General features: G+C 43.8%; 1 protein-coding gene, 1 non-coding gene and 1 pseudogene across 2 annotated transcripts; all 3 read left to right on the forward strand.

Moving 5' to 3' along the window:
• Positions 1-30,739: 30,739 nt before the first annotated feature.
• LOC123072111 (uncharacterized) lies at positions 30,740-30,911 on the forward strand (annotated as a pseudogene).
• A 6,939-nt stretch (positions 30,912-37,850) lies between these two features.
• On the forward strand, positions 37,851-38,045 carry LOC123072104 (U2 spliceosomal RNA). Its single transcript, XR_006434837.1, has one exon. It is a non-coding gene; the product is annotated as a U2 spliceosomal RNA (small nuclear RNA).
• Positions 38,046-46,178: 8,133 nt separating this feature from the next.
• Positions 46,179-50,392, forward strand: LOC123068792 (sugar transporter ERD6-like 4). The gene is made up of 17 exons (XM_044491453.1): positions 46,179-46,624; positions 46,728-46,817; positions 47,344-47,403; positions 47,488-47,553; positions 47,784-47,849; positions 47,945-48,020; positions 48,321-48,385; positions 48,466-48,558; positions 48,673-48,753; positions 48,841-48,925; positions 49,013-49,059; positions 49,133-49,195; positions 49,276-49,335; positions 49,441-49,506; positions 49,601-49,660; positions 49,768-49,882; positions 49,987-50,392. Exons 1-17 carry the CDS (start codon positions 46,319-46,321, stop codon positions 50,097-50,099), a joined length of 1,512 nt encoding a protein of 503 aa, XP_044347388.1. The 5' UTR covers positions 46,179-46,318; the 3' UTR covers positions 50,100-50,392.
• The last annotated feature ends 21,697 nt before the right edge of the window (positions 50,393-72,089 follow it).

Below are 72,089 nucleotides of genomic sequence, written 5' to 3' on the forward strand. Positions count from 1 at the left end.
ACTTCTAATGGAGCAGTTGGTAGTCTCCGTCGGTCAATTTTCGTCCCACCTCCCCTGGGTTTTTTTGGTACTTCGTCCCACCTCCCACTACCCACCGGTCCCCCGCATCTTCCCTCCGAACCGAAACAAAAAACGTCAAGTTACAAGGATGGAGATTGTGAACCGCGACGGTTCATCGATAAAAAATCGACCTAAAAAAACCTACTACGGTTAACCTACGAAATTACACCTGATCGTACGATCCGAGACAGAACCCGTCGCACCCGAAAATCGTCGTGCCCTCGATGCACTTGCCCGTCGCCGTCATTCATCCCTTTATACACGCAGCTTCCGTCCCCGCAGGTTATCCCTTGGCCGCCGTCACCGCCGCCCAACCCCTAAACCGCCGTCACCGCCGCCCAAACCCTTGACGGCCTTCACCGCCGGTCAATCCCTTCGACGCCGCCATCCGACTGCAAAGGCAGGAAGATCCCGTATCATCCGTCGCTGATCCCGTATCATCTGATCTGCGGCCGATCCATTTTTTTCAATCCCGTATGATCCCTCTGAGTGCCCATGATATGGACCGGCGTGGGACGAAATAGGTTGGGCGTTTAGGTATTTTAACCCTTACAACTCTGGATCTCTACTCCTGTCCACTCCTCGCCAGGTTGATTGAGAACCTGGAATTGAAAAAAATAGGTTCCGTCACCATTCAATGACTCTGAAAAAGGAAATTTACACCTAACTGCCGAATATGCTGTGGCCATACCTGCTTTGTTCATTTTGTCAGCCCCAAGTTCATTATTCTTTTTATGTGAATGCTTGCAGGTGGTGAATCATCTCTTTGCCGATGTCAGTAGAAGCATCAAGTGGCAACAGTCGGCTCTTTGGTCATTTTGTCAGCCCCATGTTCATTACTGCAAGTATTTCATTTTACTTACACATAAGTGACACCCAGATTTCTTGCAGGTGACTTCTACTCTAGGATCTCGAGTGCGACGGGGCATCATCTGCCCAGATTTTGGGGCTGGTGACGGCCCTCGGAGACGGTGTCATCAGTAGCATCATCTGGCAAGGATCTCGAGTTTGCAGCTCACAACAGGATCACATGCAAAAAGTGACACAAACAAAAGGTAGTTATGACACTTGAATCTAATAGGTTCCATGCAATAGTCAAGGTTTGTATGCCAAAAGGAAAAATGACATAGGTGACCATCAGATTGTTGTAATGTATTAAGTCCAACTACAGTCTGAACATGTAACCTATAGGGTAGAGTTGAAGCTTCAATACTATAATAAACCATCTGTGTGAAGTGAAACAAAAAAAATGAAAAATAAACTACTTAAAATATGAACTGATCAATAACAAATAATAAACCATATGGTTGAGCTGAAGCTTCGCAAAACCTAATGCATTAAAAGAACAGGAGTAGTACTATAGTAGGCGCAAGTGGCATATCACAGGAACCGGCTCTTTCGCCGCGCCAGGATGTTCTTTTGATCATTAGGATGCTATATATATCCAAGCCGTATGTAGTTAATTAAAAGTGCATGACTATGCCAGTTAAGTGTATCTGATAACCTTGTTCCTGTGATTTTGAGCTTGGAAGCACCCTGATCTCGAGTTTGCATCTCACAACTGCAGAAGAGCTCGAGTTTGCAGCTCACAATAGGATCACATGCAAAAAGTGACACAAATAAACCATCAGTCTGAAGATAAACAATACATGCAAAAAGTGACACAAATAAACCATCAGTCTGAAGATAAACAGTCTCGAGTTATGAACTGATCACATGCAAAAAGTGACACAAATAAACCATAAGCTTGAGCGGAAGCTTCGCAAAACCTACTACATTAACGGAACAGTAGTAGTACTATAGTAGGTGCAAGTGGCATATCTACAGGTTTCACCAAGGATCACAGGAACCTGCTCCTTCGCCGCGCCAGCAAGTTCTGATGATCATAAAAGAATTGCATGAGTATGCCAGTTAAGCAGTTTCGAGCTTGGAGCACCCTCATTGTTGTGTGGCTGTGCGTGTAATCCAGTCCTGCTCTTAAATTTCATCGTAAATAAACACTGGATCTAGAAGGTTGATTACAAGCATGCTTTTTTTACTGACTAATACCATGAAAAGGGTTTTATTCGTGGAAATATAGCAGTATGACCAAATGATGAATGTATACGGTCCACAGATAAATGATCAAAGAGAACATCTAGCAAAGTTCAAGCCTCATCCGAACTTCACTTCAGACAAAGGTCATTAATTGTCAGTAATGTGTATTTACATAGGTGTTTATGGGTAATTCAAGAAGTAAGGCGGTTGATCAGCAACCAGAAGACGACGTTAATACGGGTATGCTGCATTTCTATACTACACATAGGTTATTTGCATAAACGAACATTCGCAATCTTTTATTATCATGTTTTGCATGCCTAATACTACGGGCATGCTTATACCTTTCATAATTTGCTACACATGAGTTCAGTGCATTTCTGATATTCACATGCTTAATGCATAATGCTTTTCAGGACTTAGAAGCTCCATAATAGTTGAAGATAACAATGCAAGCATCATACCCGTTGCTCAAAATGTTGGGGAAAATTCAGCTACGGTTCCAGGTATAATGCTCGTGTGAATATTGTTGGGAATGTTGCCATGTAGATACGACGTTTTCTATCATTGGCCTTATATTCATCCTGGTTATAACTCTACAGATGGATCAATGTCGTTTTCGGATGGAGAGCATAATGAGGCTTCGTTCACAGCTCCGAGTATACTGAACTTGGATTTTAGCACAAATGAAGATGGTACTCACTCAGCCGCATTATGTCTGCCAAGATTCTTATAAACATATATTGTCGCCTATATATCATTGATTTTCTTCTCCTACTGGTTATAACTCTACAGATGGAACAAGTTTGCTACGGAATAAAGACCATCATGATGCGGCGTTGTTGGGTTCCAATAATCTAACTCTCGATTGTGGCACAAATGAAGATGGCCACAATAGTATTGGTACTGTCTCATTCATATTTCAAAAGCCATTAGTGCACTTATGGGAAGTCACTTTCATTTACAACATACTGCAATTTTTTCATATTGGTAATCTATAGGCGGTGAACCTCCAAATGATGATATCGATGGTGCGACAAAGCTAACAGCTATTCCCACGCATATTGAAAGAGAGTCCATATTGACCTGATGTACAGATGGTGCGACAAAGCATTATGGGCTTCAACTTTTATACTTTTGACATGATGCAGACGACAGCAGCTACATAGATCTAAGTCATATAACAAAGGAACACCTCAGCATGCAAAGGCGTGCAGCTTATCATAAGAAAAAGGTCCAAGACAATGTGTTATTGCAAGAGGTTCACCAGACCTGCTTGTCGAAATCTGGTAAGTTGTTTAACTGTTTTCTTATATTTTGTGTCAATGTGATCTACATGAGTTTTAAACATAATCTTGCTAGATGCAGTGGCTGTTTTTATTCACTAACTACCATATATTTAATTCATCTGGTAGACCAGAGGGAACTTAACAACGCGTGGAGGCGGGAATCTTATCGCATAAGCAAGACATCTGGTTTGAAAAAACAACAAGTCGATGGCCACATTGTTCAACATCGTACCCTAGGTGATATCACAAATGTTCGTCAAGCAGGACATGTGATCTCGGGTACATCAATTACTCATTGTTTATCAATTTTCATGCGTGGCGTCCCCTTGGTATATCATAAAAGATTACTGACCTATCATGTTGAATCAGATGACTTGAATGTCACCAAAGATAATGCGGCAATATTGGAAGAAGATCGCAAAAGAGATCATAGAAACGCCCTCAGGAGAGCATCTTATCGGAGGAAAAAAGATCGGGGTCTCCAAGAAGATAAACTCCGCGCCCTTAATTTATCTGGTAACAATTAAATGTTCTAACCATTATCTTTAGTCTCTTCAAGTCATGTCTTAACCATGTTAATTGTACCAATGTTTTGTTAACCATGTGCAGGTGAAGATAAATTCAGCCATTGCCTCGAACAGGCTTCGTTCCGTCGGCGGCGCGGTCAGAGAGCAAATGGCAGGAGCGCGCGGCCGGCCTGCTGTACGCGGTTGGTGCCTTGGTGTGTAGGGGCATAACTGCGCCCGAGCATGGAGAGGGGTTTCCTGTAAGGGCGTGAAGCAGGCGTGTTGTCGTGTTGCCGGCTGTGCTCTGCTCTACTCTCGAAGGATGCAGAGGGGTTGGCGGCTTTGGCGCTGGGAAGAGGAAGCTGGTTGTGCTCTCTATTGTGGTTCAGAGAATATACTGTGTAGCCTGTACTATTCCTCTATGTCTTCCTCCCTGCTAATTCCTCTGCCTATGACAGTTAATTCCTGACTATTTGTGTGCATAGATCGAAATAACAATAGCAAGAAAAACTTGGAATATGTGGGACCATGATTAAACTCGATCTGTTTATCTCCCTCTCAAGTCACAGTTTGGTTTGTACTTTTTGGGGGGGAGCTAATGCTGATGTGTAGTGATTAATCATCCATTTGATTGAAAGTTCAGGTGGTCTTGGGGATCTCTATGTGGCAGAAGATAGAGATTTGGTGCCTTTTTGTTGCAAATATTTCTAGCTTTCTAGGTAGGCCAAGAGTTCTCAACTTGCTGCAATATTCAGTTGTTGTATGTGGTCTTAGGCTCACAGCAAATGCTGAATCATAGCAGTGAATGTAAGTTTTATTCCATGTATAGTACGTAGCAGATTTATAGCTTAGTATACTTGTATAAATCCTACAACTCCCACATTAACGCACGAGCAGCCCTAAATAGTAAAGTCCATCCACGATATATGTCAAAAGATCCATAAATTCATTAATTATATTTGGCAAAAATAACTATATATAAATATCATGTCAATGCCTACTGATCAACATCAGCGCTAAAATAAAAAGTTGATTTCATGCATCCAGAATTAGCTGTGGTTACCTTTGGCATTGGGAAATCATGGAGAAACTGTAATTGAAAGCATTCATCGAACGTGTGTGGTCTCTCAGATATTATGACTGCAAAAAGAATATTGAGACTGTACATTATTACCAATTTATGGAATTAAGTATTAGTACAAACTGTTAAATCATACAAAAATAGCTAAGCAGGAAAATGATCAGTGTGCATGCCGTGAATTTCTTTTTGCTGTAGCTAAACTTGGCATGCAAGCAATGAAAATCTTTTTATTTAATTAATAAAATAATTTAAGTTTTTAGTAAGTGGCCAAGAGAGCACGGCCCAAAGGCAATGCAGTTGAGGCCTGGGGGTCGCGGCGTTCTGCATGCGTGTTGAGACGCGGCTGCTAGCGGGTGGCAGCGGGGCACGATGGCTAGCACGCGACTCGACCACGGCAAGCGCGGCGACGCGCGGGCAAGCCGGCCGGTGACGTGCGCGACCAGTGGGACCAAGGCACGCAGTGGGCGGTGCGCAGGGCCGGTCCTGAGATTTTGGGGGCCCGGGGCGAAACTGAAACCTAGGGGCCCTCAACATAAACATCAAAGTTACGGGCTATGGAGAAGGTATACAACAGAGCGTGATGCAAAGACATGTTTAAACTACATCTGTAGGAGTATACCAAAAGGGACAGAAGACTCCAAGAATAGTCATAAAACAATTTGTATCCTAAATGCACTATTGAATTCAAATTTTGAATTCTCGTAATGACAATGGTAAGACTGTTACCGCAAATAGGATTATATGAGAAATTAGATAGATGAGTAAATCCTTATGATTGATGCGGAAAATATTTCTTCATAACTTCAAAACTTAGATACCTTTATATCTTCAAAATCAAATCTACAGTGCCGCGATAGTGCAAAGTTACTCCCACCTAGTTATGCATATGATGAAATCAAGAGTTAATTACCCAATTGTGTTGTCATTGCTCAGTTCATCTATAAATTAACCACCATGAGCTGCATCCAGAACCTCTTTCTTCCCTTGAGAATTGAGATCTATAGCGTCATGTGAACATCAGTATTAAACCACAGAATCATAATGATTAATTGTGCAAATAGTGAAAGATGTCGTCCAGCAAAACTCACCTCTATAGACGACACATAGCAGCACCGATCCGCCGCTGATTTCCGGCGTCGACCACGTCCCGTGAGATCCAGGCCTCTTGCTTGAGAAACCTCTCCTGGTTCATCTGCCACAATCTAGGCTTGAGATGAAAAAGTGGCGACTGCTGCGTTTGTGATGGCGATGCATGCGTTTGGTCGATCCCGTGAGTCAATGCGTGAGTTATGCCGATGTATCAGACTTTCCATCTACAATTTTCGCAAAAATAAGACTTTCCATCGACAATAGCTGCTACCACTTGGGCGATGGGCCAGCACAGATGAACTTTTTTTACTGCAGCCTAAATCATAGGCCTGATGCAAAATACATATTTGGGGGCCCCTCCACCAAGGGGGGCCCGGGGCGGCCGCCCCCCCTGCCCCCCCTCAGGGCCGGCCCTGGCTGCGAGCAACTGCATGAAGCAGGTGGCGTCGGGCACAAAACAGAGCATGGCGCCGCGGCTACCAGCGAGTCGAGGCAAACGTCTACGCGGTCAGCGAGCAACAGTGCGGCCAACGGCTGGATGGACGTGGATGCGTACATGCATGCGTGTGTACAGACGGACGTGAGTGCAGCCTACGGGACGTTGGATTGGTACTGCAAGGCTTGATGATGTTGATCATCGCTACCTCTAGCTCATCCAGAATAGCGTCAATGGCCGAGCCAATCACGTCCGGAACGCTCATGAGGTCGGACGTACGAGTCCCAGGTGAGTACGCTGTTGAGGAGCTCATCGACTCCGTGGTTATCGCCGCTGCAAAGTGACCTTTCGAGGAGATGCATATGACAGGTGGGCCCACGTAGTAAGTCGTAGTAGAAATGAATATTATGCAGAGATTTTATAGTCAGAACGAAGCAAATTGGCATTGAATTAATGATAAGTAATTTAATTTTTTGGTAAGTTAATATCTCTGACAACATTTCTAAATTATTAATAGGTGTGTATTTGATATGAAAAGGAAACAGATCCTTGCCATACAAACATATTAACGGCATGACTGGATCAAGGCATGATCTGATACCCAGATGTCCTCCACATGGCATACTATATATATGTTAACATTAAAACACTATGCCATCCCTCCTCTCCCTCCTTACTGTCCCTTCGCCCAGACCAGGAGGATGATTTCCGAGGACTACGTTGTGTAAGCAAGAACCATCAAGAATTGGAGTTCCTCTCGGTATGTCAATTTCTGGATCTTTCTCTTATATAATAGCGTGTTATTTATTAGATTAATAGTTTTTATATGTTTAGTTATACCATCAAATCCCAGATAAAGAACAGCGTTGCAGATTATGCAAGCTTATATAAATATCATACCCAATTAAATTGTTTGTAGTGGGCTGGAACTACTTATAAATTGTTTATACACATATTTTAGCCTATGAGACTATTATTTAGATTACAATTGTGCCAGATCCCTAGCTTTTGTGCCGATGAACAGTTCTCACTGCCTAATTTTGCAATGCAAATTAAAATTCATAATCTTAAATACTTTTTATGTTGGAATACGGTTCAATAATTTAGTGAACAGTCCTAAGTTTAACAACAAGCTAAGTAAGCATAACAATTTACCAGAGATTCCTTTCCATTTTATGACCTCATTGTTTTATCCATGCCTGTCTTCTAAGTCCATCTTACTGATTCCATGAAGTAGCTGTCAGCCATAATATGTAGGCCTTGGGAATATCTGTCACGAGAAATGTAAAACTGTTATGATATGTACATATTTTCACTAGGCACTTGCGTGTATGTAAATAGCTACAAGTAATATATGAAAACACCTGTTAAGTTTTCCTACTGGAAAATATAAAATATTTAAATAATATTCAAAGAGAGACAATTGTTTGAATTTTTACAATCAAAAACGAATTTTATTTGTAACAGAGTCATATTCCGAAGAGTTGTTTCATGCTGATTCACATGGGTCATAGGGAAGAACAAATATTGATGATGATAGAATTACCAGGTCGTACTTAATACGCATATCAATTACTAGCAAACTAAATTTTCACAATCATGTGAAACAAGTAGGCAATGTAAACTTTCAGTAAGAGATACAATAGTGTGGAATCAGCAAAGTTTATGTAACCAATCAAAATGTCAGTTAGAAAGTATATTTATTTTATTTATCCATGGCAATCATCAAATGTAAAATTAATATTTTTTTCCTGGTAAAAGGTTAAATGGTTTTAAATTACAAGAAGATCAACAGATTATTTCGTGCACTCAACTTCTCCAATATTGGTCCATTATCTTTCTTCCCTTTGCTCTGTTTAGTCCCTTCATGAAAAACATAGTTAGTAGGAAAAAATAATTAGTAAACTGAAGAAGCTTATCTCGAGAGATAATTTATGCATGTCAAAATGCAGTACTTTAAGAAAAACTTGCAATTGATATAATAGACTTTGAGTTATGTACAATAGCAACACCAATTATAATTATTTTTTTAAACTGACCAAAACTGGGTGATTGTCTCTCAATGCAATATTTAAGAGTGTTCTTTTAATTACAAAGCAGAACTACCATCACATGTAAGTTTTAGACCCTCGCGCAAAAATCATCATGATTCATAGTTAAGTTCAGTATTGTTCAGACTACCACAGATCTTCCAAATAAAACAACAAAATATTCAACTGGTCAATTTTTTGAGTGAGCAAGGCATAGTTTGGCAGTATAATTTTAGTAAGAACTGAACTACTGTGAAACCACTATTTTTTGATTTGTGGGCAACAAATACTCTGGATGCTAAAAAACATACATTTTCTGAGTACTGTCAAGTCTACCGAAGTGTTTTGCTGCTATTGTTTTCCTACAGTTTTTTTCATATAACTACTTCATGGCCAAATAAATTAGCATCTGCTAACTTAGCTTCGCCTAAGCAATATGTTTGAAGGATTACTCAGTGTGTGCTGACGGAATCCGGCTTAGTCAAACAAACCAAAATACTTCACTCCCAAACGCACCCTAACTGGACTTCAACACACATGTCAGTAAATGTACTCCATCATCGTTACACCCTCACATAGCATAGACAAATAATGAAATGGTTATTGATAGTTAACCAGACACGCGACTGTATGAAATCAATGTGAACCGGTCATTTTAGTCGATATTTTGTTCTCACGTACCTGCTCCCATGCCTTTTAACATATTGGTGCTGTAGGAGTTGTATTTGTCGTCCCACGGCTCCATCTCTCTGCTCTCAGTGCTCATTCTCAACACCGCATTACACACATCTCGGCTCACACACAGAAATTTTTCGATTAGTTTTATTGATAGGCAGATGATCAATAGATATTTAAATTGAGAGATTTTAAAATATCATTGTTATACATAGATTGATCGAATTTAAACGGTCAACATGTCTACTGTAGATACGGAGGAAGCTAGCATATGTACGATTGGGGCACAACAAATAAGCTTGATTAACAAATTTAATTAAATCCTTTAAAACACATATTTTCTTTTTGTGTTTTTTGGAAATGTAATTTTTGGATATGAAATTTTACCATTATACATATGCAACTAGATTATACAACCAAATAGCATTGTACAACCAAATAGCATTGTACAACCAAATAGTATGCATGTATTTTTTGGAAACAATTTAACTTGAATGGCAAAGTAATTATATTTTTCAAAAGGGTGCAAAATCTGACTTATGCAAACTGGCAACATTAACAGATATGTAACACAATAAGAAAGAAACAATTTTGTATCATGCTCATATTGTTGTTGCATGAGGTTGACACATCTTGAAACAAAAATATAATAATCATGTATCATGACCACAAATATAAATTATATCCTCTTCTTGCCTCACAGAAATATACTAGACTGAGAACCTAACTACTGAATCATGTTCCCAAACGTTGAAGAAAGCATTTTGTTAATTACAAGTCAGATGAAAATATAGTGTTTAATCCAACTGAAAAATCTTGTGGAAGATCTGACCAAGTATTTTGTAGACAACTGCATGTACAAATACTATATCACATAATAACAGGTAGCTTTGACTACATTTACAAGTACTGAATTATGATAGGGTGAACATGATGCAGACGTACCATATAATATTCAAACAATGAGCAGATATGTCTGCATGAGATATTTGATGTATGGAGCATGAGATATTTGATGCATGGGGGGGATGTTGTGGTTAAGGAGGAGCTTACTCATGATGAGCAGCCAGGCATGCAAGTAATAACTGGATTTGTGGCCTTCGTCCGTGCATTGCCGAGACAGAGCTTGGGGTAGGTTGTCTCCCTCTCATCACAAATCTCCATCAACCTGGGGTGGGCGGTTGCAAAGAAATCATCAAAGCAGTAATCTAGTCCATCATCATTACACACAAAAAAAAATGGTGTAAACCGAAATGGCCATGGGGGGAGCTGCTTACCGAGGAGATGGTCACGTTGACCTTGCTTCTCAACTCCATCAACGCCGGATCTGTGCTACTCTCCTGGCGCATCAGGTCGTCCGTCGAGGAGGAATAACACCCGTCGCCCGCTAGATCTACGGTGCGACCGTCGTCGCATGGATTCGAGCGATTCGGTGAGAGCCGTGGTTGTCGGTTTTGCCGCCGTGGGGGCGAGAGCACAGACAGTACAGTGGGTGAGGGGAAGGAGAGTGGAGAGGATGCCGCCGCCGTCAGGTCAAGAGCGGCGGGAGTGGAGTGAGGTAGGGGAAGGAGAGTGGTTAGGTGTTTGTGTGACAGATCTGCCGGCGGTCGGAGTTGTGCGGCAGCCGGCTGGCCGATGCAAGCGGCGTTGCTGCGGGGGAGGGGAGAAGTCGAGGGTTGGGATGCGGCGGGGGAGGGGAGAAGTGGATAGGACAGTAGTTGTTGACACTCTCCTTGCGCATGGGACAGATCCGGCGGGACGGCGGCGGCGCATGGGACAGATCCGTCGCTCGGCGGGCTTAGTCTCCCGGCTGGCCGTCGGAGTTGCACGGCGGCTGGCGGTCGGAGTTGCGCGGCTGGTGGATGCAGTCGGCGTTGCTGCGGGGGATGGGAGAAGTCGAGGCTTGGGATGCGGCGGGGAAGGGGAGAAGTGGAAGGAAAAGTAGGTGTGGAAGTGAGTTGGTGGAGGGGATAAGTGAGTGTGGCTAGGGTTGCAATGCGGCGGGGGAGGGCAGACGGCTAGGGCTTTGAGCCTGTCTTGTGGGTTGTCGGGTCGGGCTGTGATCCAGCTTGGGCCTGGCTGGGCCGGTGAGGCCAGCACGTGTGCCTGGCCCGAGTGATCCTGGCCGGGCCATTACGTGTATGGCCGGCCCATTTTACATGGTAACAATTGTTCCCTCAAAAATAATGTCATACAAAAGGTAATTTCTTTTATAGGAATTTTTTAGGATGGCCCATTTTACCATTTATATTGTAACCCTATTTACCATTTGCCTGTTTTTTTGCCGTGGTGGATATCAAATTTTATGCTTACGTGCAAATTGTGCTCGACGTTAGAAATGATATCCTGACATTTGTACTAATTTATTAAAAGAAATCTTATATATTAAATGTATATGAAACTCATATAAAGATATATATATATATATATATATATATATATATATGTGTGTGTGTGTTATTAAATATGATTAATAAAAATAATCCTGAATACTAATTGTATGACAATAAAAGAGAAAGGAAAAAATTATAATACTTTGTTGTATAAGTTATGTTTGCAAGTTTCTGTAATTCTTTTGGCTAATTTTTCATGTCCTATATAAGTAATTAGTTTGGCGCGTTTAAGCCTGCCCTGGCCGTGCCGTTTCGGACCGGCCCATATGTCCAGTTGTAGTTGTTATTAAGAGTTTACATATATATTTATAGTTTACACATTTCCCAAAAAATAGGATGATATATATAGATTAAACATGGTTGATAAAAATATAAAATTTTGTGCTTTGTTATTTCTGGTTTGTTTGCATTTGTGGATAAAAATGTTAAACAGAGGGTATCAACAAAAAAACAGATTAAAAACAAATATACTTTGTTATTTCTGGTTTGTTTGCATTTTTAAATTTTGTTGGACAATTTTGCATAGCCTATAAAAATATTTTTAAAACATTTAAGCAATTTCAGATGAATACTTACGTTTCCATGCACATTATAGAGAAAATAGTTGTGTTACTAAATTGATTTTAGTAGAACATTTTAATAATATAATGAAAAGATTATTTTATTACATTGAAAATAGTTGTGTTAGTAAAATGATTTAAGCATCTAGATATTGTAATATAATTAAATGTATTTTTTATTTCAGATTAATTATTTGTGTTATAACATTTAGTTATTTATATTTTAGTATATATATAAAGTAATGGGTTCAAACATACTCACTGATGTAATGATGACAGATCGCACTGAATCACCACGAGAAGAGGTGCATATGACTAACCTTCCTATACATTTATATTATAGATGATATCACGAAAGGTCTATTTTTAAATTTATTTGTTATTTCAGAAATTAGGAGACATGTGTATGGACTTTGGAGATGCACAGAAAAAATCCGTTGATGACTCAGTCGGGACGTCGTTGAAAGGGGACCAAAATTCATCTACATTTTTACAAAATAATAATGTCGAAGCGGTGATATATCATAACAAACCAAAAAAAGATGCCAATCTAAATATTATCCCACAAGGTATTTTTTTTAAATTTATCATCAATATTTTCTGTGTGAGATTGCCTATTGTAGTTAGCTAAATTTGCTCATTTTGGAAACTAACTAGACTCACATTTGTATTATGTCTACAAACTATGTTTGTACCCCTAGAGATATTACAACAATCGAATCAATCATGTCTGCCCCCAAGAAAACCAAATTCGTGGACATTGGAGATGCCTTGTTATCAACAGAGGATTTAGAATGCCTTTTGAAAGATGATATGTTTTTACATGATGGTGTAAGACCAATTTTATAAACTTTGAAATTTATAGTATGAACAAAATTTAATAGCGTAAAATGTTAATTTAATTGAAACGTTGATTGCAGGTGATAAATGCTTACATATATTGCATGCTTGATCATGCCCATCTACGAGATAGGGCAGGTGAAAAAGTGCACATTATTAGCACGTATCTATCTGGCCAAATAAAAGAAGATGGTGAAAAAGACATAGATCCATCAAAATATCGTCACATCATACATCATGTTAATACTTATCTGGATCAAGATATGGTTAGTGTCGTCTCTATAGTCATCCCTTTAATATTAATATCTAATGCTCACTCTGACCAGTATGATTTTTGCACCAGTTATTTATTCCGATTAATATGCCGAGCTACCATTGGTATCTAGCAGTCGCCAATTCCAAAAAACGTGAGATTCAAGTATTGGACTCACTTGGTTCTCGGATGAAACGCGATGACCTTGCTACTACGGTAACTATCTATTGTTTTTGCTCATATTAAACATTGTTTTGTTTGCCTTAATACCTAATGCTTATCACATATAAAAAATTAGTTAATAGGACTCGAGAAGCATCTAAAACTTGCAGAGCATAGTCTGGAGTTTAACAAAGATCATAGGTGGCCTAATCTCAACGTTACAAAATGGACCGTCATAGAGCAGTTTCAAGAAGCAATACAAACGGATGGGTAAACACTTGCTACAATGGTTTTTTTATTACAATTATTTGAGTAAACTTCTAAATATTTATTTCAATATATTATAGCGTGTCATGTGGACTAATTATGCTAAATTATATGGAATATTGGACATCAAATGCACTATCTGACGAGTTCACCCAGGTATTTCATGTTTTTTACATTATCTGATTTTTTATCTCAGAAATATTATTTTAATTCCTGTTGTTTTTTTAGGAGGATATGAAACACTTTAGACGAAAATTAATAATCATTTTGCTTGATTCGGAGCTTAATAAGCTAAAAGGATGTCCCATATACCATCAACCTGATGATGAAAAAAGTTTAGCTAATTTTGATGTCGAGATCCTGGATAATCCACATGACGTAGTGAAAGACAAATGTTCTGCCCCAGTAACTTTCATGCCCACAGACCAACATGAGTTATTTGCCGGCCTCTGCAACTACATAATGAAGGTCGATGATGCGGGGTTGTTGGAGTAAGTATCATGTGTTGCCATCAATATTGTGCTCATGTTTATTATCATTCTTCTTACCATCGAATTGTTAGGGATGAATGGGTCCTTATCTTGACACCTGATCGAATGGGCTTAAGCCTTAAGAAACTTCAGTGCATACTTAACATGGATCAACCTATGGACAATGATTGCTTCAACATTGCCGTGCGTATACTGGCATGTGACGAGGGGGTATTGTTCACAGACCCTCCTATACACTACATGGATCTAAGGTTTTGTGTAAGTTATCATTACTCTTCATTCTATGTGCCATTAGCATCACCATGTTGAGCAATTATATTTTTTTTACGTAGTCCATGATGCTAGAGTCAATACGAGGTCAGAAGTTTTGTGATAAGGAGACTATTAAGAAGTTGTCATCATTATTTGATAGCTGGCCTATGATGGACAACATCTCATCATGCAACATGGTAAGTAAAGTTTTTTCCGTTTTGTTATCATGGTTTATTGTTGTATCTAATACCTCCACTTGTAGATTTATCTTTTCTATGCATCCATTGGCCGGTACATATTGTATGTCATAGACAAAGAGGCACATCGTCTACATATTATGGACCCTATTCAAACATCACAACCGACAGAGGATAAAAATTTGAGGCATTCACTGAAATTAAAAAGTTTTGCAAGGGATTTTAAAGAAGCACTTGAAATCAAGATGCCTGGTTGGAATTATGATATATCTAAATGGCAACGTTTATTTCCACTTTGTGTTCCTATGAGTATAGACGGGTAATGAATTCATAATTAAAATATTTATTTTTCTAATCACTATATTATTTATATTATTAATATAATAAATTGCAGGAATGTGTCTGGCTATTTTGTTTTTCATTTTATGTTGTGGTGGAACGGTAAAGAATTGGTCAAGCCAGCTTGCATGGTGCGTATCGTTTATTGCATGACATAAAACATCCTGCGTGAAAGTTTCATACTAAGGACATAATTGTTTGTGCAGGACGGGTACGAGATGAGGAAGAAATTTTTATTATACTTGCTGAAACATCGGCGTAATGAAGGTAAAGGCAACTTTCCTGATATTGTGAAAGAAATTCTTAAGCGCATCATCTAGATATTGATATATTGGTACTACCTGTTAAGATCAAATTTCGCTCAGTTTTGTCATGGACATGTCGTTATTTTACTTCTTGTTATCATTCTACATTGCAAAGACGACTGAATTTCTTAAATTATTACGTTTGTGTTATATTGTTTATATGTGTCATATGTCAAGAGCCTGTGGCAACGCATGGGCACTCTACTAGTGTTCCTAAAGGCCGAAACTGCCCCTCCAGGTCCGCCGGCTCCCCCTTATTAAAAACCGCTCACGTAGTTAAGCATAACATCGCTTTCTTCCTTCAAATTTTAAGCAGAACGACATTAATTACTGCGTCCCATATTTAGCGTTGCCTGATTGGATGCATGCCGTGCACGAAGCAATAAATAACAAGATCTGGCCAACAAATGAGAGGTAGTAGTGCGTATATTTAGGGACAAATATAAAAACTTCGTTAGGCTGGCCATAGTGAAGAATAACAGAGACTAATGACATACTCCCTCCATTCTACAATATATTGCTTCCTCTATCCTCGTGCTTCAACTTTGACCATAAATTTAACTATCAAGACCGATTGCGGCGGGAGCAAAAATTATATCAGCGAATTCATATTCGAAAGAAGTTTTCAATTATATAATTCTTTTTCTCCTGCCGCAGTTGGTCTCACTGATTAAATTTATGGTCAAAATTGGATCTCGGAAAGCGCGGGCGCACTATATTTTGGAATGGAGGGAGTACCATGTTACTATCTTCATAGTGTGTAGTGTTATATATGTCTTCATTTATTACTTTGTAGATTCATTTTGCATTGAAAAGTGCTATGTGATGGTAACATATTATGTTACTCTATTTGCCTCTATCCTCATTAATTACTTGCCACCTCATCATTTTTACTTATATGACATCTATGTTACTACCTATATTACTCCCATCATGATCAGCCTTAGTACTCCTCCGGGCTCCACAGCCCCGCGCTGGCGTGCGTGGCCAGCTCCCGCGCGTGCCGCGAGGTGCCGGCCGACTACATGCAGCGCGACCTCACGCCCGTCCAGTCTAGGTGCTGCGTGTTCCGGAACGCGCGGAGGGCGGAGTACGCGTATGGGGGTGGGCGGATGTCCAAGGAGAGATTGAGACATCTTGGTTGAAGTTTGTACTATGAACAAATTATTTTAAGATATTTTTTGGTCTTATAAATAGTTTGCTAGACAGAAAATAGTTAATTTGCTCGTCATGAAAATACATATGTAGCACATCAAGTTCTTCAAACGAGTTTTTTATTTTCTCCTATCCTCTCTAATCACATCTTATTGGTCAATGGTAAAAAGTTCAATTTGCCTCGCTTACAAAACGTCAGATATGTTCATTTCTTGGGGTTGGGAAGGTAGGTATATTGCACACAAATTGGCACTCCTATTTAACATATCATGTGGCTGCCGGGGGGAAAAACCTATTCGCCGCTCGCTGCGGCAAGATGTCGCTGTTTCGCACAGGCAATCGAGGGATCGTTCGGATTTGGGCCGGCCCGTTTAAGTGGTTTCAGCGTTCCAGTTTTGGGAACCTTCTCCAAGTTTCCAGCTGGTTTTTTATGGTTTTGAAAAACTTCTAGAAGGTTCCTAAATCGTATTTTTTTTCTATTCTGCTTCTCTTTTCTTTCTTTCCCTCTTTCTTCTTTTCCTTTTCTCTCCTTTATTCCTTTTTCTCTTTGTTTACTTTACATTTTTTTCATTTTTTTTGTTTTCTTTTTTTCCTTTTCATTCTCTTTCTCAAATTTTCTTTTTCAAAAATGTTCGACTTTTCAAATTTTGTTCAGTTTATAGAAAATGTTTGAGTTTTCAAACTTTGTTCATAAATTACGAAGGAAAACAAAATTTCAAAATTTGTTTGCTTCGTTCCAGAAAATGTTTGGACATTCAAAAAACGTTCACCTTTTAAAATTTTGCGCACAAACCAAAAAAATTCGTTTTCACAAAAGTTCCCATTTTAAAAAATGTGTTTATAAATTCCAAAATTGTTCACATGTTTAATTGTTGTTCACAAATTCAAATATGTTTTGGGAATTTCAAAAAAATGTTCCTAGTTAAGAATAATGAGAAATTGAAAAAGGTTCCGGAATTTTAATAATTCATTCCATATTGCGAATTCCAGAAATATATATTGTTTTCAAAATTTGTTCACATATTAAAAAATGTTCAGATTTCAAATTTTGTTCACAAATTCAAAAAAAGTATTGCATGTTTAGTTTTTGTTCCCAAATTAAAAAAATGGAAATTTGAAAAATGTTCCTGTTTTTCAAAATTGTTCGCATATTCTAAAAATGCTATAGTTTTCAAATTTTGTTCCTAAATTCAAAAACTGTTCACCTATTTAAATTTTTGTTCAAAAATTCAAAAATTTATTGGAATTTAAAAAATGTTCATGTTTCCTGATTGTTTTCACTAATTCAAAAATTGTTCACCTGTTTAAAATTTTGTTTGTAAATTAAAAATGTTTGGGAATTTCAAAAAAAAAATTATGTTTCCACATTTTTTTTGACAAAACCAAAAATGTTATGCGATTTCCAAAATTCATTCCATTTTGCAAAATTTTGAAAATTAAAAAAAAATTGTTTTCATGTTTCAAAATTTGTTCACCAATTCAAAACAATTCTACATTGTTTAATTTTTGTTAAAAAATTTAGAAAAATGAGAATTTTAAAAAATGTTCCTGTTTTCCAAAATTGTTCACATATTCTAAAAGTGATATAATTCTCAAAATTTTATTCACAAATTAAAAAAATGATCGTCTTTCAAAATTAATTCGTGAAGTCAAGTAATGATTGAGTTTCTGTAAAATTGTTAAATTTTGAAAAATGTTCAGTTTTTCAATTTTCGTTATTGTTTTTTAAAATATGTTTTGCATTTATGAAAAGTAGTTCGTAATTTCGAAAAAAGACCTGCATGAAATTTTTCTTTCCTATTTGTTTGTAAAAATTTCGAGTGCCCCAATAATGTTTGCGTTTCAAAAAAAAATGTTGCAAGTTTTATTTTTTGGAATTTGGAGAACTGGTTTTTATTTTTTTGCCGCTGCTGGCCGTTTGTTTTAAGCGTGGTGCTGCCAATGTTGCCGAGTAGCTGGCCTGACCTGGTGGCTAGCCCGTCGCGCGCGTGAGAAGCAGGTCATGTGTTCAATTCCTAGCAGTAGCCTGATATTCTTTATTGCAAATTTTACGTTCCGCGCGAGACGGCGAATGGGCCGGCCCAGTCGCGCGCCCCCTGTGCGTCGCGTGAGCAACGGTGAAGCACACAATTTAGCTAGGATGGCTACTACTTCAGATTTTGGCCGTCATGTGTGGCTTAATGGTCCTCCAGAGAATCTTTGTATCCCCCAAAACATTCTGATATGAAATAAAGCGCGTTGTTTCTCAACAAAAAAAAAGGAGCTCCCGCTGCCGGGTGCCCATATTCCTCGCATGACGCTATGATTGGTTCCTCGCGTAGCTCAAGCGTCGGCCTTTATGAGCCTAGCCCAGCGCCGCGCGAGCACACGAACTTTATTCAAATCTGAATATTTTTCAAATTCAAACACTTTCTAAATCACAACCTTTTTAAATCATCTCAAAATATTTTAAATATTTTTTTCTAATTTTATCATTTTTTGAATAATATAACGTAAACTGAAAAGAGAAAATAATGATTCCTCCAACTTCTTCTCCTCCGTAGGTTTTGTTAACTTAGGGCATGTTCTGATCTCCTACCGCTCCTAGCTTCCCAAAATTCTGGAGCAAAGCCGAGCCGAACGATTTAGCCCCGAGAAGCTGTGATCTATCGCAGTGTTAAAATCTGGAGCGATATATCCATCCTTTGATTAATAAAGTAAGATTTCCCGTAAAAAAATATCTAGAGCGAGGTCGGCCCAGCTCCACAAAAACGAAAAGATGAAGTTCGATGATATTATGGCAGAACTGCCACCGCTAAAGAAAACGGTTAGCTCCACGCTCGTAAGGAAAACGAATCGGTACGTAAAGAAAACTGTGGGAGCAACTAATTAACGAGCGCTCCTTCGGGAGCCTCGCAACGATCAGCGCCACTTGGCGTGTTCTCAGCCATTCGTCACGTGTCGCACTCTGGCGCTCCCTCCGGATTTTTTTTTCCGCATGCCTTTTTGGATTTTTAAACGGTTTTTTTCCAGGGGTTTTTTGACGTTTTGGTTTTCCGCCGGTCTTCCCTAGCTTTTTGACCAAAAAAAATTGTTGCACAAAAATCGCATTTTTTGTGAGAGTCGCGGTTTTGTTTTCGCGAGAGGCACGACCGTGCCTCTTGGAAACGAAAAAAAATGTATTTTCTGTTTTTTCCTTTTGCGAGAGGCACGGTTTTGATTCCGCGAGAGGCACGGTTCTGCTTTCGCGAGAGTCATGGCTATGCCTCTTGGAAATGAAAAAAACACGTTATCTGTTTTTTCTCTTTCGTGAGAGGCACGGTTTTGCTTCCGTGAGAGGCATGGTTGTGCTTTCGTGAGAGTCACGGCCGTGCCTCCTCAGAAACGAAAAAAAATACGCATTTTCTGTTTTGTTTTCTTTCGCGAGAGGCACGGTTTTGCTTCCGCGAGAGACATGGTTGTGATTTCGTCAGAGGCACGGCCGTGCCTCTTTCGGAAAGGGAAAACCCGTGCTCCCAGTTCGGTTTTTTCATCTGGTTTTTTCGTCCGATTTTTTTGTGAAAAAAAGTTCGTCAAAACCTATCAACATGAGATCTAATTTTGAAGATCTCGACGCGTGGAATCCAACGGCGAAATCGGTTCAGATTTGGACGCACGGTTTAAAAGATAAAATGTTTTGAATAAACGGATCTACGAAAAAAAGAGAAAACTCCCCGGTTGTAACAAGTGGCGCACATGCAGCGTGCCACTTGTCGCAACCTGAAAGAGTTGGAGTGATCTCCGCACGGAGTACTCCTTAATTAGTGATTTCGGAAAACTGTTCGCTCTCCTCTCACCCTCGAAATGGGTTGTGCAAGTCGGCCCAAATGCCTCCGAACAGGCCAGATTTTGGTTAGCTGGGCTTCCAGCCAATGGAGCGCTCGAAGAAGCTATCCATCGAGCTGAACGTATCATGATCGCCAGACAGAGTAGAAGCTAGCGTGAGAAGTTGATTTTTGAGAAGTTTTGTGAAGTTGGAGGAGATCAGAACATGCCCTTAGTCGTGGGGCATTAGGTAGGTCACCGCTTGCCTGATGTCTCGACGTTGTGGTGGTCGCGGTGCTCAATAATGGTTCCTCCAACTTCTTCTCCTTCATAGGCTTTGTTAATTTTGAACACTATTATCCTAACAATAACCGTTGGTTTCCCACCACCTTAAACATATCAAATTCATGTCTTCGCGGACAACTATCCAAGTAAATCTGACCTCCAGATCAGCGTGGTCCATCTTCTACAAAGAAAATACAGAGATCAACCCGAAGCCACCTCATTAACTACAGTTGTCGCACCTACAACCTTGATGAATGGGGTGGCAATCTCCGAGTCATGTGCCCTGACCAGGGCCGGCCCTGAGGGGGGGCAGGGGGGGCGGCCGCCCCGGGCCCCCCTTGGTGGAGGGGCCCCCAAATATGTATTTTGCATCAGGCCTATGATTTAGGCTGCAGTAAAAAAAGTTCATCTGTGCTGGCCCATCGCCCAAGTGGTAGCAGCTATTGTCGATGGAAAGTCTTATTTTTGCGAAAATTGTAGATGGAAAGTCTGATACATCGGCATAACTCACGCATTGACTCACGGGATCGACCAAACGCATGCATCGCCATCACAAACGCAGCAGTCGCCACTTTTTCATCTCAAGCCTAGATTGTGGCAGATGAACCAGGAGAGGTTTCTCAAGCAAGAGGCCTGGATCTCACGGGACGTGGTCGACGCCGGAAATCAGCGGCGGATCGGTGCTGCTATGTGTCGTCTATAGAGGTGAGTTTTGCTGGACGACATCTTTCACTATTTGCACAATTAATCATTATGATTCTGTGGTTTAATACTGATGTTCACATGACGCTATAGATCTCAATTCTCAAGGGAAGAAAGAGGTTCTGGATGCAGCTCATGGTGGTTAATTTATAGATGAACTGAGCAATGACAACATAATTGGGTAATTAACTCTTGATTTCATCATATGCATAACTAGGTGGGAGTAACTTTGCACTATCGCGGCACTGTAGATTTGATTTTGAAGATATAAAGGTATCTAAGTTTTGAAGTTATGAAGAAATATTTTCCGCATCAATCATAAGGATTTACTCATCTATCTAATTTCTCATATAATCCTATTTGCGGTAACAGTCTTACCATTGTCATTACGAGAATTCAAAATTTGAATTCAATAGTGCATTTAGGATACAAATTGTTTTATGACTATTCTTGGAGTCTTCTGTCCCTTTTGGTATACTCCTACAGATGTAGTTTAAACATGTCTTTGCATCACGCTCTGTTGTATACCTTCTCCATAGCCCGTAACTTTGATGTTTATGTTGAGGGCCCCTAGGTTTCAGTTTCGCCCCGGGCCCCCAAAATCTCAGGACCGGCCCTGGCCCTGACCTCACACTTGAAAGCCGGAGGCCTTACCAAAACGCCTAGCGGCGAGTTGGGAGCACGAATCGGTCCGACCGACCCACAACGTGCACCATCGCACACGCTCCGCCGCCATCTTTCGTTGACCCATCTTTGAGACATGGATCAAAGCATCGACCTTGCCAGGCCTGCCATCGACGCCGCCATGGTGCCAGACAACACCACCACCCTGCGGCCTACGTGATGGCCCAACACCTTCACGCCTTTGAGATCCCGCCGGCGACATGAGGTCCTAAATAGTGCCTCCAAGGAGGAAGACGGCGCCAAGCACCGCCGATTTAGCCACTGGACTTCGCCCAATCACCGGTTTTCTTCTTGGAAGGATCTGCGGCTGCAGAAGCAGTGGTGGCCGCGGCGGCCTTGCTGCTCTTCTTCTTTGCCATAGTAACAGAGGCGGCGAGCTTTTCTAAGGCTAATGCAAAAAGCTTGGGTTTACAGAGGCTATGGCGGAGGGCGCAAGGAGGAAGAAAGAGCAACGGCGGCGCAATGTGGAGAAGTGAGGGGACTATTTTCAATTGTTCTTTCTTATTATTATGTTCTTATGTTTTCGTGTTTGTATGCAATTACCAACAAATTTGTCTCCGTGGGGAGGATCCACCGTAGATTCAGTGATAGGTGTGTTTCTCACGCAAAATGGTGCTGACGATTTGTCAATGTAAAATTGGAGGCTAGTCCGCTAAATTCACCTTCTGTTTACCTCTTGCACATTTTATTTATAGATGTTATTTATCCTTTTTCTACGTATAACAATGCTTCTTTTTTCCCGGCGGCACAATTTCCAAAGTGAAAAGGAAGAATGCTGAAGATGTGCTTGTAATATGTAATTAGAAGGGAAGCTGGAATTGGACTCATGATAATGATGCGTTAATTCATACCAAGAACATAACTAGAGTTAGCGATAAAAAGAAAAAGGAAATTAGAGAAAGCGAGAAAGTAGAGTGGGAGAAACTTAGGAAGGAGATATATGCAAACTCTAACATAAGTAGAGCTTGCCAATCCACTTTGTCAGGAATAGGTGGCTCTACTTATGTTAGAGTCTTCATATATCGGAAATTCGTTTCTAAGCCCAGGCTCAGATGCATCTGATATCTTGGCCATTCATTCACATGTGGATTCGTGTGTAGATACATCTGTATCTAGACAAATCCAAGACAAGTAATTCGGAACGAAGGGAGTAGGTATCATTTCAACTTGTATTCTAACTGTACGCGATATAAAAAAGGCCGTGGGCCGTCGCTTCATTTATTGCTCACGCGAGGTCACCTTCCAGCCGGAACAGTCCGTCCCCCACACGGTCTTGTTTTTTCTCTGCGCCATCCAGTTCCATCTGCACGGCAACTTATGCAGCTCTCCACCGCCACCCTTGTGCTTCCTCGCAATCGGACATTGTGCTCTTAGCAGGTCCATGGCGGCGTCCACGAGCAGCCCGAGGCCAGCGTGGCCGTGAGCTCTGCCGTTAAATCGATGTGTCCCGTGCCGTGTGTGTTCCGGCGAGATCGATCGAAGTAGTGCATGTAGCTTTAGCCGGCTACTGCAAAGCTAGCTTCACGAAATCAATCCAGCTGCCTGCTTAACAAGGCTAGCTTCGTACGCGTACGTGTCTGGGTGGAACAGTGTACGTAGGTTCAGCCCAGTGAGTGGGTGGTGGCCAGCGCCCAGCGGCAAGAACTCCACGGCCTTCCCCCTTGTGCCACTTAAATTGAGCTACTGGGCTCCCATTGGACAAGAAGAAAATTAAGTGGGCTAGCCCTATTAGCCCATTGGAATCCCAACTAATTCACCAGCGGGCAGACGACCGAACAGAGAGAGTAGAGTAGGCGCCGCGGCGTAGCCCACGCTGATGGACTCCCATCGCGCGCCGCCGCCGCATCCCATCCTCCTCCGCCTCGCAGTCAGCCGCTCCCGACCTCCCCTACCTCACAGCTTCTACGCCGGCTGGACGCGATGGCTAGGTCGCCGGCAGCCCCAACGCCGATGAACTCCCACCGTCGCCGGCTCGCCGCTCGATGCCCGCCACTGCCGCATCCCCTCCTCCTTGCGCCCCCGCCACCGATGGACTCCCAGAGCAGTGTGTCACGCACTGCCACAACGTTGCTGGGTGGCCTGGTGGTCCGGCGCCGTAGATGGAGCCGTCGTGCTCGTCGACGAGCACCTGGACGAGCCTGTACTTGAACAGCCGTCACTACTGTGGTGTGAGGCTGGTGCGCTCGCGCGCTTTTCTGCCGCTCAAGCTCAAGCAGGTATTCCCTGGATGAAGCACGCAGTTACCATCCGCGGGTAGTAGGAGCACAGAGACGAACTGGGCAAGTGTGATTGACTGGCTAGCCTGTGCGGTGCTGAGTTACTCATGGAAGTGGGATCGCACTTATCCCCAACTAATCCACTTAAGTTGTACACTGGGTTGTTGGTTATCACCCACCAATAAACCTTGGTGGCAGGGACGGATTCAAGGGGGGGCTAGGCCCCCCCAACGATCGTGTCGCCCCCTTAAGGCTTTGTTCGGTTACACCTCCTCACAGGGGGATTGGGGTGGATTGGAGGAGGTTTTAACTTGTAGAGGATGTAATCCCTGCCAATCCATGTCAAACCCCTTCATTTTCCCTGTCAACCGAACAGGCCCTAATAGGGGTTGTTGTTCGCTAATTTTTCCTCTTAGACAACTGGCCATGGGCTGTTTCCTTGTGTCATTCGTTAACGAGAAGCCATACAGGTACATGTACATCCTATTATTGGCCAAAGCCCAAAACAGCAAGTAGCATTGCAGCCCATCATAGAAGATAAATGGGCCAGTTAGTAGCAGGCTAGCAGCAGTCGTTCTCTCAAAAATAAAAAGCGATCTATCTCTACTCGGAGGAGTCCGTACATCGTTTCTTTCGTTCGCTCCATCTAACGAAGCCTCGACACCCTCACCGCTAATTCCGTCGTATCCCATTCGGCTCAAATATTGCGATTTGTTTCCATATGTAGCGATCCTAAATTTCCTAAAGCCCATTCCTTCCTGTTTCCTTTTTTGAAACTCTAGCCACGATGCTCCATCTCAATCTCTCTCGCATCAGCAGAGATTCCCTCGTATCCCATCTGGCTCAACAATTACGATTTGTTTCCGGGTGTAGCGATCCCAACTTTTCAAAAGCCCACCCCTTCACGTTTCTTTTTTTCTGAAACTCTAGCCATGATGATGCTCCATCTCTATCTCCCTCGCATCGGAGCAGACTGGTTGGATGCCCGTCGATGGCCGATGATGGCAGCGATGTGATAAGGCGGAGTGGCCGTGTAGCATGCGGTGAGGGAAAGTAGTCAAGGGCAGGCTCGTCGGCATCCACCTCGACTTCGGCGGCGGCGAGAGAGGCTCACTACTTAAATTTCATGGTGCTGGTTGCCTTGCCAAGCTAGGCACGTGTCCGCGTTCGTGTTGCAGATCCTAGGGTGGAGCGTGCAGTAGGCCTCGCCCTGACACTGCTCCGCCGGGTGGTTGGGCTGCTAGCGGCGCAGTCTGGCGCGCGAACATTACATCAACGCATCAACCCAGTTGCTTCCGAATAGAAGCTTGGTGCACCTCATCGAGGCCTGTGGTCTGCCGCGGTCTCCCTGGCGTCCAGGACAGCGGCCATGGAGCACCTCGTCGAGGCATGTGTTCTGCCATGGTGGTGGTGCAAAGTTGGCGTGGTCAAGGTGACATAGGCCGTGTTGGACCCGGCATACGGCGGTATTCCATCAATGGCAAGGTCAGCACTCTGCCTGATGTATCCTGTTGTACACCGCTTTTTCTGCAGTTCTATGACGTCGATGCGCTCCGCGAGCGGCAGTCGGCACTTTCTCCAGGGTACAAAGGTGCTCGACGTGACCCAACAGAGATCCGAGCTTTGTGGTTGGCTCCCTCGCTCGATCACCCAATGTCGTCGGCAAGCCCACCTTCCACGGACGGGACGACGGCCTAACGTGTCTGGCAGTCTGGTTAATTCCGATGCACAGAAATCTCAGCGCATGCCGGTACACTGCTGCTGCTGCCCATGTCTCGGATCTGTCCCCGTCTGAGTTTGCCATCTCAATCTATTTACCTGGTGATGCTAGGGTTCAGATCTTAGGGGTAATTCGTTAACCATATAACAAGCCAATTGAAGCCTGTTGATTCTAGGACCTTTTAGATTGCTCATGAGTTGGAATCAGGGGTATTTAGTGAATATTTTCTTTTAATCCGAATTACTCAAATACACACGTGAGTTAATTCGGCCATTAAGCGAGGGTTTCGTAAGGATTGGTACGAATCCGGGATTGTATAGTTTGTGTCGTGAAGCTGGTTTATGTTGTAGAGCACTGCAGTCTGCCGTTTTCTGCAATTCATTTCACAGAGGAGTTTATAAATCTTACTCACTTATTGAATGTTCAACTCTGAAATCTAGACAACTAACTGTATTGTGTAGTTCTGCAAGAACTATAGGTGCTAACTATGGCCATGGTGTGAAGTTTTGAATTGAACATTTAATTGTGATAACTTCATGTGAGGGTTATCAATTGCTTGCATGAAATAGTTTTGTAATTGTACCTTCGTTCTCATAAGTCCCTTCTAGAACGGCGAATCAGTCGGTCTGATGGTAACCTGGGCTAGCGTTTTCGAGTGTAAATACTTATTGCGTAGGATTTGAGACCACATGCCCTCCGGCTCTGTTTTGCTCCGTTTGCGAGCTGTAAGACCTTTACGATGATACTTTCTGGATTTTTAATAAGAGGGCCGCATGCATCATCATGATGCAGAGGCCGGGGCTACCTCCATTTCCAAAAAAAAACAGTTACAAGCTTGGGATCCTACTATACTATTCATATGGCGCTATGTGTTTTGCTTTTTATGCAACATGGTTATACATTTCCTACCTCTATGTCTTATGCTAGAGGTAGGATGTCTTATGCTAGAGATGTCTTACATGGTTTAATTTCCTTTTCTCTGTTTGAGAAATAATTGTAATCCTAGGTATCTTGATATAATGGTTTCTGAAGGCATACAAATCACAAAACTTTCCTTGGACGCTGATCTATCAACACATATTCATCACCATATCACAATCTACAACACTGTAATCCGAGGTGCTGGTTTATTTCTAATACTCATATATCAGAGTATGAGTTATTTTCCAAATAAATTTTTTCTGTGCAACATAAATATTTTATTATTATTCTGTAGGAAAGTATATGGCATTCCTTCCAAGAATTAATTGTTCTAATGATAGTAGAGGGCCTCCATGCACAGGGTAACGATTAAAGCTTTGGCCTTACACGGTAATTTTGGGAGCTATGCTAAGTTGCTAACTTGTATTTTGCCATTATAGTTTGTTTTGTAGGCCTCATTTTTTACCATATTGGCATAGGTTAATACACAATTACATTGTGGTCATATTTTTTGAAATGCTTTTTTTGTTCGATAGAATTGTTTCAACCTTGCGACCATTCAAAGAAAATTATACTGTCACCCAGGCCAAAGAGGAGGGGCCATATGGGGAACACGCATCAACCACCAGGGATGAAACCCCATCGCGCCGATGACCAGACAATCAGCCAGAACATGACCAACTACCAATACGGCAATGCCTCTCACCAGTCGGAGACGAGCGGACGGGAGAGGATGTGCAAGATCCGACAGAACACCACCAGATTTGGTAAGTAACATAAAAAACCAAGATAACAAGGAGCGGTATTTTAATGGTTGGAGAGGCGGGGATCACTAATAGATCAATGTTTGTATTCTTGTTGCGTTGGTGTTGAAGAACGAGAGATTTACCAACGACAGATAGTGTACGTATGTATCTTACTTTTCTTATCGACAACACAATGAAATGTTTGCATAATTTGAAGTTTTAACCCATGGCAATGCACGAGCATAAGCTAACAAACTAATGCCTACTTGAAAAATGATGTAAGCATTTAATGTATTGCAAGAAATTTGTGTGGACCTGTCTGCTGGAGTGGAGGCCCAGCCAGACTCTCTCAGTGTTGGCGCCTACTACTCGGAGCGGTGAGCGGCAGTTAGTGGATGGCGGAAGAGCCCTGTCGCCGTGCAACTTGGAGGGGGAACGCGACGCCCTCGGCACCAGAAATCGGCCTAGGATGGCAGATCGATGGTGCGGCTCGCCTGTTGTTGGCACCGAAAATCGGCCTGGGATGGCCAGATCGACGGCACGGCTTGACGGCGGTCGGATCCGGCTGCTCACCCGGACACATGGCGGGGAGTGGAGAAGGCGGGCGAGATCTCGATGGAGGGGTTGGGAGGTGCCGATGAGCATGGAGGGGAGGAGGCAGGGACATGCCAGGGGGAAGATGTGGCGGCCAGGACACTGTGGCGGAGAGGGATGGCGGGGGCGACGTCATGACGGAGAGAAGGAGTGGGAGGGTGAGAGAGGGAGGGGTGCGTGCAGTGAAAGAGTGGTTGAGGTGATACGCAGGGTAGGTAAGCTAAAAACTAGGTATGTAAAAAATAATTTATTTTTCCTCATGTTTATTAATATAAAATATTATTTATATATGTTTATATATTTATATGTAATTTCGGGTACCCTTTTTTTGCAAATAAAATCAGTTGTGTTAGTCTCAAATTTGTTTTCGTATACTATACAATATATACTTATATAATGTAGTATAAATTTTATTCCAGTTTTGTTTGTCGGAGATAAGAAGTGATGGATTTGGATGATGTTTAAAAAATATCAACTGACATTAGCGTGTAAAATTTAACATGCGTTATGGCAGAATATTTCAGATGCCCGTGGCAATGCACGGACATTCTACTAGTGTAGAGATAATGAGCCACGTACACACAGGTCGCTATAATCGTTAGGTTTCCAAACTACCTCCTGCAATCTAGTGTCACGCTTGTACCTTGCCTTGCCTGATATCGATCTTTTCGTGATTCCGTCGCATCGACGTCAAGAGAATCAGAGAAGGGAAGGGGACGGCCGCTGGTGAGCGCAGATCAGATGAGCCGCAACAAAACGAGGAAAACAGGTTCTAGTTTAATACGTACGAGCATTAGATCAGTTTTTGTTTTGTCCTTTTCAAACTGTAATCTTTCTCCCAGTTCCACTATTCGTTGATTGCTTCCATACAATTGCATGCTTTCTGATGTTCTGACTTTGGAATTCGGTTGAACCTTTCTAAAAAAAATTAGGTTGAATCAGTGAGTCGATCCCATCAATTACGGGGAAATTAATGAGATTTCGTAATGTGTTATCTACCACATTGTATTAATGGTAATTATTAGTTTGTAAGATTATCTTCTGTTTCTAGAGTTGTGAATTTGTTTTTGTCATTAAGAAAAGAATTTGTAATGTATTTCTAGAAATTGTTTTTGTCATGTGAATGGAATTAATAAATAAAATCGGGCATGGTTGCACACGGTGTTTCCATTGGACCAGACCCTAAAATTTTCTACCAAAACATAGCAGTTGCCGATGAACTTAGTGCGAAACCTCGCCCCCCCCTATGCCGAAATCCTGGCTCCGTCCCTGCTTGGTGGAATTAAGTGGGTTGGGGTGGGACGCCCATGTTCAGTCCCACCTGCAGCCTGAATTCATGTAGAGACGGAAGACGGGGCGCGGCAGCGGAGCTGGGAGAGATAGAAGCCCGCGGGGCGGCCGGGGGAGGGAGTGCGGCGGCGGCCCGTGATGCCGAAAGAGGAAACGTCAGGAGGGAGGCCTTGACGTACGGTAGGAGACCCCTCCACCAGATTAGATCAAGGGTAGCGAGATCCCACACGATCCGGCGGCGTCTTCTTTGTGAGGTCGGCAGCGGCGGCGACGAGCGCCAGGGGATGGATAGAATAGAAGCGGTGTTTTGTGTGTGTTGGTTTTTCTTCAGGTGCGTGCGTGGGTGGGGTGGGAGGAGGGACAAAAAAACCGACGAAAAAAAACCAGCCAAACAAAACCGAACGAAAATTGTGAGACGAAAATAAACCCGGAACGGAGACTACCAACTGAGACATTATGAGTAGAGATTCAGATAACCATAATTCAGAGAGATGTCGTGAGTGACAATTCAGAGCAAAGTATTATTCTTCAGTTAGAACTCTGAACGAACATTTTCAGATCCTCCCGGTGGGCATCAAGAGTTTCACGGGGAGCTTCGCGACGCTCACCAACATGCTACTGAGATGAAGCGTTGGCGGCATGTGACTGCTCGGCGCCTCTGTTGACTGTTGTCCCCTCGTGCCTTGTCAAGGATTAATTCTGAACCATGAAACTTGATGCACTTTTACATGTTCATACATCATCTCTATAAACAATTTCTGCAGGGACTTCCGCGTCATACATGGTCGTGAGCGCGTTCACCCTCATGTTCGTCGTCCATTGGGTGCCGGAGACCAAGGGGAGGACCCTAGAAGAGATACAGTGGTTGTTCCGGTGAGGGATCTTGAGCCGCGGTGCCCGGTCATCGCATATTGGTGTGTGGCTCTTCAAGCTAGTATAAACCGTATATCAGGCAAGAGTTGGTTTGCACAGATTGGGAATCTAGGCCGTGGGGACGTTCAAGCTAGTTCCGACAAAGTGAACGTAGTAGTATGAGTCACGTTTCTTTTTTTTTTTTCTATCCTATCTTTTTTTATGAGAAACACCTGTATCTGTTTTTCTTTCCATCCTATCTTTTGTAAGACACAAGTCGCAAGAAAAAAACCATATTTTCAGGGCAGCAACCTACGAGCCCATGTGTTTCCCTCCCAGAGGCCGTATTGATGGGCCTTTAAACGTGCGGGCTTTGAGGCTTTCTATCATGTTGCTGGGCTTCTAAGCCAAAACGTTAATAAACAGCAAACACAAACCCTCAAGGTCAGATTAGTCCCACCTGGCTTGCGCAGCTCGGCGGAACGTGTCAGACGGGTATAAGAGGAGGGGCAAGGCTCTGCATCAGCTCATACCTTTCTCGATCTTTTGGCTAAGATCAAGTAAAGTATATGTTTTTGTCAGTTTAATATTTGATATGTGGACTATATGTCCATAATGATATTAAATTTTTTTTGGGAGGATTCATCATAGTGGCTTGCCACTAGGGTCCTCGTGTGTTCCCCGGGTGTGGCGCACCCCAACCAAAACTAAATTAACCTTATTTGGCTTGTGATTTTGTTAACTTATTTAAAATATCCTCATTTTGGCTATATAGATGTTCTCTACATTTCCATGGGTAAACATTCGTTTTGTGTCCAGAATATCTTGTGCAGCTGTTGAATCCGCTAATGATCAACATGAGTGGGGTAGTACATTAATTCTTTCATGGGAAATCCAATGTCTACTAAACTACTCCGTAGGAAATTGTTAGCTACTTAGGTACGTATTGTAATGTGCTTATTGGTTAGTAAACACTTTTACCTCGGATTAGGGATTCATTAAAAGCTCGCGGCTTGAGATCAAACTCGGGTTTTAGCTGGACATGAAAATATATGAACCGGGTATGAGCTTCTTTTTGTATCACTGTTGGAAAATGAGATGAAAGGTAGCTCACAAAATTACATGAGTCGAACTAGCATGGTAGGTATGTTATATATCTTTAATAAATATATAATGAGCTCCCGCAAAAAAATATATAATGAGAATTATTATCTTTATGTTTTGGAATGAAAAGTGTGTTGCCTTTTAATTTCCACAAGTTAGGGAATCACGTTGACACTGCACGCAAGATCTTTTAGGACTTCTTATGTGCCTCGAGATTGAGCATGCACACAAGATCTTCCAGGAATTCTTTTGTGCCTCGAGATTGAGCAGAATATGAGACATCTTTGCCACTTGAACTCTAGCCCATGTCAAACTGAGCTCGCTGCTTTTTAATACGAGTTGAACTGGGTTTAATCTAAGTCACTCAGACTAAACTCATTTGCATCCCTACTTTTAGAATTAGCGAAAATGGCTTTCGCCCTGCTTTATAAATAAAGCAATGACCGACAACAATCCGTACAAACTCACGCCACCACAACACACACCCAAGGCAGGATACAAAGGCGCTGAGCGCAGCAACACAACCCCTAACACTACAAGAGCAACCATGGACTCCAACAGTGACCACGCCACCGCGAAGAAATGAAGCCACATACGACGAACCGTGAGCTCCAAGACGATGCCTTCAGAAAGGTCACGACACCGGAGCGCCGCCACCACCCGATCCGAGGATCAGAGTTTCCCCAAGAGCCGCACGACGGGCAATGAGAGCCGCGACGACGCCTTTAAGAAGGGAACGAGCCATGCCGCCGCCGGTCCATCCGAAGATAGAGCAGGTTTTCACCCCGGCTAACACTCACCGCCATCGAACGCCACACCCCGGCTACCACGCCGTCCACACGGCCATGGCTGCCAGACAGCGTCGAGCAACGGGCTCTGCCCATGAGCACCATGCTACCACCACCAGGGCCGCCGCCCTGGCATTCAAGACCTCGACACCACCACACTCGATACCCGCCACTATCCCAACCGAAGAGACGAGCGGACCCCGTGGCAAACTAGCATCCATCGACTCATCCTGCTGCATCGGGCGCGAGACGAACACAGTCCTGCTGCCGGGCGCGAGACGGGCGCGGTCCTGCTGTCGGGCGCGAGAGTGGCGCGGTCCTGCTGTCGGGCGCGAGACGGGCACGGTCCTGCTGCCGGGCGCGAGACGAGCTTGGTCCTGCTGCCCTAGCGCGAGACTAACGATGGGCCATAGCTGGGAGAGGGCCATCACTTCAACGGAGATAGCACCCGGACAACGAGGAGACAGATCAAGGGCCGACACAAGCGACCAATGGACGAGCCGACGCCGGAACAAGCCAGCCGCCACTGTAGCGGACTTGCCAAGCCACCGTGGAGCCAACCACGGCCGGAGCAGCAGCCACCCCGGGCCACTGCCCAACCCGCGCCGACCGGCGAGCTCCAAGCGATGGAGCCGCTGGGCACGCACCCGCGCCACCAGCCACCATGGCCGCCGCCTGCACCAAAGCCACGGCACAGGCCCGCGCAGCCTCTGCACCACTACCAGCCAACCCCGCCGCCGCGCCACCACACGAGCGCGCCGCCGGAGCTCAGACTAGTCGCCGCGCCGCCAAGCCCGCGGCCGAAAGCCCCCGACTTGACCCAGAAGGGGCCAAAGAGGGTCCGTCACGGCAAGCCACAAGGTCAAGGAGGGAAGGCGCCGACGCACAGCCGCGACCAGCCCCCACAAGACACGCCCACCGACGGCCGGGACCACCATCGCCAACACCAGCCGTGCCGCCCGCAGCAGATCAGGATCCAGATCGGGGGGAGCCCGACCAACACCCTGCCACGAACAACGCAGCGGCGCGCCCTCACTCCCAGCCTAACAGCTGTCGAAGCCCGACGTCCCCGCTGCCGAGAGCCCCGCTGAGCTCCGCGCCCCCACGAGCGGCTGACCCGCGCCGCCGCATCCTCGAACAAGGGAGGGAAGAAATGGCCCCGCCGCCGCCCGCGTCGCACGGGCTTCGCCCGGCGGACGCCCTCCGGCGGCGGCGAGGGGGAGGAGAGGCTGGAAGGGGAGGAGTTCGCTGGCGGCAGATCGAGGGCCCCCGTGACGCGCGCGCGGGGTGCGTCACGGGAGCGGCCAGACTCGGAATCTCGATGTAATTTTTACTATGTTTGAGGTGCTTTGTACTTCCAGTGAACTTGGATAATAGATCTGAATCATTTTCAGAAGAAAAAAAACCGGGCATAAGTTTAGGCAAGAATTGATCTTTGCAAGAATCTTGGCTGATGAGTCATCAAAGTCAATTGCTAGGTGACTTTATGTAGCTGTATAAGAAATAAAGTTGAAGGAACTTTTTATACATTGATGAAACAGGTGACATCACACATATTCAGTGAATGATTGGGTGTCTTCCAGGATAATACAAAACACAAATGAAAATAAGTCACAAACTGGGAAATAGAGCAAGTTTGTAGAACTAGCAAATAATACTGAAACTGAAGTAAGCGAGGCAGATTGAACTCAAAATAAAATAATAACTTGAGCAATTCAAGCAGCCCGTGCTCCTCATCCTGATCAAGGTTCTCTTCCCAACGTTCTAGCTCAATCCTACACCTCCTTATACATCGGTAGATCCCTGAAAGCAGTCGCCAAATGCATGTTTGCTAGCAATCAAAGTCTATTTCCATACAGCCAGAGAAACAAAATCGTTGTATTATAGTAGAACAACTACCGATCTTCTCATCAATCAGTAAAAGGAAAACTTCGATCTTAACCAGTACCAAAACTGCTATTACAAGTCAGAAAGTTTCAACAACAAATAATTTTATTCTAACTACCAACAATTCCGAGTGCTGACTCTATTCTAATTTCTACTAATTCCAAAAATAATAGTTTGGTTCTGGTTCATTTATACACCAATAGGTTACATGCATTGAAATCACTTATTAATTTAAAACCCTTACAACAATAGGCAAAGCTTTATACTTCTTTGACTTGGCCTAGCATAGTTCTGAACATGTATGTCTTGTATCACTTTTGCAGGTCCATCATGGGTCACTAATGGCGCATCTTAGGTTCTGCAATGCTGCTGGTCTCCCAGATTGACAAGGCGTTGATTCATCTGGCATGGGAAAGGAGCTAATTAACGGTTGCCAAATCAAGCAACAGCTGATATGCAATAACAAGCAGCATTGTGCACAAATAAATATCTGATGGGAAGAAAAGACGCTGCAGAAAAAGTAGGCAGTACAACAAAACCGGCTTGCAAACTGATCCATACTTTAGTATTTTCTGAAATCATGAATAAATGGTATGTAATGGTGCTGCTGTTACGGTATTATTACCTACAGGCTTTCAGGTTTCTGCACATGTAGCGGGATCAAATAGTGTAACTGAACCTCCCTGAACGAACGTACTACCTAAACCCTTATCTTGATCAAGCAATGGAGCTATATTTAACAAGAATTCAATTCTACATGCAAAAACATATTACTATAGGTATCATAAACTTGAGTTCTATTGCACAGTACTCCCTCCGTTCCAAAATAGATGACCCAACTTTGTACGGAGGGAGTAGCAGATAAAGGTTGCCTTTTTTTTAATTAATTCTAGACCAGCAAAATCTCCTGTGTTACTACAAAACCACAAAAAAGACACTTGCAAGCGGTAAGATATCGATTTTTTTTCAAATTATTCACTTACATCCTTACCCTATTCTGTCCAAGAAATTCACTTCAAAATTCAAATTCACCCAGGCAATTTGGTAGCAGAGACCACCTCAGGGTAAAAATAATAATTAGTAAAAATACCAACGCAACCAACAGCTTGTTTAAATAGGTGGACGAACACAATTCTGTGACGTGCAAACTAATGCCTGCGAAAGCGAAACAAATTTAGAATGGAGAGGGAAGACAAGGCCGTCACAGAGGAAGCTAGCTCAGTAACCAAGCCAACAATAGGAAGAGCCAGTATGAAGTAATTAATACACAATGTGCAAGAAATAAAACATGTGAGATGTAAATTAATACCTGTGAAATCAGCCGAGAATATGTTTGAGAACTGACAGGGAGAAAGGACTGCAGAAGACGGCACCTGTGCCTGACCGTGTCTGCATCTTTGCCACAGAGGTCTTCCTCTCCTTGAATATATGGAGAAACCGAAACTATCGCCTCTTTGATGATATCAACAACAACCACCGAAAGCTTGTCAATGTTGTCCCTCGGCTCACACACAATGAAGTGTATGAGATCGGGTTCGTCCCTATTCACAAGGGGGAACATGGGCACACAATTGTGCGGTAGAAGACGCTTCCGGGCGGCTAGGCGCCGAAATGTTTGAGACGTAATCACTGCCTCCTTGTGCCAAAATTTATCTTCTGACGATGCACGGGCATGGAAGGTGATGGTGAAACTAGAATAAGGATCAAGCGGCCCAAAAAAGGTACCATTGTCACAGGAAACGTCGACAAACTTGAGGAGATCACCCTCTTTCCCCACGACGACGCATAGACTGCGGCACATCTCATGTGTCTCTCCGCTTGGTGAGGAATCCCGAGGACAATTGTTGATAGGTAGTCGGCTGTAATAGATGATTCTACGTGGTCTCGTGTCTACTGCATCATGACATGGCTTGTAGGACAGGATACCTCCTTGGTGGTAATCAACCCAGATCACACAGTCATTGGATATGATGGTGGCATCGGTTGACCAGCGGGTCAGGTCGGTGAACTCCTCCTTTGTATGTTGGATGGGCAGCATCAGAATCTCCCACTTGCCCTCGGCAACATTATCATCGGAGCCATCGGTCGACAGAGGGGAGCGGAAGACGCATAGTTCTGCTCCCATAACACTGTTCTTTGTTGAAACACAGAACTTGGCCAGCTGCAGCACCGCGAAGTGATCTCTACCGCAATATATTCCGATGGTGTCACGATTGAACTGGCGATCCGTTGTTGTATCCTCGCCCCACAGTTTCAGCACAATGGGTACGGTGCACGCCGGGAGCCGTCTGAGCCGCGACTCAGCAGCCCCTAGGGCGGCATGGAAAACGAAGTAGTCCTGCCGGTAAGGGTCACCGTCGTCGAGGCCCAGCTCGGAGGTGAGGCTGAGCAGGAGGAGGTCCCGGTGGGCGGACAGGAGTTCGGTCCCCATGTCCGACCCGTCATAGTTGCGTGGACCGCGCGGCCACTGCATGTAGAGGTGGGAGAAGGCGGGAGGGGCGGCGGGGAGCAAGGCGACGGCGAAGGGGTCTCCCAGGGAGGTGACGGAGTTGGCCCTCAACGGCGCGGCCGCTTCGTCCGGGAAGGCGGAGGAGCCGCTGCCGTCGTCGTCGTCATCCCTGCGGAACACGAAGCGCTCCAGCATCATCCACGAGGCCTCCACAGCCGGACGATCTGAGGTCAACATAGTGGTGGACATGTTAAGCATCGGCCATAACGAAGAGGTGTTGCCGTACTGAGCCATGGCCGTGGATTGGCGAAGACGAAACGAACTTTCAAGGGATTATATTAGGGTTTGAGCATGCGGTCGCGGCGCACAAGGGAAAAGGGGATCGCGTTGTGGCTTATATGAGAAAGAGGTTTTGAGACGGACGATCGACTGGAACACTTTCCGTATCTTCTTCGCTCGGTTCGGCATCTACTCCACGGTGGCCTTAACTTGCCGGGCCACTACACTTTACGCGACCATATTGTTCAGCCGCGAGAAGCGAGAACAACCCCGACATTTTCTATTTGGCGCCACAGGCGCCAGTTAACGTGCATTTTGTTAACTGGCGCCTGTGGCGTACTTAAATAGGCCTACCCATCTAGGCGCCGGATGGTGATTTTTTTTTTGAAAATTCTATGAACTGTTTTGAATATTGATGAACTTTAAAAAAAATTCAAAAGTTTTTTTAGATTGATGAACCTTTTTTGAATATTGATAATTTTTTTCGAAATTTAATGAACATTAGTCTTGAAAATGGATGAACTTTTTTATTTATAAACTTTTTTTTTTGCAGTTCCATGAGCTTTTTCTAAAAACACGTGAACTTTTTTTCAATTTCTATAAAAAAAATTCAAATTTAATGAACTTTTGCTAAATTGGATGAACTTTTTTCAATTTAAATGAACTTTTTTCAAATTGATGAACTTTTTTCAAAGATATGAGCGTATTTTTTCAAATGAATGAACCTTTTTTCTTTAAATCTGTAAACCTTTGTTGATTTCATATTTTTATTTTCGTCACAAACTTTTTTTTGAAAAACTGGGAGCAGCATGCTAGTGGGCCGGCCCATGCTAGCAGCGCTGCAGGCGCCGGATCGTTAACGGGCACCTGCAGCGCTGTATAGGAGCTCCCTTCCAGAAAGGCTCTGTGTTTTGTGTTTCGTGCACAGGCCGTATTGGCGTATTACTGGGCCTCTAAGCATTATGGGCTTTGAGGCTTTTTGTCTTACTGCTGGGTTTATGCACCCAAATGTTAATGAAGCTAATTAGACAGAAAACCATCCGGTTAGATTAATTAGTCCCACACCGCTTGCACTGCTCAGCGGAGTTGGTCGTGCGTGTATAAGAGGAGGGGGAAGGCTCCAGTTCTAACTTGTACCTTTCTCGGCTTTTTGCTAAGATCAAGCGTAGTATTTGTTCTTATTAGTTTAATATCTGATATATGGATCACATGTCCACAATAATGTTAAATTTACTTTTTATGGGAAAGATCCAAAATAGTGGCTTGCCACTAGGGTCCTTAGGTGTTCCTCGGGCATTGCACTATAGCCTGGGTGTGGCACACCCTAACCAAAGCTAAATTAACATTTTTAATTACTTGGTATGTGATTTTATCAAGCCTAACCGTGGCTAAAAATGTTTATAATGAGCTGTTATAGTATTTGACCATGTTGCCAACTCGGGTGGTTGAAGGTAAATGGGTTTGCACATGCAATTTGTGTACAAAATATCTTTCCTAAATTCTAAAAAGTGCAGTTGTGCTCATTAGTCGTCCCGAGCGCACGCGCTATCGACAAAACAACATACGCGTCGCCCACCTCCCGCACCTTATCCACTCATCCCACCTGCTCGTCGTCCCACCACCAGCCGCCCTGCGCTTCCTCCCTGAGATGTGTCCGTCGCCCGCTCCTTCTCCAGGCCACGCATCCCTCCGCCGTCGTGCTCCTCCTCCCGGTTACGCTGCTGCCGCCCCGATCCTTCTCCCGGCGCCGCGCGCCACACCAAGCACAACCCCGGCCGCTGCCTCCTCCTCTTACCTACTCCCAATCCCGGCGATGAGTGCCGCACCCAGCAAGTGCTCGGCCGTCGCACGCCGCGCCCGGCAGGACCTGCTCCCTGATCTCCTGCGCCACCGGTCGCCAGCCCGTTATGCGTCCCTACGACGTCGGCTCCCCCCTCGGTCATGTTGTGCCAGCTCTGCGCGTAAGGTCTACCATCTTCTCTTGATTCTGCAATTCGATGTGATTGTTGATCAACCAGTTCTGTCCGGAACCACCAGGAGCATCAGCAGACGCCGACGGTGGTGAGATGCAGCCGCAGCTAGCCTTCAAGGCGCTGCTGCAGACGCAGCCGTTGAGGGAAGTACGTCCAGAACGCCATCAAGTTCCTCTCCTTCCTCAAAAACAAGGGCCTGACCACTGATGAGATTGAAGAAGAAAACATTTGTGAAATGTACAGTTTTTAGAACCTATCTGTATTGCCTGTGTGATTGATGCAGGGCACTTTTTTGCTAGGTGGTGGGCGTTGCTTGAGAAGGTGGAGTGTGCTCCCACAGTGAAGGAATTCGAGAAGTTCTGCCGTTTGTATACTCGCTGTAAATTCTGAACTGGCTTTGTATTTGTAATAGAAGTAGAACTCGTGGTGCATTCTGAACTTTGCCCATTTTTCATTTTGTTTTGTGATGCAGACTGGTGTGTGTTGCTTCGCACTAGGTAACCCAATCGAAGTGAATAATCAGCATGAGCGGCTATTTTTTCTTTAGGCAAATTTTTCTGTGTGATCAGGCAAGTTGTAACCAACACTTAGGCAAGTATTCCCTCAAACAAACACTTAGGCAAGTATGTGTCAGTAGGGAGGCTGCCCTTTCCTTTTGTCGTGCAAAACCACCTAGCAAATTAAAGTGTAGACATAGTGTATGTTTATTTTGCCTATAAAAGATTGCAAATTATATGCATTATCCTGCATGCAGCCTAGGAATGCATCGTTGTAGCTTGGCCGTGGTGCATCGAGGAGACTAACTTGGTATGGGTTTGTGCTCGGTGTTTTGGGAGCACATTTTTTACTTGTAATAAATAATCGTAGGTGTTGGCATAAATAACCAAATGGGTATAACGTGCCTCCTAGGTTGTTGATTTGGTTGGTGTTGTAGTAGTTACAACATTTTGCATTTTTAAAATTGATATACTAGAGAGCATAAAGGGTTGATTATAGTAGTCTTTTAAGTACTGAATGTAGTTTTTGCCTCAATATAAATAGTACTCTCCTGCCTTCCTGCAATTAGACTTGGTTAGAGCCAGGAACATGTCGCTGTTACAAATCTGAACTTTTGACCTTTTTGCTGGTTTGCCATTTGTAGCTGTACAGTTGATCTGTAACTCGTCTAATTTGTCACAGCGGCTGCATGCACTATTGCTGAATTTGGACGAATTAGATGGCTCCACCGGCTGCGCTGCTTTTGTTGTTTTAATTTGCACAAAAGTTGCAATTTCCAATGGAATAAGTTGCCTCAATATAAATAGTACTTGCCTAAATCACTCGGTAAAAGTTTCCTACATGTATGATCAGATTTTTTGGACGTCGATGCATGTAAAACACAAGTTGCCAAAGATTATTAGCAAAACGAGTGCACAACCAGGGAGTCTTAAGGCCTCCTTTGGTTCATAGGGTATGAATATTACAGGAATAGGAAAATCATAAGAAGTGAGATGACATGCATCTCAATTCCTATAAACAAAGAAATGTCATTTCATGCATAGAATATGAATTTTCCCATTGATTCTAGGCTAATGTTTTTTCCTTTGAAATTTGAAGGATTGATTCCTATGCTACATAGGAATAGAAATCCATTCCTACAAACTAAATGGCTTCAAATAAATTTTTCCTACAAAGTTCCTATCCTTTATAATTCCTACAATATTCCAATGAACCAAAGGAGGCCTAAACATCAAGAGCTAATTCATGGACCTAGCTCAGCCCCTTGTGTGTTTTGTAATAGGGGGTGGAGGTCTATGATGGAATGCCGGTTCACTGGCCTAGACCACTTGTGTCCACACCTTTCGACCATTTTGTGCTCCGTGACGGCCACCTCTCCGTTCTGGTCCTTGACCCCTCCCCCACGCTTGGGGTCCGCCAGCATGCCCCGACCGCCTCCTCGCCCACATTACGGTTGATCATTCTAATCCTGTGGCCAACGTTTACTAGGTAGTTGCCTGGAGAAGCACGTTTTGAGAGTCATGATAGCCATACTAGAAAATCATTAGTTTAATATAGTCATAATAGGCAACTTGACAACAAATTTGCTTCTTGTAGCACCAAAATTGCTCATCTTAGCATCAAAGTTGCTTCAGAAAATAGTTTGTCGAAGGCAACTTAATATGTGATGCTAATCAACTTGACTGTCATAATAGCCAACTTATGGGAGCACTGAGTTGATAGGTTGTCACTATAGGAAACATTGCAACAAAGTACTTTATGTATCACCAAAGTTGATAGGTAGTCATGGCACGCAACTTACATGTGATGCTAGACAACTTGTTAGTCATATTAGGCAACTCAAAAGAACATTGGGCTGATAGGCGACCATGATACATAACCTAACCGAAAGTTGCTTATCTTATTTCAAAAGTTGTCTTCCCGTCCACCAAAGTTGTATATCTGACAAGAAAAAAAGTTCATCAAAAGAAACTTCATAGGTGGCGCTAGGCAAGTCGACGTTCATGATAGCCAACTTATAAAAGCATTGATTTCTATATAGAGAAAAAGAAGAAAAAACTTGAGTATATTATTGCAGATTTTCTCAAACAGAAACAAGGGTACGTTGATAAGATCAAGAAGCTGAAGGAGAGTTGTGATGAATTTTAAGTATGTTTTGTGGTTTATTGTTGAACTGCATGATCAAGTCCTATCTGCATTGTGGCCAGTTCAATTGTGTAAGGCCTAATTATACTATATTAACTAATAAATTATATACCTTTTGAAAAAGTTTTCCCTTCTCTGACCTGCATCCTAATGCGGGTTCTCGACTATGCACTAAAATTCTTTTGCTTCCACCGGAGCTCTAAATCCTACTGATCAAGGGGGCAAAAGAGTTGTTGATCATATGATTGATGGTGCTACTGATCCTGATCTTCATGACGCGGAAAAGGAAAAGGCTAACAAAAATGTAGCACAAAAATCCGTGCAATGTGATTTCAAGCAACACATAACGCCAAGGGGAGTCTGGTGCAAGAAACGAGGAAGAACCACCTGCGAACGCCGATCCCGAGAGATCCAGCGGCAATCATGTGCACGGGATCCCTGGCGGATCCGCCTACTCCACCCACCGCAGGATCCACGGGTGGCCCGTCTGCGTCCGACACGCGTGTTGTCTCCACCGAGCGGGCGGGCAGGACCGGACCTGGCGCGTCCCCCGCGCCAACTAGGTCGCCCGTGCCTGGTCCGCTACGCAATGATGACGCCGGCAGGCGGTCCCCAGGGCTTGTGTCGGCCATGCGTCAGCCGGATCTGTCGTTGTCTTAGGCACGAGATTCCACACCGGATGGCACGACAGCCGACGGTGATTCATAGGCAAGAAAAAAGGAATTTTTTTTGACACTTTATTTTTTATTGTTGAATAATGCGAAATCAAATAAAAAAATAAATCCAAAAGTAAAAAGGAAATGAATTACTCTTCCATGGAAGAAAAAATTGAACACAACAACAAAAAACATTAAGCTAGAACAAATGAAGGGAAGCAAAAATTTATTGGTATGAAACATATAGTCTGACTGCATTACACATACACATGTATGTGTAAGCGACCAAAAATCCAGACAGAATCCAAGGTATCGTGCTTATTACATGAATGATAGAAAATCAAAGTTGTCCATGCCGGGAAACGTGCTTCCAGACTTAAAACAAACGACTAAAACTAGAATCTTGAATCATGTATGATGTCTTCATGCCTTGCTTTTCTTTGCAATGTCGCGAATTTTGTTCTTCACACATTCGAGCGTGTTGGTAGGTGAGAGAACCAACTCGGCGATGAGACGCCTTCTCCTTGCATTAATCGTGTCCTGCAATTTTTTGAAGAAGGTTTAATGAATATAAGTTGGTATTATACGACAATTGTACAAGTGTACGAACAAAGAGGACAAATTACCTGGGTAAAATCAGCGGTCCATCGTTCCCTGTCCCAATGCTCCATAACTTCAATCACAAAAAGGCCACAATTTAGTCAACCACGCCGACATCGGAAGCGAGATCTTTTAGGACTTCTTATGTGCTCGAGATTGAGCTGAGTATGAAACAACTATGCCGCTCAAACTCTGGCCGAAGTCAAACCGAGCTCGCTCACTTTGTAATATGAGTTGAGCTAGGTCAGTGTAGGTCACAAATTAAACTCATTTGCATAGAGTTAAGACCACTCACTAGAAGACTCTCGTGAATTCCTTCACTCTCTGTGTTCATCGTCCTCTGGGTGCCAGACACCGATGGACATTGCGGGAGATACAATTTTTTTCCCGATGAGCAATCTTGATTCGTGTTGTGTTCCTTGAAGTTGGGTATGAGTTTAGGAAGAGTTGATCTTTGCAATAATCTCGTCTATTGAGCTCTCAAAGTCAATTTCTAGGTGAATATATATAGCGATATAAGAAATAAAGGAAATAATTGAGTAAGTAGACATAACATTACAGTTTTCATCTCGCAATTAGAGGAAAAATCATGCTGTAAAATCTAGGTAATTCAAATGGCTTTTGTCAATTGCGGTTCCATATTCTATTATCAAAAACAATCATCCCATTACTAAAAGAAAAGAGTAACCAAATTTAGGAAAATAAAAGGACATGAAAAAAGAACACTACATGTAGTAGGCAGATACCGGTTCTACGACATGCCCAAAGAAGATCCCCTCATAAAATTCAAGGCAATGACAAATTAAAAGGCACCACACGACAGAAAGCAAGAGCATGACTGAAAGATCTTCGAAGAGATGGCTAGTCGTCGCGTTGTAAACTAGTTTAGCCACGCTCCAAACAAGTTAGACACAAAATTTGCCTTTTTTAGGCAAAGAAGAAGACCAACCTCTGTGCAAAGCATATGTTCCATGCACATTTCGCTAAGGAGCACTTATGGAAACATAGGTTCCCTCAATCTTTTCGGGTCCACAAATTGACAAAGGTCATATCCTTTTGGCGAGCGGCGGAGGTGCAGTGGTGTAGCTGGCGGCATTGGCAACACAAGCGGCTTCAGGTAGGAGAGCGGGTAGTTGAAATATGGGCCCCACGATGCTGGTGAAGGTATGGGGGCCAAAGGCAACTCCCTTTGTATATTGTTGGAGTTGGGGTGATTTATTGATGATGGCAAAATGAAATTTTTTGGAGCTGCTTTTTTTGGCTCAATTATCTCAATACTGGAAAATGAGACAGTATTAGGGATCCGTTGGAGATGCTCTTATGAGGGTAATGGAAGGAATGTCATTCTCTTTTCTCGGCTAGAGAGCCCAAGGCTTCATATCAAAACTGAACGGGTATTACAAGAAAACTCCTCGCAGAAGAAAAATTGCATCTCAATCATTTCTTACATGTCGATGACCTGCCAATTGCTGCCGCAAGTGGAGTTTCATGCCAACTCCGGAATAAGAGAGTTTTCTCAACACATGTAGTTGTGAAGTCATCGAACTCTGCCAACAAACATTGTCGCTCGCAATCCAGAAGGACCAGCGACCCAAATAAGGAAACAATGTTGCACCAAATGATGAAGGACACTCCAAAACTCCATAGATGTGATGCCCTGTTCCTGGAGACACAACCTTAATAGTTCTCCCATGGAAACGCCGAAAGCATCAAGGACTTGCCATGTATGGTGTAGAGCTGGAGTAGCAAAAGTACAACATGACACAGGGAGCTCCCAAAGCAACGACGGCAGCGACCAAACTCTAATTAATCTCGTTGATTTGAAGAATTGACAAGGACATGAGGTTGCCATCTCACGGAGCGTTGGTGTGGTGGGATGGAGTTGCATCGCGGTTTTTCTGTCCGAAGACCCGCACCGAGGGCGATTTTGAAAGACTTCTATCCTATTCGATCACCTCTTGGCATGCATTCCAATCTTCTTCCAGCGATATATTGGAGTTTCTCCACCCCTGTCGGTGGAGCCATTCTCATCCACTCCGAAGGACAAATTATGGCTGAATTGTAGTTTCCATTTCTCAAAGTGCGGTTCGCATTTCGATTACGAATGTCGCGACGTGATTGGTACATGGCTGTGTCCATGTCCTGAATTGTTGGATGATTTTTAGAGCCGTTCCTATAACCAACCACCTAAAGCGGGGTACATATATAATGGCACGGAGTATGTACATCCTCATTTCGGCAGCATGTCTCTTTCTCACCCCCGCTCGATCGATGATTAAGTACAGTTAACTACTAGTACTCCACGATAAACACAAAGGCCATCACGTCAAAGCATGATTGCACGAGATGGCTCCCCTGATCCAATCTGATGCCCACCTACCACATATGTCGATGTGGATCCCTCTTGGCACCAACATGCGCTGCATTTTCCGTGACAATAGTATTCTATGAAACACAACTGGGCGCTGGACCTTTTCTTTTGACCTTCTCAGTTTTGTGCCAGAGAAGAAAAACAAATGTTTTAATACTAGATAAAATTGTTCGTGTGTTGCACCGGAGCACAAATATTTTGCACGCAGTCGTCATGTTTACACAAATAATGAATCAATACATTTCGGTTAGGTAAAACACGATTTTATTTTAAAATGTAAGATGTGAGACAATTAAAGCAGTTCTAAGGAAAATGCCATAAAAAACCAACAGTGCCGAAAAGGTGGTGGAGTGAGTAAGGAGAGGGCAAACGTAAGAAAGTGACATAAGCCGAAATTACATATACTTTAAATAAGAGAGATTTGATAGAAGACAAACAATTCATTGTCTACCGGTGGACCTAAACATTCTCAAAACGTGACAAGGCTTTGCTACCGACGCCATCGATGGGGAATGCCGAAGGAAAAAGACCTCGACTCCCCCAAAATTTGGATGCATATGAGTGTTTTTGTAAATGTTTATGTTACTTAATAAGTTAATATATGACCTTTTGCACACAAAAAAGTAGAATAGGAAAGAAAACTACATCTGTAAACAAATATAAGATGTTCCATATCTAGTGACCCACAACGTCGGAGTATTATTTAGCAAGCAATTAGGACCCCAATAAATCCCGAACGTTTCGAATTTGATCATGGCAAATCGAAAGTTTTCTATGACAACTTTAGTGATGCGAGATGACTAATTTAGTTGACAAGCATGACAAATCCATGCTCAATGTGTTTTTTACCAGAAATTTATTGCGTGTGTCAATTAAACTTGTCATCCTTCGTCGAGTCAACAAAATTATCGTCGAAAACGTTTGATTTGCCAGGGCCAAATCCTTAACGTTGTTTATAATTTCTGAACAATTATGGACATTGATTGACGCTTACTACTTTTCCATATATCGACCCACGAGTAGTCGTCGCTCGGAAAAATATCCAGACGAGACAGCGAGAGGTCGTAAGATAAGAGCAAGTTGGGCCCACCACCACTTCGTCCAGCTCAGCAGACCCCAGGACCCGCCCGAGTGACTGCCATGTGGGCCAGCATTGGTGCACGACCGGCGAGCCGGACGGACGGACAGACAGACAACCCAAGTCCCTCTCCTCTTCCCCATTTCAACGGGAGGCGCAGCGTAGGGTCGCATCGTCTTCCTCCGATCTTCTCCCCCTTTTCTTCTCCCATCTCTCTCTCGCTCATCCGTCCGGCGAGGTCGCCATCGACAGACAGAGAGAGCTAGGAGAGCGAGGCGCCATGAACGGCGGCAGCAGCGGCAGGGGCGGGGGAGGCGGAGGGGGAGGGTACGAGAGCGGGAGCGACCATGACGCGCGGAAGCAGCCGCTGCTGGTGAACACGGGGAGCTGGTACAGGATGGGGTCGCGCCAGTCCAGCCTCACGGCGGGGACCTCCTCCATGGCCATCATGCGGGAGTCGCACGTCTCGGCCTTCCTCTGCACCATGATCGTCGCGCTCGGCCCCATCCAGTTCGGCTTCACCGGCGGCTTCTCCTCCCCCACCCAGGCCGCCATCATCCGCGACCTCAACCTCTCCATCTCCGAGGTCCGTCGTTCGTTCTCATTCATTCATTGCCCCTCTCTCTCTCTGGCTTGGCTCGGTATCTTGGATTCTTGGTACTAATTGACGCTGCCCTCGCGCGCTGCAGTTCTCGGTGTTCGGCTCGCTGTCCAACGTCGGCGCCATGGTCGGGGCCATCGCCAGCGGGCAGATGGCCGAGCACATTGGCCGCAAAGGGGTGAGATTTTTCCTTCTTTCTTTCTATGACTTGCTTGGTCATTCTTCTATGCGGTTGCTGTTAGCTGTCAGTAGTATATCGTTGCGAGATGGATCAGTTTGCCGCTGCATGTGGCCTGAAAGTTCACAAGGGTCAACGTCAATACTGGGTTGATTGATGGTTACCTGCAAGCAATAGCAATGCAATCTTTTGGTTAATTCAAATCAAACAAAGTGGATATGATTTTGTATATCAAATGCTGATCATTTTATTCCGATAACTTGAAATTATGCGCTCCAGAATCGCTGCCTTGCTGGCACAATCTGCTACATTGGGGGTTGACCCTATCATGTCCATGACTCAGCACTTGGTTCTGTCATTGGTATGGTAATCAAGGAATTGAAATGAACCAAATGTGGGGGTGGAGCATTACTGATGTGTCAAACTTCTGAATTTTGGGCGTATCTTCCGCAATGTTTCAGTAGCTAACTGAACTAATGCTCTTCTCTTTACCTCTAATTAACAAGCTTGCTCATTGATTTTGCAGTCACTGATGATCGCTGCTATTCCTAACATCATCGGCTGGCTTGCCATCTCCTTCGCAAAAGTATGACAGTAGTTCATTTTTCAATGGCTTACTTTCACCAGTTGCTGCTTCTGAACCTGACACTTGTCGGCATTTGTTTTACAGGACACTTCTTTCCTGTATATGGGACGATTGCTTGAAGGATTTGGGGTCGGTGTCATATCCTACACGGTTAGTATAACAACACTTTGTGCCTGCTTATTATTATTTATTTATTTTGCATTGAAGATCTATGTTTCGATATGTCTATCTAGTTAAGTTATTCAGAAAAAAAGGATCAACAGGGTGTCAGTAGTATGGGGACAAAATGGACCATCCTCAGTATGGTGTTTATTTGTTGTTAGAAGAATCTTGGACTAGTTACAAAACATAGTCCTGATCTGTTATTTTTGTCATAACAGGTGCCAGTATACATAGCAGAGATTTCTCCTCAGAACATGAGAGGCGCCCTAGGCTCTGTGAACCAGGTATGCTTATCCTCACAACCAACTTGTCTTTTTCGTCAGACCAAGACTTCAGTTTGTTTTTTGTTGGACTCATTATACAATTGTTTGCTCAACAGTTGTCGGTAACGATTGGTATCGTGTTGGCCTATATTCTCGGCATGTTTGTTCCTTGGAGGATGCTTGCAGTGATAGGTAACGTGACTTAAGGTCGACGCATTACTGAACTTGGTTGCTTTCACCGTCAGTTTTCGGTTAACGTCTGAGGTTTCAGTTCACAAGTTCAGTAACAGTAAATGCCATGTTGGCAAATATGACTAGAGTCTTGAGATGTCCTATGCAAATATTTCATTTCAGCTCTTAAAGGAAAAGTTACCGTGTCAGTAAAGAATGCTGATTTCCCCATTGCATTGTGGGCTTAAGTGTGTCTGTATGTGTCTAGTTTCTAAGCCTCTGCTATTTCTGATTCAAATCTCTGGGATGTCATTCTTGTAGGAATCTTGCCATGCACAATATTGATACCAGGCCTATTCTTCATCCCAGAATCTCCAAGATGGCTGGTTTGTATACGCAAATGTTGATACGAAGTGCTGCATCATTCTGAATTCTTTATTAACCACTTATGTGCATCAATCTCCAGGCAAAGATGAACAAGATGGAGGATTTCGAAACCTCGCTACAAGTTTTGAGGGGATTTGAGACTGACATCACCTCAGAAGTGAATGACATAAAGGCAAGCACCTGCCTTTCTTCTTCTGGACTGAATAACTGCAAATAGATACTGTATGTGTTATGTACTTTCAGCTTAGTCACCAATATTTGCTTTAACATTGCACACATTATGCAGAGGGCCGTAACATCAGCAAACAAAAGGGCGGCGATCCGTTTCCAGGAGTTAAACCAAAAGAAGTTCCGCATGCCCCTGATTGTAACTTCCTTAACTTGCCGGTTTGTATTTCATACCAAAATTCATAATACATCCTGTAATAATGGTGATTGTGGTACAACTTGTCAGCTAGGAATTGGCCTGCTTGTTCTACAACAGCTAAGCGGAATCAACGCTATACTGTTCTACGCAAGTAGTATCTTCAAAGCTGCAGGCAAGTTGAACAAGTTGTTAGAATGTTTTTTCAGAGTTATATTATAGCCGATTTTAGCTTCTATATCTGACATGAAAAGCTCTTCAGGTATTACAAACAGTGACTTGGCCACATGTGGACTTGGAGGTATTCAGGTGTGTAACTCGCCAGATTTTTTTCTTGTCTCTTAGTAGTTCACATTATGCTGCTGACAGCATTTTTCATCAGGTTCTTGCCACTCTAGTTACAACCTGGTTACTAGACAGGGCTGGCCGGCGTATCCTACTCATCGTAACTCCCTCCTCCCTGTGAAACTAGTTTGTTACTGTAGTTGTCTGTAACTATAATCTAGCTCTCACTTCAACTTCCAGATATCTTCTGCTGGGATGACTATAAGCCTTCTTGCGGTTGCCGTCATATTTTTTATCAAGGTATGTTTAGGTTTCTGTACTACAGGGTAACACAATAAATCACAGGACCTGTTCTGTCAATCTGCTGAACATTTTCTTATATAATGATGGTTTATTTTTTTCCAGGACACTGTTTCACAAGATTCTCATATGTATTACATATTGAGCATGGTCTCCTTGCTTGCTATTGTGGTACGTTTATCCGTCAGTTAAATTGTTTGGTCTGAAAAATTACATCGCAAATATGCAAGATGTGCCTGAAATACTAACTTGACACTTCATTCAGGCTTATGTTATCGCCTTCTCCTTTGGTATGGGCGCCATTCCATGGGTCATAATGTCTGAGGTACTTAGAATTTGCATACTCATCATAGTTCATAAAACTATTTTGTTATGTCGCATTGCCACTGGAGCATTCACATAACCATACTTTTGGACTTGTTATGTTTACAGATCCTTCCGGTGAGCATCAAGAGTCTTGCAGGAAGCTTCGCGACGCTTGCCAATTGGCTCACTTCCTTTGGGATAACGATGACAGCAAACTTGCTGCTCAGCTGGAGTGCTGGAGGTTCACACTCACTCTTGTGCTTTCTCTGTTCCCCTAGAGTAGTAGAATTATTATGAAGCCATAGCCTGACGCAAGTTACTTATGTTTTACAATTATCTCTGCAGGTACCTTTGTGTCCTATATGCTTGTGAGCGCCTTTACACTCGTGTTCGTCATCCTCTGGGTGCCGGAAACCAAGGGAAGAACGCTCGAGGAGATACAGTGGTCATTCCGCTGAGCCCGGGAGGCCGGAGTAATTCTTCCTGAATGGCATTGTTCTGCAAGTTGGGCATTGTTTTAGTTTTGTACAAGTCCAAGACGATTCTTCCTCGATGAAGGTCAAGCATTTTTTCTGTCCATACAAAGTTGTGTATATTCTTGTACAACATTGGTTCAGACTTTCAGTTGGCTTTGTAAAGGGGGCCTGTGTAGTGACTCTCATCAGATTATACTGCGGTTTTGTGTTTACTGTACCATGGTCAGCCGAGATTTTTCGAAATAAAATGTAAGCGAGAATACTAGTTTCTGAGATGGGTAAACGGCTCTTCGAGCGCCGGGGGAAACCCCATATCCAGTTCCTTGAGTCCGACAACAGCGGCGTCACGGCGTCGTTCCCTTTCATAAAGGCGCCGTCTTGCTGGCTTATGCCGTGTCTGGTACTAGATTCCGAGTGTTAGGGCATTGTCTTAGTTTGGGTTGTTTTTGTTGGTCTGGGTAGTTTAGGTTTAGCGCTGTGTTGTACCTCCTATTTAGGCTGAGCATTTCATGTCTCTCTGTTTTGGGCACCATGTTCATGCCATCACTGGTTGTGCCATGCGATGTACCCCTCTGTATTCTCATTTCAACTCCTTCTATCAATGAAAGATACACAAGCTTTGCGTATTCACCAAAAAAAGATGGGTAAACAGAACAGAAGACACAGTCTTGTCACATTTCCATCATTATGGTGGCAAGGCCTTCTGACTTGACTTTTATATTGATGGCCTTGGACAATGAACTTCAGGTTGTCCTTGTCTTATACTCATACTAGATAATTGCACGTGTGTTGCAACCGCAACATAAATGTTCTAGGAACTGTCTAATCATCGGCCGTCTGTTCATTTCGGTTTAGGTCGGATTTTTGTCCAGTGGGAGTGTGAGACGTGTCTTTGTTGGCTTTCCAGTTCAATCCATAGCTCTAAAAAATTCAACTGATTTCGTTTGGGTGGTCAGGCCGAATTCCCTCCTTGGAGCCCCCGAAATTCTCCCCTTCTGCCTGCAGTGTTTTCGGTTTTCCACCTCGATTACCGTACTACTAACAGACCGGATTGCAAAACCCATTACCCACCTTTTTTTCCGACGGGGGCCAGTTACCTACCCACACAGTTTTATTCGTGTTCATGGGCTGGCCTATCCCCCCATCCGTCACAAGGCCAGTCCAAAAGAAGTACAGAAACAAAGTGTATTCTGCTCCAGGGTAATCTGGTCTTCTTCTTCTCAAAACACACACACACACACACACACACACACACACACACACACACACACACACACACACACACACACCACATGACACATGTGGTAAGCAATCCAAATAATTAAAACACACACACACACCCAGCGATGCAGTCGACAGAGACTACCCCCCAGTCAATGAAGTGACTCGGCAGATTACTTTGGTGTTCCATTTATTACTGTACCATTACCGTCAGCCGTGAGGTTTGCAAAACTAAATAAAAATGTAAGCAAGAACACTGATTTTGTTTTAGATGGGTAAACAGAGCAGGAGACACATTCTTCTTGTCAACATTTCCAACATTGTGGTGGTACGGCAAGGCCGATTGAGAGCCTTGGGGACACCGTTGCTGTCTCTATGAAAATACCAAAAAGGAAACTACTTCCGAGGCTAGCTCTCCAGCTGAAACAAGGACAGTAGGTGGTGCCTCCCTCCCTCTCTCTCGATTCCGATCTCAGCAATGCGCAATCAAATTAAAAGGACAAAAGAGGGGACGTACTAACCGAGGTTATTTGCACTCGTTAAGTACTCCATGTACTACGTACTTTGGCCATATCCACGTCACGCGGAGCGCATCATCGCAATCAGTCTGTCAGGACGCAGGGTCGATCGAGCAGAAATACCTTGGTGCTTTGGACCGTAACTTCAGGTACTCCTTAATTAGTTAGCAAGATTTAGTACGTGGTGCGCCTTAATTAGTTAGCAACATTTATCATGGTTTCTGACGAGGTCGGTATGGTCATTTCACTATGGTTTAACCAATTGACTCTGTGTCACATTGATGAGAAAGCCTACTATACCTTTGTTTGGAATGGTGCATCTTGGTGATAATTTCCCAAATAATAACTATAGTATTCTAATGTTCGAATTTGACAACCAGGTAAATATATATCATGCATGGAAATTCAACCGAGGTCTGCACTGATGATGAATTGCGTTTCTTATCCAAGCATGTGAGAGGATTCCTATTGGGTGTCGACGCTCTCCTAGTGCTTAACACCATGTTGATGGTAGTCATAGCCGGGATAGGCGCCTACGGGCATCGCTACCGCCGCCATCCTTTGATCCGCTTCCTCTATCTAGGAGCTACCACCTTGTTCCTTCCCATCGTCTCCTATCTTGCCTCCACCTTAAAAAAATCCTTACACCTTCAACATTTACATAAAATCCGACCGAGTCATAACAGCTGACTGTGGAGCGATTATTCACATGATCCTGGTCATGTTGTGGATTGGTCTTGTGCAGATCGTGGGTACCAATGCCACCGCGATAGTGGCCAGTGATTCAAGAGAAGGTCGAAGCATCACCCCTGCTAAAGTGCAGCTTCTTCAAGCAATATGGACATCCTACCTTGCCTACATCATCATAGAGTCAGGTGGTCATCCATCTGGATATGTCAAATGGTCTAAAGATAATATCTATTATCTCATCTTTGCAATACCATATGCTCTTATCCTGGCCAAACTGCTTTTCAAGTACTATGCATGGTACAAAGCCAAGAAATCATTAGCATTTGGACGTAATCCTCGTCTCATTGTTGGATATATGGATCAACTACGCTATGGAACCCATCATGCTAGACTAGTAACTCAGCAGATACCTCCTCCACTTATAGTTATGAGAGAGGGCAATGTTTTGGTAGAAAACCAACCTCATGGCTACAGCTTGACAAGGATGAGCAACAATGGAATAGTGACGATCGACCAAGTTTGGAAGTTGGATGATACAGTCCTTCCGAGGCCAACGGAGCAACACAAGGATTTATGCCTTTCATTTGCATTGTTCAAGCTATTGCGGTGTCGATTTGCAAGGTACACAATTAGTGAGGATGCCTCTATGAAAGTAAGCAACTTTATAAGACATTTGTTGCTCACGGATTCTGATGATGAAAGGGTCCTTGGGGTGATTGCACATGAGCTTTCATTTCTTCATGATTACTATTATACATCCATTCCAATATCATATTCACGAAGATGGCTACCCATATTGAGTATATCTGTTTCACTCTCAAGCATCGGCTACTGCTTAATTGCCATCGTGTATTGTGTACTTGTGTTTAGTGGTCCGGATGGTTGCCAGATCGGTTACCATAGAGTGTATTGTCATTCTCCTTCTGACACTATGTATATCCCTATTGATGAGATGCGTTTGGGAGAATTGTATCAAGGAATATTATACTTTGACCTTCTTCCGGTATATCTGCTTGCTGCACTAGTTGTGCTTGTTGAAGTGAGGGAAATTACTTCTTGCACTTGCTCCAACTGGACCAAAGTAGCCCTAATTTGTGGCTACGTAACACATACATCTTGGCGGCGATCTCTGATAGTTGGTAAATGCATTGGTCTCGTGCTGAGCTCCAGATGCAAGCTGTTGGGGAGCTGGGAGGACAAGATGAACCAGTGCTCAATCCTAGTGGTTCACCCAAGTATTAATCCAATGGTTATTCTTCGACTTATCTTTCATCTCCCTGACCACAAGAAGAAGGTCCCAAGAGTGGTGAAGGTTGCCGTCGTCGATGCAGTGAGAATGTTCGACCCAAAAAAAATCAGGCACCGAAGCAACCCTGGTGCAACACCTCTACGACTACAGCTACAGGTCGGCAGGGAACTCCTTTGGACATTCCATGGAGCCAAAGGAGTAGCTGATGCCATGCTCATGTGTCATGTCGCCACAAGCATCCTTGCAATGGCGAGTTCACAACGTCAACTTCTCTCCGACCATGAGATCGTCGCCACTCACTTGTCACGATACTGCGCCTATTTGGTGGCGTACTCTCCCAAGCTACTCCCCGATGATGCCGTTTGGTGCAAGAGCTTGTACACGGCCGTCAAGAAGGATGCCGAACGCTCCCTTGCTGATTCTGGCATTACAATATCAACGTCCGAAATGGACTATGGGCGGCTGGTCGAGCTGCTGAGCATGCGGTCAAAGCACCATGTGCTTAGGGATGGTGTGGAGCTTGGGTGGCGGCTGGCGGAGCTGCCGGAAGGAGAGGAGGTGGCGTGGAAGTCCCTTGCTGAGTTCTGGTCGGAAACCGTCGTTTGCATCGCCGCTTCTTGTGACGACATGGACGAGCATGCGGAGGCCATTGCCCGGGGCGGAGAGCTGATAACGCTCCTATGGGCGTTGCTTTACCATGTCGGGAGTGTTGACGATGCAACAACTGCTGCCACTCATGGTGCTGCTGATGATGTTGTTTAAGTGTGCTGCGTACAATTGTACGTGCGTACTTGCTCTTCCTTTTGTTATGACATTGAAAGCTTTTGTGTGTCGTGCTCCCATTTTGAACAGCATGTAATGATCTTTTTAGTTTTTCAAAGAGTTTATAGTTGTTACTGTGACAACGTCGACGATCATCAGTGTCCAAGAGGAGGTTCCGTAGGGGAAAATATCTAGTGATACCAAGCTTTAGGTGATACCATGATACAAGATCCTGGCGCAGAATGACCTAGACGGCTCCTGGTCAGAGATGATCATCAGTATCGCCCTTAGACGATACTGTTTGTATCGATTGTAACCTGAACCACATGTGTCTATCTCGATGAAGGCCAGGCATTTTGTTTTTCTGTCCACACAGCGCCGTGTATATTCTTGTACAATATTGTTTCAGAGTTTGAGTTGGCTTTGTAAAGGGGGCCTGTGTAGTGACTCTCATCAGATTATACTTTGGTTTTGTATTTGTTGTAGCATGGGCAGGCGGGATGCTGCAAAAATAAAATGCAAGTGAAAATTGCAATATAGATACACTTTCGCTTCGGTACAACCCCCCCTAAACACATCAACGTAGGAGATCTCTTCATACCCCTTCATAATAAAGGGTATGATGGTCTTTTTTACAAAATACGCCAGCGACGATTTTTTTTTGAGGCAGCTCGCGAAAATAAACAGCGGCTAACAGTAGCCTGGGCCGGCCCAACAGCAAGTCGGTCTATCTGAAACACTGGAAAATCCTAAAAAAAATGTGCACGCGTCAGGTATTGAACATAGGACCTTGCACTCTCAGGAAAATGAGCCAACCACTAGACTGACCCAACTATAATGACAAAGGAGCAGCGCGGTATATTAAGACTATGAACAGCGACATAGCTGAACAATTTTTTAGAATTTTGAACGTGACTTTTTTGAACGCAAAAAAATTCAAAATTGATTTTTTTAACATGCATACAAATTTTCCGAAAAGTAGAACAGAGTTTAAACTCTGAATAAATTTTGAAAACCAAGATTTTTTTTAAAATTCAGAATAATATTTGGGAACACAAACAATTTTAAAAATCTGTTTTTTTTCTAAAAATGCGACCATTTTTTGATATTTTCGAACTTTTTGAAAAATATGAATAAATAAATAAATATGCTGCACATTTTGTAACATTGCGATAAATATGAATAAATATGGTCACCCTAGTACTCCACGCAAAAATTGAATGAATTCGGACAGTAAACATACGTTGCGTCACGTGCGGTAAGTATTTTAGGGACTTTCTACTGAGAAAACCCTAGAAAATGCATAGAATAACAAAAAATAATAAAACTTGACATGGATGCTTGCCATGATGATAGAATACTATGGGAAATAAATGGATCCACTTGATGGATGTGAAAAAATGCTACATACAAAAAATATGTCACAGGACAAATAATACAAGAACCAAAAAAAGTTAATTTTAAAACAATACAACAGTCATCAATGCTCTCATTTTGAAGAATACGAACTGTTTGTATGAACCTTCCTAGTTCGAAACTAGTGAATATTCATGGTAGCAGTCCATATCCTAAACAAAGAGTACATTGAAGACCGATGCTTATGATGGCTATTTCCTTCTCGTTCATCTTTCCTCCCGCTCGGACATAGATTGTTCGCACGAGTTTTTGGAAAAAAAATCATGGGTTTTAGAAAAAGTTTGTAAAAATTGAGACAGGTTTGCGGATCTGAAAATCGTTCATGTATTTGAAAAAAATATCAGTGATTTCAGAAAAAGTTCACAAGTTTAAGAAATTAGACACGGACTTAAAACACAGTTCACGGATTTATGAAAATTTCTGGATTTTAGAAAAATTTCGTGAATTTTAGAAAGGAAAAGAAAATGAAAAAAAGAGAAGAAGATCGAGAAAAAAACAGTAGAAAATTGGCTAGACAAAACCGGAAAAAAAATTAAACAAGGCGTTGCCTTTCTTGTTTACGTCACGTCCGAGGGCACGGCTGGGGCCGAGAAACATTTGTAGAACGCATGGGTACATAGGTTGTTCACGAGTTGTTTAGCATAAGAATAAGAAAAGTTGTAGTCTGTACGCCAGCATCAGCTCTACCAGTTGGTTAGTGCACTGTATGAATACAATGTGGTAATGTGGTAATGAGTTTGAATCACACTATCCGCATCTGTTTTTGCATATTAAAATATATATTAATGGGCCAACCTGTGGGTGTTAGCACATAAATGGGCTCCTCGTACGTACAGCGTGCAACGGAACATGCGTATGAAAAAGGAGACAATGCGTGAAAAGACTATATTGCCCTTTATACATTTTGGTGGGGGGTTGTACCGAAGCGTTGGGTGCTGTTTGGACCAAAACCCCCTGATGATTACGCTAAACTGAATATTGATGCCTCTTACATTGGAGCCTTGGGAACTGATGCAGCGGGTCTAGTATCCAGGAATGGTCCGTGCGGTCCGGACATCTTCTGACATCCAACACCATGCATCAAGCGTGGTCCGGACAATTCTTGGCATCCAACGCCCATGCATCCGACGTCTGCGGCTCGGTATGGATGGTAAAAATCTCACAATGCATCAAACGTCAGCGGCATGGTCGGAATGTTTGAAATCTCACAAACCTCATGCCGCTCATTAATGCCACTCAGAGCGGACGAGACCGACGCCCGCCTTCCGCATTAGTGCCGCATATCGCATGAACTAGGAGGAAGCGCCAACGAGTGTCCGCATCATTCACTACCTCAGTCGCGGCGGCACGAGCCATGGCCTCGGGCACTAGGATGGAACTCGATTAGGTGCTAGCTGATGATGAGGTGCGCCTGAGCGACACAACATGGCGCGTCGGCCAGCGTTCGTCACGTCCAGACGTGGCGTTGGACGGGTCCTCGCCGACTTAGACCTCATGTTGACCTAAGCCGAGGATCATTTTAGGATCATCACCACGTGGACGTTTGCCCACTGTCGGTGCCGGATCCACGACCAGCAGTACATACAGGGGTTGATCGAGTTTGAGCATTTGGCCTAGCACATCTCCGACAAGGGCAAAGGCAGGCGGGGGCCGAAGTTTGTTTTCAAGCGTCTGCGCCAGACGAAGGCGGCCGATCAGGGTTGGCACGACCCTTGGGAGGCCTTCAGCCGCTTGAAGGGCCGCGGTAACGACAAAGGTGCCGGCGGCGGCCATGTCTGCGACGACACCGTCTAGTACCTGGCTTAGTTTGGTTTAGGTTTAGTTTAAGTTTCATTGGGTTTAGTTGAACGTTGCTAAATTTCGTTCCTTTTGGTTGATGATATATCAAAATTTAATAAATATTGTCCGTGTAGTAAAGTTTGTGTAAGTGATTGTAACCTATGCTCCAATGTGGACCCCTAAACCAGACATTTATCTATCTATGGACCAGTCTGGAAAAGTGTCTCGATACCCATAAGAAAGCCGGTCACATTTCAAATACTCCATATACATTTATATCTAGAAAAATCTAAGACAAGAATTTTAAGACGGAGGGAGTAGAATTTAGTAAAAAAAAATTGATGCAAATTTACACAAACTGGATGATTTTCATTCAAATTTAGATGATTTATACATAAAACTGGACGAAATAACTAAAACTAAACTGACAGTGATCTTGTACGTGTGACCTGATACCCATCCGTCCCTGGACTGGTTCAAACATCCATTTCCCTATAATCCGGAAGCAAACTGGGAGGCTTTGAGCGCGTCCGGGTCACTTTTATGTAAGTGTCCAACACCCAGGTCCCAAACAAAGCCTTTCCGCTCCACCACTCCAAAAGACACGCCACTTCCCGCATTCATACCAGTCCAGAGCCGCAGCAGCTGTCATTGATGCCACCCACCTCCGTGGTAGTTGCGTCGCTACCCCGCGCCCTTCCGTCACTCGAAGCCTAAGGATGACAACGACGGTGACAAATGGGGTGCCTCATTAGACGGCAAAATGAGTCCGGACTGGTTGGTCCGGACTGATGCGGGCGGTGAAGCTGTTGGACATAGTGCTGGGCATGCACGGTGCTCGGTGCGGGCCGTGTTGTGTGTAGGCGTTGTATTATGTGCGTTGGCCAGCGGGTTCGCCCGGCCGTGAGCAGAGTGCGCACGGCACCACCACGGCCGGAGCGTGCGTCCTCTCGCTGCACTCGCTCCTTTCTGGACAGAGCAGTACTTCACACTTGACGTCCGGCAAGATGGGAGCACGGAGCATCACGCGAAGAAATCACAGCAACAAAATCATCTTAATTAACTAATCTCACGATTTCAACAGAATACATAACAGTTCTTCCCAAACAGGGGAAGCAGAGCAACTAAGCTTCCTAGGAGGAACACCCTTGCCACATATAGATGCTGCAGGGCTGGCCCATAGGCAGGGCAAAGAAGGCGACCGCCCCGGGCCTTGATATCCATAGCAACCATTGTATACTACTATCCATTTAAGCCCATAGAAACAAACCATTCTAATAGATGACATGAAATCAAGCAGGCGACAGTGAGAATAGTTAGCCTACTATCATATTTTGCCAACTTATTACTGAACCTTTTTTTTCGATAAAGAATGAATTTTACTGACTCAAATGGAGCACGAGAAGATACAATATGAGCACACACCCGACCTCTGCATAATTAGGATGCACACAGCCAACCCAACACACACGCATAAACATGCCAACAACTAGCAAGGTCACAAGACCAAAAGCTATGCATAGGCATGGAAAAAAAGAAAATCAAAAGGTAAATTTATACTCTAGGAGGTACTATAAATATGTTTATTTAATAATATACTAGACACCACTATTAAGACAATAGTTACACAATACAGTTTTAGAGATATCTACAGTGATATTTGATAATATTAAAATATATAGCAACACATACAAATATACAAAAATATGTAGATATGTTTTATAAAATTTTCCAACTTTTATTTAAACATATGTTTCATTAAAACATACAGTTAAAATTTGGCAGAGTTGATGTTTTGAGTAACAAACATTACAAAACGATGTCATAATTAATATTACACAACCATGTTATGTGGCTAATCAACTATACTAAAAAATAAAGTCATTAAAATATTAGTATGATAAAATAATTTTAGATAAATAATTGGTATAAAATACTTATTTTAATTCACTCCGGGTCCAAAAGTTGTTTGGACAGCCACCCAAAGGCGCTATGGTCATCGCATCTATACTGACGCCCATCTAGATCCTCCGCTTGGATAATGGACAAATCCCAAGAATCTCGATCATCCAGGGTAGTCTGTGTTGGAAATATGCCCTAGAGGCAATAATAAAAGCATTATTATTATATTTCCTTGTTCATGATAATTGTCTTTATTCATGCTATAATTGTGTTATCCGGAAATCGTAATACATGTGTGAATAATAGACACCAACATGTCCCTAGTAAGCCTCTAGTTGACTAGCTCGTTGATCAACAGATAGTCATGGTTTCCTGACTATGGACATTGGATGTCATTGATAACGAGATCACATCGTTAGGAGAATGATGTGATGGACAAGACCCAATCCTAAACATAGCACAAGATCGTATAGTTCGTTTGCTAGAGTTTTCCAATGTCAAGTATCTTTTCCTTAGACCATGAGATCGTGTAACTCCCGGATACCGTAGGAGTGCTTTGGGTGTACCAAACGTCACAACGTAACTGGGTGACTATAAAGGTATACTATGGGTATCTCCGAAAGTGTCTGTTGGGTTGACACGGATCAAGACTGGGATTTGTCACTCCGTATGACGGAGAGGTATCACTGGGCCCACTCGGTAATGCATCATCATAATGAGCTCAAAGTGACCAAGTGTCTGGTCACGGGATGATGCATTAAGGTGCGAGTAAAGTGACCTGCCGGTAACGAGATTGAACGAGGTATTGGGATACCGACGATCGAATCTCGGGCAAGTAACATACCGATTGACAAAGGGAATTGTATACGGGGTTGCTTGAATCCTCGACATCGTGGTTCATCCGATGAGATCATCGAGGAGCATGTGGGAGCCAACATGGGTATCCAGATCCCGTTGTTGGTTATTGGCCGGAGAGTCGTCTCGGTCATGTCTACATGTCTCCCGAACCTGTAGGGTCTACACACTTAAGGTTCGGTGACGCTAGGGTTGTAGGGATATGTATATGCAGTAACCCGAATGTTGTTCGGAGTCCCGGATGAGATCCCGGACGTCACGAGGAGTTCCGCAATGGTCCGGAGGTAAAGAATTATATATAGGAAGTGCTATTTCGGCCATCGGGACAAGTTTCGGGGTCACCGGTATTGTACCGGGACCACCGGAAGGGTCCCGGGGGTCCACCGGGTGGGGCCACCTGCCCCGGGGGGCCACATGGGCTGTAGGGGGTGCGCCTTGGCCTATATGGGCTAAGGGCACCAGCCCCAAGAGGCCCATGCGCCTAGGGTTCAAGGAAGGGAAGAGTCCCAAAAGGGGAAGGCACCTCCAAGGTGCCTTGGGGAGGAGGGACTCCTCCCTTGGCTGCCGCCCCTAGGAGATTGGATCTCCTAGGGCCGGCGCCCCCCTAGGCTCCCTATATATAGTGGGGGAAGGAGGGCCTCTCAAGACACGCCTTTGGTGCCTCCCTCTCCCTCTCCAACACCTCCTCCTCCTCCATAGAGCTTGGCGAAGCCCTGCCGGAGTACTGCAGCTCCACCACCACCACGCCGTCGTGCTGCTGCTGGAGCCATCTTCCTCAACCTCTCCTTCCCCCTTGCTGGATCAAGAAGGAGGAGATGTTGCGCTGACCGTACGTGTGTTGAACGCGGAGGTGCCGTCCGTTCGGCGCTAGGATCTCCGGTGATTTGGATCACGTCGAGTACGCCTTCCTCATCCCCGTTCTTTGAACGCTTCCGCACGTGATCTACAAAGGTATGTAGATGCAATCCGATCACTCGTTGCTGGATGAACTCCTAGATGGATCTTGATGAAACCGTAGGAAATTTTTTGTTTTCCGCAACGTTCCCCAACAGTGGTATCAGAGCTAGGTCTATGCGTAGTTCTCTTGCACGAGTAGAACACAATTCGTTGTGGCGTTGATGTTGTCAACTTTTTTGCCGTTACTAGTCTTATCTTGCTTCAACGATATTGTGGGATGAAGCGGCCCGGACCAACCTTACACGTACGCTTACGTGAGACCGGTTCCACCGACAAACATACACTAGTTGCATAAGGTGGCTGGCGGGTGTCTGTCTCTCCCACTTTAGTTGGAGCGGATTCGATGAAAAGGGTCCTTATGAAGGGTAAATAGAAGTTGACAAATCACGTTGTGGCTTTCACGTAGGTAAGAAAAACATTCTTGCTAGAACCCTATTTCAGCCACGTAAAACTTGCAACAACAATTAGAGGACGTCTAACTTGTTTTTGCAGCAAGTGCTTTGTGATATGATATGGCCAAAGTTGTGATGAATGATGAATGATATATATGTGATGTATGAGATGTTCATGCTATTGTAATAGGAATCACGACTTGCATGTCGATGAGTATGACAACCGGCAGGAGCCATGGGAGTTGTCTTTATTTTTTGTATGACCTGCGTGTCATTGAGAAACACCATGTAAATTACTTTACTTTATTGCTAAACCTGTTAGCCATAGTAGTAGAAGTAATAGTTGGCGAGCAACTTCATGGAGACACGATGATGGAGATCATGATGATGGAGATCATGGTGTCATGCCGGTGACAAGATGATCATGGAGCCCCAAGATGGAGATCAAAGGAGCTATGTGATATTGGCCATATCATGTCACTATTATTATTTGATTGCATGTGATGTTTATCATGTTTTTGCATCTTGTTTGCTTAGAACGACGGTAGTAAATAAGATGATCCCTCATAATAATTTCAAGAAAGTGTTCCCCCTAACTATGCACCGTTGCGATAGTTCGTTGTTTCGAAGCACCACGTGATGATCGGGTGTGATAGATTCTAACGTTCACATACAACGGGTGTAAGACAGATTTACACATGCAAACACTTAGGTTGACTTGACGAGTCTAGCATGTACAGACATGGCCTCGGAACACAGAAGACCGAAAGGTCGAGCATGAGTCGTATAGAAGATACGATCAACATGAAGATGTTCACCGATGTTGACTAGTCCGTCTCACGTGATGATCGGACACGGCCTAGTTAATTCGGATCATATTATACTTAGATGACTGGAGGGATGTCTATCTAAGTGGGAGTTCATTAAATAATTTGATTAGATGAACTTAATTATCATGAACTTAGTCTAAATTTTACAATATGTCTTGTAGATCAAATGGCCAACGTAGTCCTCAACTTCAACCCGTTCCTAGAGAAAACCAAGCTGAAGGACGATGGCAGCAACTACATGGACTGGGTCCGGAACCTGAGGATCATCCTCATAGCTTCCAAGAAAGATTATGTCCTACAAGCACCGCTAGGTGATGCACCTGTTCTCCCTGCAGAACAAGACGTTATGAACGCTTGGCAGGCACGTACCGATGACTACTCCCTCATTCAGTGCGGCATGCTTTACAGCTTAGAGCCGGGGCTCCAAAAGCGTTTTGAGAGGCACGGAGCATATGAGATGTTCGAAGAGCTGAAAATGGTTTTCCAAGCTCATGCCCGGGCCGAGAGATATGAAGTCTCCGACAAGTTCTTCAGCTGTAAGATGGAGGAAAACAGTTCTGTCAGTGAGCACATACTCACTATGTCTGGGTTGCATAACCGCTTGACTCAGCTAGGAGTTAATCTTTCGGATGACGCGGTCATTGACAGAATCCTTCAGTCGCTTCCACCGAGCTACAAGAGCTTTGTGATGAACTTCAATATGCAGGGGATGGAAAAGACCATTCCTGAAGTATTTGCAATGCTGAAATCAGCAGAGGTAGAAGTCAAAAAGGAACATCAAGTGTTGATGGTGAATAAAACCACTAAGTTCAAGAAGGGCAAGGGTAAGAAAGCCTTCAAGAAGGACGGCAAGGGAGTTGCCGCGCCCGGCAAGCAAGTTGCCGGGAAGAAGCCAAAGAAGGGACCCAAGCCCGAGACTGAGTGCTTTTATTGCAAGGAAAGTGGTCACTGGAAGCGGAACTGCCCCAAATATTTAGCGGACAAGAAGGCCGGCAAAACGAAAGATATATGTGATATACATGTAATTGATGTGTACCTTACCAGTACTCGTAGTAGCTCCTGGGTATTTGATACCGGTGCAGTTGCTCACATTTGTAACTCAAAGCAGGAGCTGCGGAATAAGCGGAGACTGGCGAAGGACGAGGTGACGATGCGCGTCGGGAATGGTTCCAAGGTCGATGTGATCGCCGTCGGCACGCTACCTCTACATTTGCCTATGGGATTAGTTTTGAACCTCAATAATTGTTATTTAGTGCCAGCTTTGAGCATGAACATTGTATCAGGATTTCGTTTAATTCGAGATGACTACTCATTTAAATTCGAGAATAATGGTTGTTCTATTTATATGAGAGATATGTTTTATGGTCATGCACCGATGGTGAATGGTTTATTCTTAATGAATCTCGAGCGTAATGCTACACATGTTCATAGTGTGAGTACCAAAAGTTGTAAGATTGATAATGATAGTCCCACATACTTTTGACACTGCCGCCTTGGTCACATAGGTGTCAAACGCCTGAAGAAGCTCCATGCTGATGGACTTTTAGAGTCACTTGATTACGAATCATTTGACACGTGCGAACCATGCCTTATGGGTAAAATGACCAAGACTCCGTTCTCAGGAACAATGGAGCGAGCAACCAACTTATTGGAAATCATACATACTGATGTGTACGGTCCAATGAGTGTTGAGGCTCGCGGTGGCTATCGTTATGTTCTCACCCTCACTGATGACTTGAGTAGATATGGGTATGTCTACTTAATGAAACACAAGTCTGAAACCTTTGAAAAGTTCAAGGAATTTCAGAGTGAGGTTGAGAATCAACGTGACAGGAAAATCAAGTTCTTGCGATTAGATCGTGGAGGAGAATACTTGAGTCATGAGTTTGGCACACACTTAAGAAAATGTGGAATAGTTTCACAACTCACGCCGCCTGGAACACCTCAGCGTAATGGTGTGTCCGAACGTCATAATCGCACTCTATTAGATATGGTGTGATCTATGATGTCTCTTGCCGATTTACCGCTATCTTTTTGGGGCTATGCTTTAGAGACTGCCGCATTCACTTTAAATAGGGCTCTGTCAAAATCCGTTGAGACGACACCGTATGAATTATGGTTTGGGAAGAAACCTAAGCTGTCGTTTCTGAAAGTTTGGGGATGCGATGCTTATGTCAAGAAACTTCAACCTGAAAAGCTCGAACCCAAGTCGGAAAAATGCATCTTCATAGGATACCCTAAAGAAACTATTGGGTATACCTTCTACCTCAGATCCGAAGGCAAGATTTTTGTTGCCAAGAATGGATCCTTTCTAGAGAAGGAATTTCTCTCGAAAGAAGTTAGTGGGAGGAAAGTAGAACTTGATGAAGTATTACCTCTTGAACCAGAAAATGGCGCAGCTCAAGAAAATGTTTCTGAGGTACCTGCACCGACTAGAGAGGAAGTTAATGATGATGATCATGAAACTTCAGATCAAGTTGCTACTGAACTTCGTAGGTCCACAAGGACACATTCCGCACCAGAGTGGTACGGCAACCCTGTCTTGGAAATCATGTTGTTAGACAACGGTGAACCTTCGAACTATGAAGAAGCGATGGCGGGCCCGGATTCTGACAAATGGCTAGAAGCCATGAAATCCGAGATAGGATCCATGTATGAAAACGAAGTATGGACTTTGACTGACTTGCCTGTTGAGCGGCGAGCCATAGAAAATAAATGGATCTTTAAGAAGAAGACAGACGCGGATGGTAATGTGACCATCTATAAAGCTCGGCTTGTCGCTAAGGGTTATCGACAAGTTCAAGGGGTTGACTACGATGAGACTTTCTCACCGGCAGCGAAGCTAAAGTCCGTCCGAATCATGTTAGCAATTGCCGCATTCTATGATTATGAAATATGGCAAATGGACGTCAAAACGACATTCCTTAATGGTTTCCTTAAGGAAGAATTGTATATGATGCAGCCGGAAGGTTTTGTCAATCCTAAGTATGCTGACAAGGTGTGCAAGCTCCAACGCTCGATTTATGGGCTGGTGCAAGCATCTCGGAGTTGGAACATTCGCTTTGATGAGATGATCAAAGCGGTTGGGTTTACACAGACTTATGGAGAAGCCTGTGTTTACAAGAAAGTGAGTGCGAGCTCTGTAGCATTTCTCATATTATATGTAGATGACATACTTTTGATGGGAAATGATATAGAACTCTTGGACAACATTAAGGCCTACTTGAATAAGAGTTTTTCAATGAAGGACCTTGGAGAAGCTGCTTATATATTAGGCATCAAGATCTATAGAGATAGATCAAGACGCCTCATAGGTCTTTCACAAAGCACATACCTTGATAAGATATTGAAGAAGTTCAATATGGATCAGTCTAAGAAGGGGTTCTTGCCTGTGTTGCAAGGTGTGAAATTGAGCTTAGCTCAATGTCCGACCATGGCAGAAGATATAGAAGAGATGAGTGTCATCCCCTATGCCTCAGCCATAAGTTCTATTATGTATGCCATGCTGTGTACCAGACCTGATGTAAACCTTGCCGTAAGTTTGGTAGGTAGGTAGCAAAGTAATCCTGGCAAGGAACACTGGACAGCGGTCAAGAATATCCTGAAGTAACTAAAAAGGACTAAGGAAATGTTTCTCGTTTATGAAGGTGACGAAGAGCTCGTCGTAAAGGGTTACGTCGACGCTAGCTTCGACACAGATCTGGATGACTCTAAGTCACAAACCGGATACATGTATATTTTGAATGGTGGGGCAGTAAGCTGGTGCAGTTGCAAGCAGAGCGTCGTGGCGGGATTTACATGTGAAGCAGAGTACATGGCAGCCTCGGAGGCAGCACATGAAGCAATTTGGGTGAAGGAGTTCATCACCGACCTAGGAGTCATACCCAATGCGTCGGGGCCAATCAAACTCTTCTGTGACAACACTGGAGCTATTGCACTTTCCAAGGAGCCCAGGTTTCACAAGAAGACCAGGCACATCAAGCGTCGCTTCAACTCCATTCGTGAAAATGTTCAAGATGGAGACATAGATATTTATAAAGTACATACGGACTTGAATATAGCAGATCCGTTGACTAAACCTCTCCCTAGAGCAAAACATGATCAACACCAGAATTCCATGGGTGTTCGATTCATCACAATGTAACTAGATTATTGACTCTAGTGCAAGTGGGAGACTGTTGGAAATATGCCCTAGAGGCAATAATAAAAGCATTATTATTATATTTCCTTGTTCATGATAATTGTCTTTATTCAAGCTATAATTGTGTTATCCGGAAATCGTAATACATGTGTGAATAATAGACACCAACATGTCCCTAGTAAGCCTCTAGTTGACTAGCTCGTTGATCAATAGATAGTCATGGTTTCCTGACTATGGACATTGGATGTCATTGATAATGAGATCACATCGTTAGGAGAATGATGTGATGGACAAGACCCAATCCTAAACATAGCACAAGATCGTATAGTTCGTTTGCTAGAGTTTTCCAATGTCAAGTATCTTTTCCTTAGACCATGAGATCGTGTAACTCCCGGATACCGTAGGAGTGCTTTGGGTGTACCAAATGTCACAACGTAACTGGGTGACTATAAAGGTATACTACGGGTATCTCCGAAAGTGTCTGTTGCGTTGACACGGATCAAGACTGGGATTTGTCACTCCGTATGACGGAGAGGTATCACTGGGCCCACTCGGTAATGCATCATCATAATGAGCTCAAAGTGACCAAGTGTCTGGTCACGGGATCATGCATTACGGTACGAGTAAAGTGACTTGCCGGTAACGAGATTGAACGAGGTATTGGGATACCGACGACCGAATCTCGGGCAAGTAACATACCGATTGACAAAGGGAATTGTATACGGGGTTGCTTGAATCCTCGACATCGTGGTTCATCCAATGAGATCATCGAGGAGCATGTGGGAGCCAACATGGGTATCCAGATCCCGCTGTTGGTTATTGGCCGGAGAGTCGTCTCGGTCATGTCTACATGTCTCCCGAACCCATAGGGTCTACACACTTAAGGTTCGGTGACGCTAGGGTTGTAGGGATATGTATATGCAGTAACCCGAATGTTGTTCGGAGTCCCGGATGAGATCCCGGATGTCACGAGGAGTTCCGGAATGGTCCGGAGGTAAAGAATTATATATATGAAGTGCTATTTCGGCCATCGGGACAAGTTTCGGGGTCACCGGTATTGTACCGGGACCACCGGAAGGGTCCCGGGGGTCCACCGGGTGGGGCCACCTGCCCCGGGGGGGCACATAGGCTGTAGGGGGTGCGCCTTGGCCTATATGGGCTAAGGGCACCAGCCCCAAGAGGCCCATGCGCCTAGGGTTCAAGGAAGGGAAGAGTCCCAAAAGGGGAAGGCACCTCCGAGGTGCCTTGGGGAGGAGGGACTCCTCCCTTGGCCGCCGCCCCCTAGGAGATTGGATCTCCTAGGGCCGGCGCCCCCCTAGGATCTCTATATATAGTGGGGGAAGGAGGGCCTCTCAAGACACGCCTTTGGTGCCTCCCTCTCCCTCTCCAACACCTCCTCCTCCTCCATAGAGCTTGGCGAAGCCCTGCCGGAGTACTGCAGCTCCACCACCACCACGCCGTCGTGCTACTGCTGGAGCCATCTTCCTCAACCTCTCCTTCCCCCTTGCTGGATCAAGAAGGAGGAGACGTTGCGCTGACCGTACGTGTATTGAACGCGGAGGTGCCGTCCGTTCGGCGCTAGGATCTCCGGTGATTTGGATCACGTCGAGTACGCCTTCCTCATCCCCGTTCTTTGAACGCTTCCACGCGTGATCTACAAAGGTATGTAGATGCAATCCGATCACTCGTTGCTGGATGAACTCCTAGATGGAGCTTGGTGAAACCGTAGGAAATTTTTTGTTTTCTGCAACGTTCCCCAACAGTCTCGCAAGTTGCTCATACCGATAGGGACCCTGTCAACATCCCATTGACCTTGAGCAGCCCCTGCTGATGAAGACAATTCGCCGTCTAAAGACCTCCGCGGGCATTGGCATCCAAGTTTATTGAGAAAATCAGATTAATTTGGCACAGATCGCTCATCAGTGTTTATTGAGAAAATTAACAAGAAAAAAGGTAGATTTTTGGGGTGCTCAAGAAATGTGGTGGCAATTCCGAATGAGAACTTCAAATGTGGTGGTTTTTTGCAATTCACTCCTTGCAGTAGGACGGCACCCGACAAGGCGCTAGTAGATGGGGCGCGCTTGAGCGGTACAATGTGGCGCGTCGGACATCGTTGGTGACGTCGGACGTGGCGCTTAACCAGGTCCTCGCTGACCCAGACCTCACGTTGGCCTGAGCCTAGGACTGGTCCAGGACAACCGCGCGACATCCTTTCACTGTCATTATCGGATCCATGACCAACACTACAAACTGCGATTAACTGAGTCCGAGCACTTGGCCCAGCGCATCACCGACAAGGGCAAGAGCGGGCGGTGCGGGCCAGAGTCCATTATTGAGCATCTGTCAAAGGTGGCCGATCAGGGTTGCCGGGACCTTCGGGAGGCCTTCAGCCGCTGGAACAACAGTTGCGACGACGTAGGTGCCGGCGGCCTCGGAGACCATGCCTGCAAGGACACCGTCTAGTTACCTGGCTTAGGTTTAGTTTAAATTTTGTTTGGTTTAGTTAAACTTTGTTAATTTCTTCTTTTTGATTGGTGATATATCTAAATTTAACAAATATTGTCCGGTTTGCATGAATTTTGTGAAAGATCGCCGGAATGAGTGGCCGACTCGTCTATCGTTGTCCACGAACACGTTTGAGTCAGATGTGTTCATGAACATTTGATGTGTCTGTTTTACTGCACGGTGTTAAAGTTGCCCCGAGCAACCGAGTAGCGGATGAGCTGGGTGCGCACTCGAGGATTCATAGTGGTTTCTTCCTCACCGGCAATACTGATATGGACACCGGCGATCCAAGCTAGCCACAAACATCCGGTCACATTTCAAATAGAATTTAAAAAAAACAAATAAATTTGATGTAAATTTAAACAAACCGGATGATTTTCATTCGAACTTAGACAAATTTTACATAAAACAAGATGAAGTAACTAAAACTAAAAAAAAACTAAACTGGCGCTCGTACGCGTGGTCAGGGCTCTGGGCGGAGGTGGGTGGCATCAATGTCGGCCACCGCGACTCTGAGCCGGCATAAATGCGGCGCGGGTAGTCGTCCGTTGAAGCGATAGCGTGGGAGGATTTTAGATAGAACTTGGGTGTTGGACGCTTACATAGGAGCGCTTCATATGCCTGCAAAGCCCCCAGTTGCTTCTGGTCTAGGGGAAAATGGACATCCGGACCGATCCGTAACGGATGAGGTATTGTATTGGATGATAAAATGTGTCTGGGCCACTTGGTTCGGCCAGATGTGGACGGTTTAAGAGTCAACGTCTCTCTTGGAACAGCGGCTGGCTCTCCATGCACCCGGTGCACGGGCTCAGATGGGCTAGCCTACTGTTTTTTGAGGGCAATGTTTTTCTTTTGCACGGGTGGGCAACGTTGTTTCGGCCGGGGGTTCAAAGCGGTAGTGACATGTCTTGGGACGACACCGCCCAGGTGAAACAGGCACGGGTGGTGAAAGTGTTCGACATGGTGTTGCAAAATGAAAAAATGCGCCGTACCGCTAGGTACCGGCAATGCTCTAGCCAAGCAGCTAGTACCACCTAACGTCGTATATTTCTCCCCCATGCTGTATCGTTTTCCCCTATGTTTAAAGAATATTGGTATGTCAGTAGCTGCCCCCATCACTATACTTTACATGACATCAATGAGGCAGAACACTCCCTCTCTTCTCCCATAGTAAATCCAACTATTTCTTTCACTTTGTCTAATTTAAAATATTTATATCTTTTAAATCATATTCAATTTTAAAACATTTTATATTTGTACTCCTTGCATTAAAACTTTCAAATGAGATACATCTTGGATATTTTTCAACCATGTTTAAATTCAACCGTATATTTTACATTTCAAAATCCCAGTTTTCACAAAGATACATTACAATTTCACCTTATGTAGTTACTATTTCACAATTCAGAACATATATTTCACTTTTCACTGGTTTGTTTCACAAAAAACAATCTATTTCAACAGCGACATTTTTTAAATAACATATTTCACTGTTTGAATTAAACTATTATATACTTACATAATCAGTTTCACAATGATCCATTACAATTTCACTTTTTGTAGCTACCTTTCACAATTCAGAACCTACATTTCACTTTCCATTAGCTTGCTTCACAAAAATCACATCTAATTCCTTTTTGTAGTTACTGATGCATAATTTAGAACGTGCATTTCACACTCAGGAACAGGCCAAAGTTAATAGTCAACCTGACGCATCGGCCAACCCAGCTGCTTGATAGATGATCATCAGTTTATTCGGTGGTCCATATGGCCTGGCCAATCTCTGTGGATTTGGCGGTGCTCTTGGACTTCGGCCGAGGCGCTCTCATTAGGGGGTTTCTTTGCGATGTAGTTGTGTGGAGGTTGATGGTCGTTTCGTGTTGGGTATGTTTGTAGGGTTGATCGTGCTTCTGGGGTTGCATGCTCTTTGTAGTCCGCATGTTGTTGGTTCGTATCGGTTTTCGTCTGGTTTTATGTTAGTTAACCAGACAATTCTCTTCTGCTTAATTAATCAATGAGTCAAATCTTTTGCCTCCGTTTAAAGAAAACACATTTAAACAAGCCAAACCGTGCACTTCTTTGACAGGGTAGATTTTTTATATAAAAAAAAAGAATTAGTCGTAGAGTGACATTTTTGGCAAAATTTTGTAAAGTGGTAATTTTTCGTGAGGGTTAGTCGAATTGTGGTAGCTTTTTGTTAAATACTCCTTCCGTGCCAAAAAGCTAGTGTTAGATACATATGTATCTAGATAAATATAAGACAAGCTTTTTATGATGGAGGTGATACTTTAGGGTGTGCAAAACCAAACTGAAAACCAAAAACCGAACCAGAAAACCAAACCAAAATTTTGGTTTTTCCAGGTTTTGGTTTCAGTTTTAGTTTTGAAATCTGAAAACCATTTGCATTTCGGGTTTTTGTGGTTAGAAACTGAAAAGCATTTGGTTAAACCGAATTAACCGAAATGGATTTTTCTTTGTTCAAAAGTGTAATGGGTTGATATAATATAGTACTTTCTAGCCCATTTAGTGCTTCAATTTACGTGGTTAGCCTCACTGTTTATCCAACGTCAATTCTTTATCCATTTTCTAATTTTTTTGTCCACATTATGATATATATCAATGTATTTACACATGGAAAATTTATGTGTTGGCTAAAAAATTGGCGTCAACTTTGATTATTAACGTAGAACCGAAAGTGAATAGTTATTACGGAAACCGAACTGTATCTCATATAAAACCATACAAACCGAAGTAT

The sequence above is a fragment of the Triticum aestivum genome, chromosome 1A (assembly GCF_018294505.1).
Source record: "Triticum aestivum cultivar Chinese Spring chromosome 1A, IWGSC CS RefSeq v2.1, whole genome shotgun sequence".
Classification (NCBI taxonomy): domain Eukaryota; kingdom Viridiplantae; phylum Streptophyta; class Magnoliopsida; order Poales; family Poaceae; genus Triticum; species Triticum aestivum.

Excerpts from the sequence above, each read along its gene's own strand:
- LOC123068792 (XM_044491453.1), top strand. The coding sequence starts at position 46,319 with ATGAACGGCGGCAGCAGCGGCAGGGGCGGGGGAGGCGGAGGGGGAGGG. Across the intron at positions 48,754-48,840 it reads AGTTCCGCATGCCCCTGATT|CTAGGAATTGGCCTGCTTGT; the intron begins GTAACTTCCTTA and ends ACAACTTGTCAG. Across the intron at positions 49,661-49,767 it reads CATGGGTCATAATGTCTGAG|ATCCTTCCGGTGAGCATCAA; the intron begins GTACTTAGAATT and ends TTATGTTTACAG.